The following is a 60,256-nucleotide window of genomic DNA, read 5'->3' as shown; positions in this document are numbered from 1 at the left end:
GATATTACACGTCTCTTAGTTCCTTAGGTCCTCATACACCCCTAAAGTTCTTTCTTTGGTTTTGGTTCTATGAATTGTACTCTCTACACTCTCAAGGTTACAGTTGAGGGTTTATTTGTTCTCACAAAACCCCTTTCCCTCTACTGCAGAACCTAGCTCATAATGAACACTTCACAGAACTCTTCTCGTCCAAACTCCCACTCCCTCTCGACATTGTACAGCAAGCAGGCAACAACGAGAACTGGGATTGTGGGAGAATGCCAAATGTTAATACAGTCAATAAATCAATAGGCTCCTGTAATTGAAATTGGTACCCAACTGGGGTTAGCTAACAGTCAGTGAGTGAGCCAGCCAGCCAGCTAGCCAGCCAGCCAGCCTTCACTCCTCTCAAAAGAGAAACACTGACCCCTTCAGGCCAGTAGCGGAACTGCACACTCTGTCACGGTTTCACAGCCCCCAGCCGTTTTAGTGTTGATTAATAAGGTTAATTTTACATGAGGATACTGGATGTTAATGCTCACTGTGCCACCTTGTCTAAGCAATTACCAGAGAGAGCAGAGCTGCTCTTGGGTTATCAAACACAACAGCATTCCTCCTGAAGCTCAGCTACAGCTGACGTGTTCATACAGCAGGCCAGCGGTAGGCAGCCCTGGTCCTGGAGGACCACAAGTACTTCCTGTTTTTGAAGAAGACCAGGTGTCTTATTGAATTTATGCAATCACTGAACTGATCGATTAGCTCAGTTGGTCAGATGTGATGCCTAGTTGGGACAAAACCCTGCAGTAGACTGTGACACTACAGGAACAGGGTTGTCGACCCTGCAGTAGACTGTGATACTACAGGAACAGGGTTGTCTACCCTGCAGTAGACTGTGACACTACAGGAACAGGGTTGTCTACCCTGCAGTAGACTCTGATACTACAGGAACAGGGTTGTCTACCCTGCAGTAGCTGTGACACTACAGGGACAGGGTTGTCTACCCTGCAGTAGACTGTGACACTACAGGAACAGGGTTGTCTACCCTGCAGTAGCTGTGACACTACAGGAACAGGGTTGTCTACCCTGCAGTAGACTGTGACACTACAGGAACAGGGTTGTCTACCCTGCAGTAGCTGTGACACTACAGGAACAGGGTTGTCTACCCTGCAGTAGACTGTGACACTACAGGAACAGGGTTGTCGACCATGCAGTAGACTGTGACACTACAGGAACAGGGTTGTCTACCCTGCAGTAGCTGTGACACTACAGGAACAGGGTTGTCTACCCTGCAGTAGACTGTGACACTACAGGAACAGGGTTGTCTACCCTGCAGTAGACTGTGACACTACAGGAACAGGGTTGTCTACCCTGCAGTAGCTGTGACACTACAGGAACAGGGTTGTCTACCCTGCAGTAGACTGTGACACTACAGGAACAGGGTTGTCTACCCTGCAGTAGACTGTGACACTACAGGAACAGGGTTGTCTACCCTGCAGTAGACTGTGATACTACAGGAACAGGGTTGTCTACCCTGCAGTAGACTGTGACACTACAGGAACAGGGTTGTCTACCCTGCAGTAGACTGTGATACTACAGGAACAGGGTTGTCTACCCTGCAGTAGACTGTGACACTACAGGAACAGGGTTGTCGACCCTGCAGTAGCTGTGACACTACAGGAACAGGGTTGTCTACCCTGCAGTAGACTGTGACACTACAGGAACAGGGTTGTCTACCCTGCAGTAGACTGTGATACTACAGGAACAGGGTTGTCTACCCTGCAGTAGACTGTGATACTACAGGAACAGGGTTGTCTACCCTGCAGTAGACTGTGACACTACAGGAACAGGGTTGTCTACCCTGCAGTAGACTGTGATACTACAGGAACAGGGTTGTCTACCCTGCAGTAGACTGTGACACTACAGGAACAGGGTTGTCTACCCTGCAGTAGACTGTGACACTACAGGAACAGGGTTGTCTACCCTGCAGTAGACTGTGACACTACAGGAACAGGGTTGTCTACCCTGCAGTAGACTGTGACACTACAGGAACAGGGTTGTCTACCCTGCAGTAGACTGTGACACTACAGGAACAGGGTTGTCTACCCTGCAGTAGCTGTGACACTACAGGAACAGGGTTGTCTACCCTGCAGTAGACTGTGACACTACAGGAACAGGGTTGTCTACCCTGCAGTAGACTGTGACACTACAGGAACAGGGTTGTCTACCCTGCAGTAGACTGTGACACTACAGGAACAGGGTTGTCTACCCTGCAGTAGACTGTGACACTACAGGAACAGGGTTGTCGACCCTGCAGTAGCTGTGACACTACAGGAACAGGGTTGTCTACTCTGCAGTAGACTGTGACACTACAGGAACAGGGTTGTCTACCCTGCAGTAGACTGTGACACTACAGGAACAGGGTTGTCTACCCTGCAGTAGACTGTGACACTACAGGAACAGGGTTGTCTACCCTGCAGTAGCTGTGACACTACAGGGACAGGGTTGTCTACCCTGCAGTAGACTGTGACACTACAGGAACAGGGTTGTCTACCCTGCAGTAGCTGTGACACTACAGGAACAGGGTTGTCTACCCTGCAGTAGCTGTGACACTACAGGAACAGGGTTGTCTACCCTGCAGTAGACTGTGACACTACAGGAACAGGGTTGTCTACCCTGCAGTAGCTGTGACACTACAGGAACAGGGTTGTCTACCCTGCAGTAGACTGTGACACTACAGGAACAGGGTTGTCGACCCTGCAGTAGACTACAGGAGAAAGCTTCCGGAGATGAGAAGTTTGTTTTTTGAGGTTGTTGATGGGATGGTGTACCAGACCTGAGTTAAGAGGAACAGTGGGGAAGCTGGGAGAGTAACAGACAGGCAGGGATGCCGCTCCTTGTTGTACTGAGAGAGAGAAGGCTAAAAGGCAGATTTGTAATGTATTTAGACATACTGTGTGTACAAATTGTGGATTATTCTCTTGCTAGTCAACATTTTCAAAACGTCAATAATACAAGTGACAGACGATCTTCTACAGGGTACACAGTGAGACCAGATACTAACGCTCTCTTTCTCTCTCCTCAGGGACCCCAACAAGCCTGTTCCTCAGGACACTAAGTTCATCCACACTAAGGCTAACCGCTTCGAGGAGGTAGCCTGGTCTAAGTACAACCCCCAGGATCAGCTGTACCTCCATATCGGCCTGAAGCCCCGCGTCAGGGACCACTACCGAGCCACCAAGGTGGCCTTCTGGAAACACCTGGTGCCCCACCTGTATAACCTCCACGACATGTTCCACTACACCTCTACCACCACCAAGGTACTGCTACATCTCTTTAACTCACACCTGTATAACCTCCACGACATGTTCCACTACACCTCTACCACCAATAAGGTACTGCTACATCTCTTTAACTCACACCTGTACAACCTCCACGACATGTTCCACTACACCTCTACCACCACTAAGGTACTGCTACATCTCTTTAACTCACACCTGTACAACCTCCACGACATGTTCCACTACACCTCTACCACCACCAAGGTACTGCTACATCTCTTTAACTCACACCTGTATAACCTCCACGACATGTTCCACTACACCTCTACCACCACTAAGGTACCGCTACATCTCTTTAACTCACACCTGTATAACCTCCATGACATGTTCCACTACACCTCTACCACCACTAAGGTACCGCTACATCTCTTTAACTCACACCTGTACAACCTCCATGACATGTTCCACTACACCTCTACCACCACTAAGGTACCGCTACATCTCTTTAACTCCCACCTGTATAACCTCCATGACATGTTCCACTACACCTCTACCACCACTAAGGTACCGCTACATCTCTTTAACTCACACCTGTATAACCTCCACGACATGTTCCACTACACCTCTACCACCACCAAGGTACTGCTACATCTCTTTAACTCACACCTGTACAACCTCCACGACATGTTCCACTACACCTCTACCACCACTAAGGTACTGCTACATCTCTTTAACTCACACCTGTATAACCTCCACGACATGTTCCACTACACCTCTACCACCACCAAGGTACTGCTACATCTCTTTAACTCACACCTGTACAACCTCCACGACATGTTCCACTACACCTCTACCACCACCAAGGTACTGCTACATCTCTTTAACTCACACCTGTATAACCTCCACGACATGTTCCACTACACCTCTACCACCACCAAGGTACTGCTACATCTCTTTAACTCACACCTGTATAACCTCCACGACATGTTCCACTACACCTCTACCACCACCAAGGTACCGCTACATCTCTTTAACTCACACCTGTATAACCTCCACGACATGTTCCACTACACCTCTACCACCACTAAGGTACCGCTACATCTCTTTAACTCACACCTGTATAACCTCCATGACATGTTCCACTACACCTCTACCACCACTAAGGTACCGCTACATCTCTTTAACTCACACCTGTATAACCTCCATGACATGTTCCACTACACCTCTACCACCACTAAGGTACCGCTACATCTCTTTAACTCACACCTGTATAACCTCCACGACATGTTCCACTACACCTCTACCACTACCAAGGTACTGCTACATCTCTTTAACTCACACCTGTATAACCTCCATGACATGTTCCACTACACCTCTACCACCACTAAGGTACCGCTACATCTCTTTAACTCACACCTGTACAACATCCATGACATGTTCCACTACACCTCTACCACCACTAAGGTACCGCTACATCTCTTTAACTCACACCTGTATAACCTCCACGACATGTTCCACTACACCTCTACCACTACCAAGGTACCGCTACATCTCTTTAACTCACACCTGTATAACCTCCATGACATGTTCCACTACACCTCTACCACCACTAAGGTACCGCTACATCTCTTTAACTCACACCTGTACAACCTCCATGACATGTTCCACTACACCTCTACCACCACTAAGGTACCGCTACATCTCTTTAACTCACACCTGTATAACCTCCATGACATGTTCCACTACACCTCTACCACCACTAAGGTACTGCTACATCTCTTTAACTCACACCTGTATAACCTCCACGACATGTTCCACTACACCTCTACCACCACCAAGGTACCGCTACATCTCTTTAACTCACACCTGTCTTTCATTTGATTGGTTTACTGGAAAGTGTGTTATAAATTATAAATACACTTTCAACTATAGTTTGATTTGACTCGATATGTGGTTGTGTTACCTACCTTAGTTGAATGCACTGACTGTAACAAGTCGCTCTGGATAAGATTACATGTAATATGTTTGATTTGATTTGAAGGTCCCCCCGTCCGAGACGACCCAGAACGCCCTGTCCACTAAGAAGACGTGGCCCTTCAACACCAAGCGGCCCCCCATGTCCCCGGCCTACAACAACGAGGATAATGAGGCGTGGAACGGAGACGAGGAGACCGGCCCGTTGGTCATAGAGAACCCCAGGGACTACTCTACGGAGCTCAGCGTCACCATCGCCGTGGGAGCCTCGCTGCTCTTCCTCAACGTTCTAGCCTTCGCAGCGCTTTACTACCGGAAGGATAAACGGAGGGAGGCCTTGGGAGGTCGCCGTGGTCAACCCAGCCCACAGACCCGCCATGGCCAGGCTACGTCCAACGACATCAGCCACCACCAGCGTCCCAACGAGGAGGAGATCATGTCCCTGCAGATCAACCAGACGCACCACGAGTGTGAGGCGATGGGGGTGGGGAACCCGGGGAATGACGGAGGGCTGCGTCTGGCCTCGCTTCCCGACTACACTCTGACCCTGCGGAGGTCACCGGACGACATCCCTCTGATGACCCCCAATACCATCACCATGATCCCAAACTCTCTGGTGGGGATGCCCAACCTGCACCCTTACAACACTTTCACAGCCGGGTTCAACTCCACCGGCCTGCCCCACTCCCACTCCACCACCCGGGTATAGCTTTACGGAGGAGAGGGATGGTGGAGGAGAGGAGAGGGTGATGGAGGAGAAGAGGATTCTGTTTTTATAAATATCACAGGGAAAGGGTTTGGGGGGAGGGGAGGAGAGGGAAGGCAGGAATAAGTGAGTGGGATTAAAAAGTCAAGAGATTTAACGAGACTTTTACTACCAAGAAGAGGACGGAGAGTGTCTGAGAGGAGAGGAGAGCTCACTGCTTTCTGTGTGGATGTCAAGTTGTGCAGAGCTGCCAAAATCAAATTGCTAGTCCTCCCTCCCTCGATGGGATGGGGCTGAGGAGGGAGGGGCCCGTTCTGCTGTGTTTTGTTTTCTAAGAGTCATTTTAAAAGCCTTTTTAAGCAGACTGACAGGGGAGATTATCAACACTTTGTTCTTGAATTCATAACTCACCAAGTTATTTTTCTTTCTCATCTTCGTCTCTCCAGAGGGAGACAGAAAAGACACGTTTCAAACAAAGGCTTCTACCAGGAAGTTGGCATAATGTTAGTCGCTTTTTTTTTTTTTTTTCAATGCCTTACGAAAAGCTTGTTGTGTTTCGATTTTTTTTCTCTCTCTTAATTTCTATTCCATGTGGATTGTGTGACATTTTGACGTGAATCAAAAGACACAAGTGACTGAATCGTGAACAAATATAGCCACACAAATGGTGGTATCTTTTTTTAATCTCCCATAGAGAGGATTTGTCTGGAATAGACTCTGCCATCCCAGATGACACCACAGAGATAACAACTATGTTACTGTGATTGTTTTGTTAAGAAAAAAAGTGCATATTTTCACCAATTTATCTGTTAAGTGATCTGATCTTATCTCTCTCCACGAAGTGTGCACTTTTACACAGACACACACTGCTCAGCGCACCTGTGTTTCGGTGTGCATATAAACATGGTTGTGTGTGTGTGTGTGTGTGTGTGTGTGTGTGTGTGTGTGTGTGTGTGTGTGTGTGTGTGTGTGTGTGTGTGTGTGTGTGTGTGTGTGTGTGTGTGTGTGCGTGCGTGCGTGCGTGTGTGCGAGCGTGTATGTTTGCACACCAGCGTATCCATGCTCGTGTGTGTGTGTGTGCGTGCAAGTGTGTGTGCTTACACAAGTGTTTTTGCGTTTGTAAGGCGTTTTATGTGGCGGGCGGGAGGGTGGGGCTGGAGGGTGGGAGTTCTTTCTGATCTTGTTCATTCGGTTCTCTGTCACCAGTGTTGTTAACGCTGCAGCTGCGTCTCTGGGTGTACGTCTTTACTGCGAAATAGCACTTTTGTTATTTAAAAAAATAGTTATATATGTCTAATTTTGCTTAAAGATTACAAAAATAAATCTATTATTTTACATGTAAGAGAAAAAATAGCTAAAGATTCAACTGAACTAACTGACATGATTCCATGAACTTTATAGGAAAGGGAGAGAATCTCTTGAAAAGCAGACAGTGACCTGTTTGCACTGAATAAACTACATCAGTGCACACTTGTTTCTTTGAATATACTGTATATATATATAAATATGGGCATACATACACATACGTATAGGGCTTTTACAGAGACATATCCCTCCCATGAAACTACTCTACTAGTAAACTACTGTTAAGCAGTTCAGAGAGGTAACTACACCAGGTAACTAGTACTACTGTTAATATCAAACTGAAAGCACCACCAACATGTATGAAGGTCATTTCTGTGTACGTGCTGTCTTCATCATCGATAACATCATGAAGCTGAACAACCGACTGCTCCAGGTGGCTTTGTACGAGCTCTGTATGTATATTTATGTATAAATATATTTAATATTTATTTATGTATACCAGATGCATACATGCTGATTGTGCCATGTGCCAAATTAAAACCAGAAAAATGGAGACGTTTCACTAAACCTTTTTTCTTGTGCTGAAATTCTTTCTTTCCTATTATTTTTTTTAAATCCCCAAAACAGAAATTGTTTATCTCAATTGTTCTCTCTCTCTCTCTCTCTCTCTCTATCTCTCTCTCTCTCTCTCTCTCTCTCTCTCTCTCTCTCTCTCTCTCTCTCTCTCTATCTCTCTCTCTCTCTCTCTCTCTCTCTCTCTCTCTCTCTCTCTCTCTCTCTCTCTCACACTCTCTCTCTCTCTCTCTCTCTTTCTCTCACTGTCTCTCACCCTCTCTCTCACTCAACCCATGACAAAATCAGGCTAAAAACCTCTTCCAACAAAGCCACAATTATGATTTCTTTGTGACTTCCTGCTGGTAGTCAGGTTTGAAGGGGACAATACTCTTGATGAGAAAGAGGACACATTATTATATGTGACTAAGCAGTGTGAATCCTGTGGTGCCAGACAATGCAGTGTCTAGTCAGTCCATCCCAAACAGCAACACCATCAGACAGGAGAGGGAGGAGGTTATGGGAGAGGAAAGAGGTGGCCGTCTTGTTCAGTACTGGTCAACCACCTCCAGCCCAGTGTGAAATCTTGGATCCATACCAAATAGCATCCTATTCCCTATATAGTGCACTCAGAACCATGTATGTAGGGTCTAGAAGGGATGCTGCTAATGTATTTAAAATGTTCAGTCATTCATACAAAACATGATTTAAATATTCCCCATGTTATGTTAATGAAGAAGTAACATGGCTGACATTGAATGTTGACCTGTCATGTAAATGCATTATAATCCAGAAACCTCAGCGTCCCAACTGTCTTAATACATGTCTCTGAGAACACTACGTGGGGTCCTCAAACTCTACTGCGGACCACAAGCCAGTTCCACTGTGTTTTTTCATTGTTCCCCGGCTAATCAGGCACTGATTTAGAAACGGGACACCAGGTGTGTGCAATTCATTTTCAAGTAGGACAGAAAACCAGCAGGCCCCGGACCTTGTAGGGTCAGAGTTGTAGGGAATAGGGTGTCCATTTGGGACACAGACATCGTTAAGTTATCCATATTGGGACGGCAGGGTAGCCTAGTGGTTAGAGCGTTGGGCCAGTAACCGAAAGGTTGCTAGATCTGAATCCCTGAGCTGACAAGGTAAAAATCTGTCGTTCTGCCCCTGAACAAGGCAGTTAACCCACTGTTCCTAGGCCGTCATTGTACATAAGATGTTGTTTTAACTGACTTGCCGAGTTAAAGAAAGGTTAAATAAAACATTTAAAATCTGGACAACCTCAGAATCACAAGCAGTTGGTAATTCCTTCTTACTCTGAGGCTGTCCTAATACGGCCACTGTACTCCTTCATAAACAACCTCAGAATCACAAGCAGTTGGTAATTCCTTCTTACTCTGAGGCTGTCCTAATACGGCCACTGTACTCCTTCATAAACAACCTCTCTCCTGAACGGATTGAGGAACTAGACCTGTGCTGTACACGTTATAACAGGTATTATGACATTCCTATAACGATGTTATGACAGGATACCAGTTATAACAGTTTTATGACAGGATACCAGTTATAACAGTGTTATGACAGGCTACCAGTTATAACAGTGTTATGACAGGATACCAGTTATAACAGTGTTATGACAGGCTACCAGTTATAACAGTGTTTTGACAGGCTACCAGTTATAACAGTGTTATGACAGGATACCAGTTATAACAGTGTTATGACAGGCTACCAGTTATAACACTGTTATGACAGGATACCAGTTATAAGTGTTATGACAGGCTACCAGTTACAACAGTGTTATGACAGGATACCAGTTATAACAGTGTTATGACAGGCTACCAGTTATAACAGTGTTTTGACAGGCTACCAGTTATAACAGTGTTATGACAGGCTACCAGTTATAACAGAGTTATGACAGGATACCAGTTATAACAGAGTTATGACAGGCTACCAGTTATAACAGTGTTATGATAGATACCAGTTATAACAATGTTATGACAGATACCGAGTTATAACAGTGTTATGACAGGATACCAGTTATAACAGTGTTATGACAGGATACCAGTTATAACAGTGTTATGACAGGATACCAGTTATAACGGTGTTATGACAGGACACCAGTTATAACGGTATTATGACAGGACACCAGTTATAACGGTATTATGACAGGACACCAGTTATAACGGTATTATGACAGGATACCAGTTATAACGGTATTATGACAGGACACCAGTTATAACGGTGTTATGACAGGACACCAGTTATAACGGTGTTATGACAGGACACCAGTTATAACAGTGTTATGACAGGCTACCAGTTATAACAGTGTTATGACAGGATACCAGTTATAACAGTGTTATGACAGGCTACCAGTTATAACAGTGTTTTGACAGGCTACCAGTTATAACAGTGTTATGACAGGCTACCAGTTATAACAGAGTTATGACAGGATACCAGTTATAACAGAGTTATGACAGTGTTGTGGAAAATACCAGTTATAACACTGTTATGACAGGATACCAGTTATAACGGTGTTATGACAGGACACCAGTTATAACGGTATTATGACAGGACACCAGTTATAACGGTGTTATGACAGGACACCAGTTATAACGGTATTATGACAGGACACCAGTTATAACGGTGTTATGACAGGATACCAGTTATAACAGTGTTATGACAGGATACCAGTTATAACAGTGTTATGACAGGATACCTGTTATAACTGTTATGACAGGAAACCTGTATAAAAGTGCTACAGTAGTCTCTGTTTATTTCCCGGTTCAGTAGCTATGTTTGAAGCTGATATCATTCATAGACTGAGATTCCCTGGCCCTGTACTGTACTGTGCTGTGTGTTTGCGACTGTTTCGACAGCTCTGGTGTCAAAACCAGCACCAGGAAATGAATGTACCAAATTACACAGTCCCACATGCAGTGAGGTAGAGAGATGAGTGCAGGTGTGAGGGGAGGAGAGAGGGGAGGTGTGCAGACAGACGCTGCTAGTGAACATCCAGCTCCTACTATTATTGTTGCTTCCTCTATGCACCCCTCTCTCTCTCTCTCTCTCTCTCTCTCTCTCTCTCTCAATTCAATTCAATTCAATTCAAGGGGCTTTATTGGCATGGGAAACATGTGTTAACATTGCCAAAGCAAGTGAGGTAGCAATACACAAAAGTGAAACAAACAATACAAATTAACAGTAAACATTACACATACAGAAGTTTCAAAACAATAAAGACATTACAAATGTCATATTATATATATACAGTGTTGTAGCAATGTACGAATGGTTAAAGCACACAGGTTAAAATAAATAGGCATAAATATGGGTTGTATTTACAATGCTGTTTGTTCTTCACTGGTTGCCCTTTTCTTGTGACAACAGGTCACAAATCTTGCTGCTGTGATGGCACACTGTGGAATTTCACCCAGTAGATATGGGAGTTTATCAAAATTGGATTTGTTTTCGAATTCTTTGTGGATCTGTGTAATCTGAGGGAAATATGTGTCTCTAATATGGTCATACATTGGGCAGGAGGTTAGAAAGTGCAGCTCAGTTTCCACCTCATTTTGTGGACAGTGAGCACATAGCCTGTCTTCTCTTGAGAGCCATGTCTGCCTACGGCGGCCTTTCTCAATAGCAAGGCTATGCTCACTGAGTCTGTACATAGTCAAAGCTTTCCTTAAGTTTGGGTCAGTCACAGTGGTCAGGTATTCTGCCACTGTGTACTCTCTGTTTAGGGCCAAATAGCATTCTAGTTTGCTCTGTTTTTTTGTTAATTCTTTCCAATGTGTCAAGTAATTATCGTTATTGTTTTCTCATGATTTGGTTGGGTCTAATTGTGCTGTTGTCCTGGGGCTCTGTGGGGTGTGTTTGTGTTTGTGAACAGAGCCCTAGGACCAGCTTGCTTAGGGGACTCTTCTCCAGGTTCATCTCTCTGTAGGTGATGGCTTTGTTATGGAAGGTTTGGGAATCGCTTCGTGGTTGTAGAATTTAACGGCTCTTTTCTGGATTTTGATAATTAGTGGGTATCGGCCTAATTCTGCTCTGCATGCATTATTTGGTGTTCTACGTTGTACACGGAGGATATTTTTGCAGAATTCTGCATGCAGAGTCTCAATTTGGTGTTTGCCCCGTTTTGTGAAATCTTGGTTGGTGAGCGGACCCCAGACCTCACAACCATAAAGGGCAATGGGCTCTATGACAGATTCAAGTATTTTTAGCCAGATCCTAATTGGTATGTTGAAATTTATGTTCCTTTTGATGGCATAGAATGCCCTTCTTGCCTTGTCTCTCAGATCGTTCACAGCTTTGTGGAAGTTACCTGTGGCGCTGATGTTTAGGCCGAGGTATGTATAGTTTTTTGTGTGCTCTAGGGCAACGGTGTCTAGATGGAATTTGTGGTCCTGGCGACTGGACCTTTTTTGGAACACCATTATTTTGGTCTTACTGAGATTTACTGTCAGGGCCCAGGTCTGACAGAATCTGTGCAGAAGATCTAGGTGCTGCTGTAGGCCCTCCTTGGTTGGTGACAGAAGCACCAGATCATCAGCAAACAGTAGACATTTGACTTCGGATTCTAGTAGGGTGAGACCGGGTGCTGCAGACTGTTCTAGTGCCCGCGCCAATTCGTTGATATATATGTTGAAGAGGGTGGGGCTTAAGCTGCATCCCTGTCTCACCCCACGACCCTGTGTGAAGAAATGTGTGTGTTTTTTGCCAATTTTAACCGCACACTTGTTGTTTGTGTACATGGATTTTATAATGTCGTATGTTTTACCCCCAACACCACTTTCCATCAATTTGTATAGCAGACCCTCAAGCCAAATTGAGTCGAAGGCTTTTTTTTTCTCTCTCTCTCTCTCTCTCTCTCTCTCTCTCTCTCTCTCTCTCTCTCTCTCTCTCTCTCTCTCTCTCTCTCTCTCGCTCTCTCTCTCTCTCTCTCACTCTCTCTCTCTCTCTCTCTCTCTCTCTTTCTCTCTCCCTCTCTCTCTCTCTCTCTCTCTCTCTCTCTCTCTCTCTCAATTCAATTCAATTCAAGGGGCTTTATTGGCATGGGAAACATGTGTTAACATTGCCAAAGCAAGTGAGGTAGATAATACACAAAAGTGAAATAAACAATACAAATTAACAGTAAACATTACACATACAGAAGTTTCAAAACAAGAAAGACATTACAAATGTCATATTATATATATACAGTGTTGTAACAATGTACAAATGGTTAAAGCACACAAGTTAAAATAAATAAGCATAAATATGGGTTGTATTTACAATGGTGTTTGTTCTTCACTGGTTGCCCTTTTCTTGTGGCAACAGGTCACAAATCTTGCTGCTGTGATGGCACACTGTGGAATTTCACCCAGTAGATATGGGAGTTTATCAAAATTGGATTTGTTTTCAAATTCTTTGTGGATCTGTGTAATCTGAGGGAAATATGTCTCTCTAATATGGTCATACATTGGGCAGGAGGTTAGGAAGTGCAGCTCAGTTTCCACCTCATTTTGTGGGCAGTGTGCACATAGCCTGTCTTCTCTTGAGAGCCATGTCTGCCTACGGCGGCCTTTCTCAATAGCAAGGCTATGCTCACTGAGTCTGTACATAGTCAAAGCTTTCCTTAAGTTTGGGTCAGTCACAGTGGTCAGGTATTCTGCCACTGTGTACTCTCTGTTTAGGGCCAAATAGCATTCTAGTTTGCTCTGTTTTTTTGTTAATTCTTTCCAATGTGTCAAGTAATTATCTTTTTGTTTTCTCATGATTTGGTTGGGTCTAATTGTGCTGTTGTCCTGGGGCTCTCTCTCTCTCTCTCTCTCTCTCTCTCTCTTCCTCTCTCCCTCTCTCTCTCTCTCTCTCTCTCTCACTTTCTCTCTCACTCTCTCTCTCTCTCTCTCTCTCTCTCTCTCTCTCTCTCTCTCTCTCTCTCTCTCTCTCTCTCTCTCTCTCTCTCTCTCTCTCTCTCTTCATCTATGCTTCTCTCTCTCTCTCTTTCTCTCTTCATCTATGCTTATCTTTCTCTCTGCAACTGTTTATCTCTCTCTCTCTCTTCCTCTATGATTCTCTCTCTCTGCACCTCTCTCTCTTCTCTCTCTCTGCACCTGTCTATCTCTCTCTCTCTCTCTGCACCTGTCTATCTCTCTCTCTCTCTATTTCTCTCTAGACACACAATCTGCATCTCTTGCTGCAGCCCACCTTCAATCTCTCTTTCCCTCCTGTACCTCCATGTGTCTCTCTCTCACATACACTTTCCATCTCTCTTTCCCTCCTGTACCCCCATGTGTCTCTCTCACATACACTTTCCATCTCTCTTTCCCTCCTGTACCTCCATGTGTCTCTCTCACATACACTTTCCATCTCTCTTTCCCTCCTGTACCTCCATGTGTCTCTCTCACATACACTTTCCATCTCTCTTTCCCTCCTGTACCTCCATGTGTCTCTCTCTCACATACACTTTCCATCTCTCTTTCCCTCCTGTACCTCCATGTGTCTCTCTCTCACATACACTTTCCATCTCCCTGTTAAATGCCATAATCAGAATTATAGTGGTTGATGTTCAGTCATTTTAGTTCTTGCTTGGCTTGTTGGATTGTTGGATTGTTGTGATGTTCTACTGAGGACCACAAGATAAAGATGACTTCCATTTGAGAAACCAGCAGAGGAAAACATGTCTGCACTCTGACACTACATTGTATACAGTATGTGTACTCATATCTGCACTCTGACACTACATTCTATACAGTATGTGTACTCATATCTGCACTCTGACACTACATTCTATACAGTATGTGTACTCATGTCTGCACTCTGACACTACATTCTATACAGTATGTGTACTCATGTCTGCACTCTGACACTACATTCTATACAGTATGTGTACTCATGTCTGCACTCTGACACTACATTCTATACAGTATGTGTACTCATGTCTGCACTCTGACACTACATTCTATACAGTATGTGTACTCATGTCTGCACTCTGACACTACATTCTATACAGTATGTGTACTCATGTCTGCACTCTGACACTACATTCTATACAGTATGTGTACTCATGTCTGCAATCTGACACTACATTCTATACAGTATGTGTACTCATGTCTGCACTCTGACACTACATTCTATACAGTATGTGTACTCATGTCTGCAATCTGACACTACATTCTATACAGTATGTGTACTCCACTCATTTTTCTCACCAGGAAATTTACTTTTCCAAGAATATTAAGTTAATAGTTATCATTTCGGACATTTTCAAAACAACGCCCGCTCCAACAGACAGGTTTTTATCATAACGACAGCGAAGGTTTGGTTTGATATTTTTCAGTTTTTTCCACACAGATGACGGCAAAAAAGCATTGCCATTTATCAGTGAGTCACCTACAACCAAGATTAGGTTTGCACATTTTGGGGAATATTCATAGGTGGAAACTTTCCGTGGGAATTCATGGGAATATACTGGATATATTTACCATATCATATGGAGACAGAAACATAAACCTTTTACCTTATCATAAGTAGACATAATTGCACATTTTGAAATCCTTCCAATAGAAAAAAAAAAACATTTAGTTACGAATTGAACTTGAATGAAATTAGTTGACTCTTCACATGGGATGATTTCACTGAACAACACAAGGGAATATTGAATGATCCCCACTGATCCATCGCATCTCCCAAAAACGTCTTCAACATTCATCTGTAAAATGATAGTCTAGAAACTAAAGCTTTGGTTGTCTTCCTCTCAGGCTTCCATGTCTTCTCCCTGGACCTCCTCAATGTCCACCTCTTGAACATCAGACTCTTGAGGCCTCATCTTCACTGTCACTTTCCAACTTTGTTGAGGATGGCTCGTTGTCAGGCTCAAAAGCCTCAAATTTGCCCAGATGGCCACCAGTTTTTCAACCCTTGTATTGGTCAGCCTGTTGCATGCTTTCATGTGTGTGTTCCCAAACAAAGACCAGTTGCGCTCTGAGGCGGCTGGTGTTGGTGAGATTTGGAGGATGATGGAGGCAACACGGGAAAGAGCCTCAGATCCACAAAGTCCCTTCCACCAGGTGGTGATGAGATATGTTGGCACGACTGCCATAAGCCCTTGCTTGGAAGTGCACTTCGCCAGACTGCCAAGAACCTTGCCCTGATCCAGGCTAAGGTGGCGAGACACGGTAGTGATGACACCATAGGCCTTGTTGATCTCTGCACCAGACAAGATGTTCTTGCCAGCATACATGGGGTCCAACATATACGCTGAGGCGTGTATGGACTTCAGGCATACGTCTTCACACTTTTTGATGTATTTCAGAACTGCAGTTTCCTCTGCTTGGAGCAACAGTGAAGTGGGCAGGGCAGTACGGATTTATTCTCTTACATCTGTAAGCAGAGTCTGAATATCAGACAGGATGGCATTGTCTCCCTCAATCCGTGAAATGGCTACTGTTATAGGATTCAGGAGTTTCAGGCTGCTTACCACTCTCTCCCAAAATATACCATCCAGGAGGATCCTCTTGATGGGGCTGTCCAAATCTGCAGACTGTGATATGGCCATTTCTTGGAGACACTCCTTCCCCTCCAGGAGATTGTCAAACATGATGACAACACCACCCAAAAGGGTGTTGCTGGACAGCTTCAATGTGGTGCTCTTATTCTTCTCACTTTGCTTGGTGAGGTAGATTGCTGCTATAACTTGATAACCCTTCACATACCTAACCATTTCCTTTGCTGTATTGTAGAGTGTATCCATTGTTTTCAGTGCCATGATGTCCTTGAGGAGCAGATTCAATGCATGAGCAGCACAGCCAGTAGGTGTGATGTGAGGCTAGGACTCCTCCACTTTAGACCAAGCAGCCTTTATGTTCGCAGCATTGTCTGTCACCAGTGCAAATACCTTCTGTGGTCCAAGGTCATGCCTTTCAGGACTGAAAGGCAGCTCCGGACTGAAAGGCAGCTCTGGACTAAAGGGCAGCTCCGGACTGAAGGGCAGCTCAGGACTGAGGGGTAGCTCAGGACTGAGGGGTAGCTCAGGACTGAAAGGCAACTCCGGACTGAAGGGCAGCTCCGGACTGAGGGGCAGCTCCGGACTGAGGGGCAGCTCCGGACTGAGGGGCAGCTCCGGACTGAGGGGCAGCTCAGGACTGAGGGGCAGCTCAGGACTGAAGAGCAGCTCCAGACTGGCAGGCGGCTCTGGCAGCTCCTGACTAGCTGGCGGCTCTGGAAGCTCCTGACTTGCGGGCGGCTCTGGCAGCTCCTGACTTGCGGGCGGCTCTGGCAGCTCCTGACTGGCGGGCGGCTCTGGCAGCTCCTGAGTCCAGTACAGAATATTATATTGCAGTCCAGTACAGTACATTCGATTCCAGTCCAGTACAGTGTATTATATTCCAGTACATTATAGAATATTATATTATATTCCAGTAGAGCACAGTATATTATATTCCAGTACATTACAGAATATTGTATTCCAGTCCAGTACAGTATATTATATTCCAGTCCAGTACAGTGTATTATATTCCAGTACATTCCAGAATATTATATTCCAGTCCAGTATATTATATTCTAGTAGAGTACAGTATATTTTATTCCAGTACATTACAGAATATTATATTCCAGTACAGTAAAGTATATTATATTCCAGTTCAGTACAGTATATTATATTCCAGTCCAGTACAGTATATTATATTCCAGTACAGTACAGTATATTATATTCCAGTTCAGTACAGTATATTATATTCCAGTCCAGTACAGTATATTATATTCCAGTTCAGTACAGTATATTATATTCCAGTTCAGTACAGTATATTATATTCCAGTTCAGTACAGTATATTATATTCCAGTCCAGTACAGTATATTATATTCCAGTCCAGTACAGTATATTATATTCCAGTAGAGTACAGTATATTATATTCCAGTCCAGTACAGTATATTATATTCCAGTCCAGTACAGTATATTATATTCCAGTTCAGTACAGTATATTATATTATATTTCAGTCCAGTACAGTATTCCAGTAGCAGCAGTATATTATATTTCAGTCCAGTCCAGTGTGTTATTATATTCCAGTAGCAGCAGTATATTGTATTCCAGTACAGTACAGTATATTATATTCCAGTAGCAGCAGTATATTATATTCCAGTACAGTACAGTATATTATATTCCAGTAGCAGCAGTATATTATATTCCAGTACAGTATAGTATATTATATTCCAGTACAGTATATTATATTCCAGTAGCAGCAGTATATTATATTCCAGTACAGTATATTATATTCCAGTACAGTATATTATATTCCAGTAGCAGCAGTATATTATATTCCAGTACAGTATATTATACTCCAGTAGCAGCAATAGCTCTATGCCCCCAGCTGCAGCTCAGACTCTAGCAGCCTAGCTGTCTTCTCAGTAATGATGTGGGGAGATAGATGGAGAAATCACTGGGGCCACAGAGACACACTCCTATACACTCCCAATCTTCATCCCAAATGGCACCCTATTCGCTATATAGTGTGCTACTTTTGACCATGACCCATAGGGTAGTGCACTATATAGGGAATAGGGTGCCATTTGGGAAGCACACCAGGCTGCCTTTATGAGTACAGATACAGGGCTAACACCACACACAAGCTGTAGTGTAAATCTCTATGGAGTATCACTCAATCATGTAGCCACAAGTCTACCTTGCAACTGAACCAGCTCAGTACAATACAGGGGCGTAGGCACAGGAAGCCAGGCCCACCCACTGGGGAGCCAGGCCCACCCAATCAGATTGAGCAAAATATATATATATACTGTATATATATTTGTTTTATGTTCTTTACTTGTCAGTGTACCAATTATTACATTATTAGTATTTTTACCTAAACACCATCAAATAGAATTCATAGCAAACAGTTCACTTGGTTGGTCAGATATGATGAAATATAACAGAACAGATGAACTAGATTGACATTCACTCTCATGGGATGGGTTGCCAAAAATAACCAACTGAAAGCCACACCCCCAATAAGCCACGAATGTGACCACACTGAGGCATATGTCACTGTGGTTCTATGGCTATATGCACCATGCCACTGCTTATTTCATTGGTTCATTTAGCAAACAAGACAGCTCACAGTCAACATACCTATATTTTAGCTTTAATTAGCTTTAAATATGCTACATTTTGTCTCAACCTCATGACAAATGTGTAGAATAGCATGAGATGAGCTATAAAAAGGTACATTTTCCTCTCTGCCCCATGGCAAAATGTCTAGAATAGCATGAGATTAACTATAAAACGGCACTTTCGTTTTAATAGCTAGCAGACCGCTTGGAAGTCATTTACTTCATGGGTGTGGAGGGGAAAGGCCAAAAGGTGTCACGACTCCAACCGAAGGTGACTCCCCTTCCCGTTCGGGTGGCGCTCGGCGGTCGTCGTCGCCGGCCTACTAGCTGCCACTGACTCTTTTTCCTCCCCCTCCTTATGTGTTTATTTGTTACACCTGTGTGGAGGTGATTATCATTAGTTGGGCTTTATTAGTCAGCCAGCCCGTACGTTTCTTTGTGCGGGATTGATTCAGTTGTACATTGGGATTCGGGAGTAGACGAACGTATTTGTTTGTTGCGTTCATTAGAGTATATTTGGACTGGGTTTTTGTCCCCCGTGTCTGGGACATTTGTTCTGTTACACCCAGTGTTTTCGTGGGGACGTTGTTTACCGTGTGTGCATTAAAAGCACTATATTGAACTCTCTGTTGTTCCTGCGCCTGACTTCACACCCCCGACACCCAGAGCATTACAAAAGGTCCTGGTTCTGTAAATAACATTGGTTTGTGGGAGAATGTCTGTACCCTATCAAGAAAAAAACAGTTCTACAACTAATCAATCCACTTTTACAACATTTCATTGTCAAATTTTTCATTTTAGAACTAATTAATTCAATTATAGTTCTAGAACCAATCAATTGCACTCTCCTTCCAGGATGTTCAATTCCAGAACCATTTAGTTCATGTTCAGCACATTGCGTTCTGTGAACCTGTAGCCTAGTGGCGGCAGGTAGCCTAGTGGTTAGAGTGTAGGACTAGTATTCAAAAGGTTGCAAGATCAAATCCCTGAGCTGACAAGATAAAAATCTGTTGTTCTGAACAAGGCAGTTAACCCACTGTTCTGAGGCCATCATTGAAAATAAGAGTTTGTTCTCAACTGTCTTGCCTAGTTAAATAAAAAAGAAACCTGTGCATCTGAATATCTCAGGGCTGCATTGGCTGTTTTTGACCGTCAGATGGCAGTCTACCATCAGCTTTTAGAGATCAGTCTACCGATGGGAGGAAAGGAGGAGTGATAGCGTAGTTTTTTCAGTGGCCAAGTAGAGTTAAAAACCTGATTTTCCTGTGTTTTATTTACATTTCCGCACAATGAGGTTGGAATAATACTGTGAAATTGTGTAAATAATTACAAGGCCTTTTTTAGTGTAAGAGCTGTTTGAAAAGACCACCTGATATGTCCTCTTGTTTTGGTGGGATGGAGTTTTGGCCTGCCTGGTGACATCCTCAGGCGGTAAATTAGTTAATAGACCAATAAGAAAGAGAGTTCCAAACCTCTGGTGACATCACCAGGTGGTAAATTAGTTAATAGACCAATAAGAAAGAGAGTTCCAAACCTCTATGCCAATAACAGCTAGTTTCAGACCACTCCCAGTCCTAGTAAAAAGCTATTTTTGTTTGTATTTGACCATTTTATTTTGAAAACACTCACAGTAAGGTAATTCATTGTTACCCATAAATGATATGATATTGAAATAAGAACGTCTGCAGTGGACCTGTCGATTGAAACGTATTCTCTATAACAGTGTGCACGCAGACACGGACATATCAACGATGTCTGACATGTCCTGATCCTGACAGAGTTAAACAAGCAGAACTTTAGTCAGTCTACTCATCCAGACGGATAGATGAACGAACACATTCCCCCTACTTCATCCATGGTTGATCTCTATGATTGGGGCATGGGGCATGGGGCTCCTTGTCAGTTGTCACATTTTGAATCTGTCATAAGTCCTTCCTTGAATCTAATCCTTTTATTCCAATAATGATGTCCTAGAAATGTCCCTATAGAATTTAGAGGGAAAGTAACGTAATGTAAGGTGCCAGAAAATTTCAGAGAACATTTTTGTGGAAAGGTAGAGTATGGTGTCAACAAATTGCAAGTTGGTAGACGGCCAAGCCATTCACATTCCATTGAAATGAATATCTGGGCGAAGAATTCCAATGGTTTCCTGTCACACACAATAGGGTGCGGACTGAGACACAGAGCTCAGCAGGAAATAAGAAGACTAAATCATATCAGAGCTACCTATGGAGTTTCAGTGGCTTTGCATAGCATTTTATATAGAAATAGAAGGCCAAAATACTTCCTGAGTGCTCTGTGGTGTTGACCATGGGGATTTTAAAGGGAATCTGTGTCTGTTTTCCTTTCAGAGTGGTGGATCACAGCTGCATTCTTTTCCTTCCTCACTTTGGACAGATATTTCTACATTTTAAAAGGGAATATGCAAGTTCTTCTAAAGTGGGTTGTGTCCCTAAACAATCAATCTTACAGTTCACTTCAATGGTGTAAAAGGAACGGTTTTAACCTTGAATGTGACATTGAGTTTGTCACCTGATTAAAACAACAGAAACAGCATGTGAGGTCTTCATCACGTGAAACTATAAAAAGACTACATCCCGATACTTCCCTATCCTTCTACACAAATACCATCTCATATTATGACATCCCACAAGTATTATATTTCTGGGGTCAAGTTCTCCTCTATCAACTCTATGTGACCCTTCAGCCCTCTGCTCTCCAGCAAGAACAGATCACCGAGGCGGAACCTGGAACTCCGGAGCGTTCTAGAACTCTGGAACTCACTCAGTCAGTTCTATTATGTAACTCTCTCCCAGGCAGGCCGTGTGATTCCAACTGGGGGAAACAGTCTCCCAGCGTCCCAAATGGCACCCTGTTCCCTATGTAGTGCACTATTTTTAACCAGAGCCCTATGAAAAAGTGATGTGCTATATAGGGAATAGGATGCCAGTGTCTGATCCCCTGTGAGAGCTTTGTTAGCTGAGACCATTATGGCAGATTTCAAGAGAACGCCACTGTTCAGCTCTCATTTAAACAGATGAGTCGTTTCATGTCATTTCAGCAATTCATGACACCATCATCTCAGATTGTTCTGAAATTGTTTCTGTAGTTAGAAAAAGGTTGCCATTCCTGAAGCATTGATTTGTTTAAATTAAAATGTATCTTAGAGAAATTAAGCTGTTGATTGCACCCAAATTGGCCATTTTAATTTATAGGATTCATATAATATTCAATAAATATAGTAACTAACATCCGATTTTTTTTACCAATGAGTAAGACATGAGGAATCAACTTTTTTTTGTCAAAATCTTTCCACGGACCCCCACACCAATCACACCCCCACACCAATCACACCCCAACAACCAATCACAGCCCAATACCAATCACAGCCCAATACCAATCACAGACCAACACCAATCACAGCCCAACACCAATCACAGCCCAACACCAATCACACCCCCACACCAATCACACCCCAACACCAATCACAGCCCAACACCAATCACACCCCAACACCAATCACACCCCCACACCAATCACACCCCAACACCAATCACAGCCCAACACCAATCACACCCCAACACCAATCACACCCCAACACCAATCACACCCCAACACCAATCACACCCCAACAACCAGTCAACAATATCAGTTCTCTATGTTTGACAAGTAGTATGGAGCGGTGGCTTGGAGTATTGCTTCTCCATAGTATGTAATGTATTCCCTCTGAATCTAGTGATGTTTGTTTACCCATGTTGAGAGAAATTAGTAATTGGAAGTTGCTTGCATTATTTACCATAAAGTAGTGTGAAAGTACCAGGTTTTGACCACTAGATGCCGCTATATTTTCAGGGTTGCTTCTCCAAAACTGATTTTGCCGCTAACATCAATTAAATTCAGTTCAACTGACTGTCTAATAGACTAAACAATGTGAACCATAGATAATATGACCCTTGACTTTCACAGACAGCCAATCATCACCCACAAACAGTCCTAGGAGACCAATTAGCATGGAGACAACACGGGGCAACCCTACTTGATGAATGTAATACATTACGTTCACATCATATTGAAGATAATTTGCTGGGAGTTGATAATGATAATTACACTGCCATCAGACAAACAGAGTGATGTCTCTAATGCAACGATACTATAACACAGATCACTGCAGGTGAGCACTGATGGTTTCTGACACAGATAGTGGTAGGGAGTGGAGATGTGATTGGGATAAAGTCATGTTGAGCCTGTACTCTCACATCCTCCCAAAACATAGCTACTTTTTACATAAAACCAATGAAGGTATGTATTGTAGAAAGTAACGATTTTAGTATGTAAATCTTGGTCGGGCAAAAAGAAATAAAAGTGTAATGCATGCCAGCAAAAACACTATACTACACAACACTAAACAATACATTAATTGCAATATAAAGGTGACAAACGGTCCCCACAAACTGTTAGGGCCTACAGCAGTCCCAACACCTTACCACTGCTACACCTGGCTTTCAGCGGAGCCTTGTCTGGCAGTGAAACAGTTCATTCAGCCTCATTTACTACCTTTTAAACAAACATAGCTGATATGTGACTTGCTTAAACAAATATGGTTTCTACTGACAATTGAGATGTACAAACTATGGCCTAAGCGGACGACAAGCGGATAAGAGACAATCTGTATTTTCGATTAAGACATTAATATGCGAGCGACGACAGATGTAGTCAATATAACTATTTGTTCAGCACTTTTGAAATGTACAGCGACAGAATTCAGAACATGGGCCGTTCTTACAGTGTATTACTATCGGTAGCACTGTCAAAGCTGTACAAAAACAGTTTGAAAACAAGCACACACCTGCCACGAACGATGTGTTTACAATACCGCGTTGGTATGTACCAGTACTGTAGGCTCAGTCATGTGCTCAAATAAATATGTTGTTTTATAAAATGTAATTCCATGTTTACCTTGTTTTCTTTGGTAACCGTGGTATAAGTGCAATAAACAGGTCCTCTTCACTCTGTACACTCTGTACAAATTATTAGGGTGAGGCACATGGGCTACTAACAGCTTACTACACAACATACACTTAGTATTACTTTATTAGCTACAGTATACATATCTCTCTGGCATCCTACATAATTTATTGCTTCTTTAATTAATTAGCACAACAGTTTTCAGCTGTGCTAACATAATTGCAAAAGTGTTTTCTAATGATCAACTAGCCTTTTAAAACGATAAACTTGGATTAGCTAACACAACGTGCCATTGGAACACAGGAGTGATGGTTGCTGATAATGGGCCTCTGTACGCCAATGTAGATATTCCATTAAAAAATCTGCCATTTCCAGCTACAATAGTCATTTACAACATTAACAATGTCTACACTGTATTTCTGACCAATTTGATGTTATTTTAATGAACAAAAAATATGCTTTTCTTTCAAAAACCAGGAAATTCCTAATTCCTAATTCCAAACTTTTGAACGGTAGTGTATATGTAGCATATGATTGTGCCGACCGTTTTTTTAATCCTATTTTACTAGCCTTGTCACGACTTCTACCGAAGTCGATGCCTCTCCTTGTTCGGGCGGTGTTCGCCGGTCTTCTAGCCATCGCCGATCCATTTTTAATTTTCCATTTGTTTTGTCTCGTTTTCCCACACACCTGGTTCTCATTTCCCTCATTATGTGTTGTGTATTTAACCCTCTGTTTCCCCCATGTCTTTGTGTGGTATTGTTTATCTGTTTTCATGTATGCGTACGTTAGGCTGGTTGCGCTGGGTTGTGTTCAACCCTTATTTGTATTTCGTGTTCGTTTGTGTCGTATGCTTTTGGTTCGCCAAATAAAAAGCTCCAGTTTGCTACCAAATATCTGCTCTCCTGCACCTGACTTCCTACAGCCCTTCACGCATACCTTGACAAGCCTGTTTTTTTAAAATCTGGCCCAGCTCGCTAATGAAAAGTTGATGTGCATTTCACCTCATATGCTCTTTGAGAAATATATTGTCACTCAGACGGGAATCTCCATTGAAAACCACTAGTGACAATTTATTAGAATGCTGAAGTAATCCCTGACACAATTTTGGAATAGTGAAGTGAGAAGGGCCAAGCCACGACCCTTTCAGTTTCAATCTGAACTTGACCAGTGACTGGATTGTTTCCCTCATCATTGTGTCTCTTCCTTTTTGGACAGCTCTCACCCCCACACCACGCTGTACAGGAAACTGCCTCGTCAGTCTTAAAACCCAAACTTCAGTTGGAAGTTCCAGACAATCCCCAATGTTGATGCCAGGCTAAATATGGTATTCTATTCTCCCTGTGTCATGTCCTAAATGACACCCTATTCCCTACATAGTGCACTACTTTTGACCCGAGCCCTATGTAGTAGTGCACAATATTGAGAATATGGTGCCATTTTGGCCGCAGCCCAGGTTTGTTCTCCCTGCACAGTTGTGGCCTCAATCAGTCAGCACATCTCTTTTATCTGGCTGGAGCAGACAGGCAGCTCGGGGACAGGGACACGCTCCTCTATTGGTGACTATTGTTTAGGTGTTTCTCTCTCTATTTCTCTCTCACCCCCCACTTTGCCTGCCTCTGCCCCCCCCCCCCCCCCCCACACACACACACACACACACACACACACTCACACACTATTCTCGCAAGTACCAAGACTTGTTGTGGTCAGATGGAGTTGAGAAGTGTTGCCAAAGGTTCAGAAGAGAAGTATTCCTCACGACAAAGGGTCTTAAATGAAAAATAAACACACAGAGAAGATAATGTTTAGAATGTCCTGCCGTCCCTTCCTTTAGGTGGAGACCTTCTTACTGTGGACATAACCCATGATGCAATGGAAAAACCAAAGGAAGGTGATCTAACAGTTCAGTATGTACCAGTACTGTTGGCTCAGTCATGTGCCAAATGCTCAGTCAAAGAAATATGTTGTTTTATCAAATGTAATTCCATGTTTACCTTGTTTTCTTTGGCAATTACTACTACCGCGTCATACAGCTAATGTAGCCTACTACCGCGTCATACAGCTAATGTAGCCTACTACCAAGTCATACAGCTAATGTAGCCTACTACCAAGTCATACAGCTAATGTAGCCTACTACCAAGTCATACAGCTAATGTAGCCTACTACCAAGTCATACAGCTAATGTAGCCTACTACCGTGTCATACAGCTAATGTAGCCTACTACCGTGTCATACAGCTAATGTAGCCTACTACCGCGTCATACAGCTAATGTAGCCTACTACCGCGTCATACAGCTAATGTAGCCTACTACTGCGTCATACAGCTAATGTAGCCTACTACCGCGTCATACAGCTAATGTAGCCTACTACCGCGTCATACAGCTAATGTAGCCTACTACCGCGTCATACAGCTAATGTAGTCTACTACTGCATCATACAGCTAATGTAGCCTACTACAGAGGCATACAGCTAATGTAGCCTACTACCAAGTCATACAGCTAATGTAGCCTACTACCGCGTCATACAGCTAATGTAGCCTACTACCAAGTCATACAGCTAATGTAGCCTACTACCAAGTCATACAGCTAATGTAGCCTACTACCAAGTCATACAGCTAATGTAGCCTACTACCAAGTCATACAGCTAATGTAGCCTACTACCAAGTCATACAGCTAATGTAGCCTACTACCAAGTCATACAGCTAATGTAGCCTACTACCGCGTCATACAGCTAATGTAGCCTAGAACAGAGTCATACAGCTAATGTAGCCTACTACCGCGTCATACAGCTAATGTAGCCTACTACCGCGTCATACAGCTAATGTAGCCTACTACAGAGGCATACAGCTAATGTAGCCTACTACCGCGTCATACAGCTAATGTAGTCTACTACTGCATCATACAGCTAATGTAGCCTACTACCGCGTCATACAGCTAATGTAGCCTACTACCGCGTCATACAGCTAATGTAGTCTACTACTGCATCATACAGCTAATGTAGCCTACTACAGAGCCATACAGCTAGGGTTGTTTGTTAGTTAATAAAAAATAACTGATTCAGCCCACAGCTTTAGTGACAGTCACATGTTAACGATAGCATGGTATTCTACGCATCACGTCTGTAACTACATCCACCAGTTAGTAATGCTGTAAGCACTAAAGCACATCTCGTTATGGTCTGTGGATATGTACACATCTCACTACATAAGGTAGAAACTCATTTGAGCCATTTGGGTGTCATTAGGGTGTCATTTGGGTGTCATTAGGGTGTCAATAGGGTGTCATTAGGGTGTCAATAGGGTGTCATTCGGGTGTCAACAGGGTGTCATTTGGGTGTCATTAGGGTGTCAATAGGGTGTCATTCGGGTGTCAACAGGGTGTCATTTGGGTGTCATTAGGGTGTCAATTGAGATGCCTATAATAATCCGGCCAATAGTAGTGCACTATCTAGGAAATAGGGTGTCAGTAGAGACAAATAGAATATAATTCAAGTCTTCAAATGACCAACTATTCAGCTTCTCAGTAGTCACCTCTTAGAGAGAGCAGCAATACGTTACAGTCTCATCCCTGACCCTCTGACCCTCGGAAAACAATGATAAACAAAGACTAAATCACTATTGTTATGCCATCAACTCTACTGACGCACTTCCCACCTTTAACTGTCTCCGAGCAGTGCCAGGGCTAGATTTGTGTGTTTCCTGATTTTGTTTGGAGTTTCACTTCTGCCAACCAATCAGAGGAGTCGTACAGGATGTGGAGACAACAGGAAGTGAAGAAAGGCCCAGGCAGACAGAGTAAGGTGAACGGAGGGTACAGGCAGTTGTAGGTGTGATACTAGCAGTAAAACTAAAAGAGAAGTAGAAGCCAGCAGTCAAGCGTATTCCTCCATTTTTTTGAGAAATATTTGATCTATTCAACATATTCACTCATATCTCCTCTGTGACATAGCTGATGCCCCCCCCCCAAACAATGCAAAGAGCTTTGAGAAGTTGGAAAAGTGCTATATAAATCCAATAATGTCATTAACCTGCTGTTTTCGACTCTTTACCGCACCTGCTGTCTCTAACTCGGAATGCTCGGCTATGAAAAGTCAACTGACATTTACTCCTGAGGTGCTGACCTGTTGCACCCTCTACAAACACTGTGATTATTATTATTATTTGACCCTGCTGGTCATTTATGAACGTTTGAACATCTTGGCCATGTTCTGTTATAATCTCCACCCGGCACAGCCAGAAGAGGACTGGCCACCCCTCAGAGCCTGGTTCCTCTCTAGGTTTCTTCCTAGGTTTCTGCCTTTGTAGGGAGTTTTTCCTAGCCACCGTGCTTCTACATCAGCATTGCTTGCTGTTTGGGGTTTTAGGCTGGGTTTCTGTACAGCACTTTGTGACATCGGCTGATGTAAAATGGCCTTTATAAATACATTTGATTCCTTGATTGATTGATTAATGATATAATGTGAAATTACATTTTGCTCACTTACTTTTCACTGTACATTTTCCACCCACTTGTTTTTAGACTATTCATTTGCTTTTAAATAACTTAAAAAGACAGCAAAAGTTTAAAAAAATATCTATCTTTATTCATCTGTGCATTCATCTGTACAAAAATCATCATCATCATCATCATCATCATCATCATCACCATCAGGTTAGGCAGTGGTCTGTTTGTAGTATAGGCATTATAATACTGTACATCACTTTACAATATAATATAAAACAATTACTATACATGGGGAGGTCTAACACATTGGGTTGTGATGAGGACAATGGGTTTCACTCTTATAAGGCCTTCCATCAGGAAACAGCAGGTTGGCATAAACCCTACTTTTCCCACTATAGATCTTGCGATTAGCAAGTGTTGTACTTGGATGCCATTTCACACACATCATGTTCTCCTATTGAAGAGATTCACGTTGACTATAAAACAGCTTGATTTAGCTGTGAATACGCCACCAGTCTGAGGGAAGGGATGTAGTCTACCACCTCAGGTCCAGTGGTGTTCTAGATAATGGAACATGATGCCCTTTTAATTCCTCATGTTTATCCTTTTTTGCCCCAAAGGGGCCAAGAGAGAGCTGGCTTTCTCCGAACAGAACAGAACTGTTTTAGATCAGTGTGGTTGTGTGTTCAGAGGTAGCCAGCCGTGCAGCCTCTGGTCTGTTCTCTCTTCGCTCTCCCCGTGGTCTCAGCAGCTCTCTCTCAGTCTCCGTCTCTCCCCATCTCTCTCCGTCTCTCCGCTCACATCTCTGTCAGAAAGACACAGACAAACGCACAGTCATTAGCATGCAGCAGGCTGGTACAGATGCATCGAGAACAGCACTTATCTGTGTCTGATAACAGTGTGTGTGTGTGTGTGTGTGTGTGTGTGTGTGTGTGTGTGTGTGTGTGTGTGTGTGTGTGTGTGTGTGTGTGTGTGTGTGTGTGTGTGTGTGTGTGTGTGTGTGTGTGTATCTACGTCTCTGTGTGTTCTCAAACAGCACTGCCTCTCTGCTGATAGTGGTAAGATAGTCATGTACTATAGACTACTATCACTGGAGGGTGTGTAGATAGCCCACCTCAACCCTGCAGACATGGAGCTGTGATTCAGCTGGATACTGCAGGGATGAGACCCAGTCTGAGTTCCAAATGGCACCCTATTCCCTCATAGGGCTTTATTCCCTCATAGGGCTTTATTCCCTCATAGGGCTCTAGTCAAAAGCAGTGCCCTATACGGCTTGTAGGTTACTGGCTACTAGCCGCCCTACGTGTTGGCATCTCAATGGAAAGGGAACTTGATAATATTAAAGGCCTAACCAGCAGTAAATAAATGAATAGTATTAAAGGCCTATAGAAAATAAACTGCATGATACACTGACCTCAGCTGGCATTGAAACACTAGACTAAAGAGATATAAAGAGACTGAAACACTAGACTAAAGGGATATAAAGAGATTGAAACACTAGACTAAAGGGATATAAAGAGATTGAAACACTAGACTAAAGAGATATAAAGAGATTGAAACACTAGACTAAAGGGATATAAAGAGATTGAAACACTAGACTAAAGAGATATAAAGAGATTGAAACACTAGACTAAAGAGATATAAAGAGATTGAAACACTAGACTAAAGAGATATAAAGAGATTGAAACACTAGACTAAAGAGATATAAAGAGATTGAAACACTAGACTAAAGAGATATAAAGAGATTGAAACACTAGACTAAAGAGATATAAAGAGATTGAAACACTAGACTAAAGGGATATAAAGAGATTGAAACACTAGACTAAAGAGATATAAAGAGATTGAAACACTAGACTAAAGGGATATAAAGAGATTGAAACACTAGACTAAAGAGATATAAAGAGATTGAAACACTAGACTAAAGGGATATAAAGAGATTGAAACACTAGACTAAAGAGATATAAAGAGATTGAAACACTAGACTAAAGGGATATAAAGAGATTGAAACACTAGACTAAAGGGATATAAAGAGATTGAAACACTAGACAAAAGAGATATAAAGAGATTGAAATACTAGACTAAAGGGATATAAAGAGATTGAAACACTAGACTAAAGAGATATAAAGAGATTGAAATACTAGACTAAAGGGATATAAAGAGACTGAAACACTAGACTAAAGAGATATAAAGAGATTGAAACACTAGACTAAAGAGATATAAAGAGATTGAAACACTAGACTAAAGGGATATAAAGAGATTGAAACACTAGACAAAAGAGATATAAAGAGATTGAAATACTAGACTAAAGGGATTGAAACACTAGACTAAAGGGATATAAAGAGACTGAAACACTAGACTAAAGAGATATAAAGAGATTGAAATACTAGACTAAAGGGATTGAAACACTAGACTAAAGGGATATAAAGAGACTGAAACACTAGACTAAAGAGATATAAAGAGATTGAAATACTAGACTATAGGGATTGAAACACTAGACTAAAGGGTTATAAAGAGATTGAAACACTAGACTAAAGGGATATAAAGAGATTGAAACACTAGACTAAAGAGATATAAAGAGATTGTCCGGCTGTGGGGAATTTTTGTTTTGTTTTGAGATGCATACCAGCAAGTTCCCGGTCCAAACTGTCGATGAATCTCTGTAGGTCTCCTGTGTCTCCCATTCTGGCTGAAGAGAAAAAGGAGAGCATGTGAGAATGGAGAAATAGAGAGTGGTTGAATGGAACATTTCTGTGGAGAGATGCAGCAGTAGCAGCTTTAAGATCACTGGCATTTCCTCCTTTGGACCAGAGCAGGAAATGGGATCCAACTCCCAGAATTATAGAAGAAGAACCTGCATCCCAAATGACACCCTATTCTCTAGAGCCCTTAGGGCCCTGGTTAAATGTAGTGGACTATAAAGGAAATAGGGTACCATTTGGAACATAATGAAGGAGTCAGGACACAACCCCTGGTTTAACCAAGATGGAAAATAAGATTCACAGACTCTTATTCAGCTGTTTTTATAAAAATCTCCTCTTAAACAGCCCATAATATAAAACTCCACTGAGCTAGTGAGGCGTCTGCAGGACACCTCAGACTGACTGACGTGGATATTCTAGTGTTATGTTTAGCTTATGTATGGCTTATGTATGCTTTATGTAATGCTATGTATGTTTAATGCATCTCTTAAGTAATGTTATGTAAGTCAAATGTATGTCTCTTACGTAGTGTTATGTATGTCGAATGTATGTCTTTAGTAGTGTTATGCATGTCGAATGTGTCTTAAGTAGTGTTATGTTTGTCTAATGTATGTCTTAAGTAGTGTTATGTATGCCTAATGTATGTCTTAAGTAGTGTTATGTATGTATAATGTATGTCTTTAGTAGTGTTATGCATGTCGAATGTGTCTTAAGTAGTGTTATGTTTGTCTAATGTATGTCTTAAGTAGTGTTATGTATGTATAATGTATGTCTTAAGTAGTGTTATGTACGTATAAGGTATGTCTTAAGTAGTATTATGTATGTCTAATGTATGTCTTAAGTAGTGCCATGTGTGCCAGTATAATGGAGACAGACAGACTGGTGCCCCCTCAACCAGCACTCTGTGGTCTTTCAATTAACATTATTCCTCATCTACATTAGACAATGTGGCCCCCTTTCACCCAGCCACACACAGCTGCTTCTACCCTAAACCCCCGCTCTACCACCCAATGACGAGGCTCAATAGCCCTGCAGGAGACAAGCTGTAGAAGCACAGCGGCCCAGCTTTGTTGTGTAAACTCCAATCAATAGTGATCTATTGTAATGCTCTGATTATCTGTGTGAAAGTGGTAGTGATCTGTGTATGGACTGATAGTGATCTCCTACTACAACTCCATCTGGACAGATAGCTCCGAGCTAGTTTACATGGTGATGGGTTGAGATGTAATGGTATTGGTCTCCTTACCTTTGGGCGTTACTGTTATGCCTGCAGTGTGGATCTCTTCTTCACTGGTGTTCAAACTGTTACCCAGAAATGCCTCACTGCCTGGAGGGAGAAGGAGAGGGAGAGGGAGAGGGAGAGGGAGAGGGAGAGGGAGAGGGTTAGGGAGAGGGTTAGGGAGAGGGTTAGGGAGAGGGAGAGGGAGAGGGAGAGGGAGATAGAGAGAGAGAGAGAGAGAGAGAGATAGAGAGAGAGAGAGAGAGAGAGAGAGAGAGAGAGAGAGAGAGAGAGAGAGAGAGAGAGAGAGAGAGAGAGAGAGAGAGAGAGAGAGAGAGAGAGAGAGAGGTTAGACCACAAGAACACATCCACACGTGGCACAACTAATATATATTATAAACTGGGTGGTTCAAGCCCTGAATGCTGATTGGCTGAAAGCTGTATACCACAGGTATGAGAAAACATTTATTTTTACTTCTCTAATTACGTTGGTAAGCAGTTTATAATAGCAATAAGGCACCTCGGGGGTTTGTAGTATATGGCCAATATACCAGAGCTGGATCCAAGCAGTTGTGCATAAGAAGAGCCCTGAGCCTGGTATATTGGCCATATTCCACAACCCCTCAGGCCTTATTGCGTAAATATATGCCATTTGGTAGACACTTGATCCAAAGCATACCTGCATACATTTTACATATGGGTGACGCCGGGAATCAAACCCACAACCCTGGCATTGCCCTGCATGCTCTACCAGCTGAGGTACAGCAGACTATTCTGGTAGCTAATGTTGAATATAACTTTCAGATTGAATGATGTGTTAAATATGATAATGCAACCCTTCCTCCACAGACAGTCATACAAATCCATTAGATGTCATGGAGAAAATGTGCATTAGTTGAAACAGTGGTATTTTGTGTGACTCTCTAATTTCATGTAAAGTTAATGCATGTTCATGAACCGATGCTTTCGCCAGTAAAAAAGGTCAAGTGTGGGTTGATGAAAGGGGCTCAACCGCCGGCTACCCACAGGGTATTCTCCATCTGAATCATCGTTTACGCACAAACCCCACGCATGTATGGGACATACGACCATTAAAAGTTTAGACCTAAAGGCTACTCACTGCAGTCACTAGTGTCCTCCACGCCGCTGTCGCTGACCACAGAGCCGTCGTCCCCTAGCCCGGTGCGCCGTTTGGCTTCAGACAAGAGCAGCTCGTATTCGTACGGGACGCTTTGGGAAGGCTCTCTCAACTCCTCAACCACGTCAGCGAACTCCTGGAGCAGATCAGTCAGCTCCTGCTCCAAGTCTGATAGGGGATTTAGAAAATGGTTTTAGTTAGAGTGGGAATAATTCAACTCATGATGGAATATAATTATTTTACACATTTATTTTAATTAGCCTATTAATAATAAGGTTTTCCAAAATGTGCCATTAAAAACTAAATAATGTATACCAAACAAAATCAATCCAAATTAAAAGTCTACAACAGCAGGAATAAAATACAAGAAAAAACGCTGCAAAAATCAATAGCCTAATGATAAAAATCAAGTCAACGCTCAAGACTCACCTGAAAAGTTCTCTGTAGACATTCTGAAAAGCTGGAATTGTACGTTGATGACTTATAGAAGACAGAAACTGTTCAAGAAGTGAAGTTTCAAGTTGATAGGTGGGGTCTTCTGTTTATAAAGCCTCCATAGACTCTACTCACAACCGGAAAAGACGCGCTCTGCAGCACCCAATCAGGTCACTGCTCGCGGCTTCTGTGGTTACCGTAGTGAGTGGGCGTCTCGAAAGTAACAGTTAAGAGCGAGGAAAAAATTAATGAACGGAACAGTCTCAGAAACCCCAAGATAGATGCTTATGCAACTCCATGAACGTCACCAGGACCTGGCGTTCGGGTCTTACGCCACACATTTTTTGCGCTGATGCTGCAATGGTGTAAAAAATAAATGGTAGTCAACTGAATGCACCACTTATGTCATGGGACTGTGGTTATGTGAAACTTCCAAAGCCATCCAACCATTATAACCACTTCTCAGAATGGTGCTGTGTCTCCCAAGGTCACTTAATGATTCATTAGTAATCTACATAACAAACAGAATATAATAGCATGATAATGTCAGGCTACTCTTATACCAAAAACACCATGTCATTTCTTGTGACAATTTAGGATGATTGTGCTGAAATATATATATATTTTTTTTTTCTAATGCTGTGGTTGTGTTTAACTCAATCTGCTCTAAAATCTGATTCGTTAGGCCGGTTAGCCACCCTTACATCATTCAAGAAGATCAAAATGCCTATTCCCATGAAACTGATTGGGATCAAATGATTGGCATGCATGCAGTATGGACTTTTCACCTGTACAACGTGAAGAATGATCATTCACGATTGACAGTGATGATGACCTCGTTTATAATAAGGTAGGCCTAATTTGGTGTTTTAGGATTTAAAAAAAGATAAAACGTTGTTTAGCTGCTTACAGTATGTGTAGGCATAGACAATCACGCAATTTGGATGAGGCATTGTATGTATATTCTAAAATTATTATATACAATAGGCTTCATGTCGGTACCAACTTTCATTCAGAAATGATAATAGACTACCTAAATAAATATCACTACATCACTGGTTATAATAACTGTAAAGCGACTGGCCACGTGTGGTCAACTGATCATTCCAGCACCGTTTTGATTGGGACTGCCTTGAGACAAGCACGGCAACTCATATTGATAAATCAAGCTATGTCAGATTTTTTGGTTTTCACTGAATCTCCGTTTGGATATTTGGTTATAATTAGGCTGGGAAATGTTATCTAAGTTGAGGTGAGTGCTCATGATCATTAGTCTAGCTATATAAAGCAACGCAGCTCTTCTCTACACACGTCTATAGTCTACTTGATGCTATATAAAGCAACGCAGCTCTTCTCTACACACGTCTATAGTCTACTTGATGCTATATAAAGCAACGCAGCTCTTCTCTACACACGTCTATAGTCTACTTGATGCTATATAAAGCAATGCAGCTCTTCCCTACACACGTCTATAGTCTACTTGATGCTATATAAAGCAACGCAGCTCTTCTCTACACACGTCTATAGTCTACTTGATGCTATATAAAGCAACGCAGCTCTTCTCTACACACGTCTATAGTCTACTTGATGCTATATAAAGCAACGCAGCTCTTCTCTACACACGTCTATAGTCTACTTGATGCTATATAAAGCAACGCAGCTCTTCTCTACACACGTCTATAGTCTACTTGATGCTATATAAAGCAACGCAGCTCTTCTCTACACACGTCTATAGTCTACTTGATGCTATATAAAGCAACGCAGCTCTTCTCTACACACGTCTATAGTCTACTTGATGCTATATAAAGCAACGCAGCTCTTCTCTACACACGTCTATAGTCTACTTGATGCTATATAAAGCAACGCAGCTCTTCCCTACACACGTCTATAGTCTACTTGATGCTATATAAAGCAATGCAGCTCTTCCCTACACACGTCTATAGTCTACTTGATGCTATATAAAGCAACGCAGCTCTTCTCTACACACGTCTATAGTCTACTTGATGCTATATAAAGCAACGCAGCTCTTCTCTACACACGTCTATAGTCTACTTGATGCTATATAAAGCAACGCAGCTCTTCTCTACACACGTCTATAGTCTACTTGATGCTATATAAAGCAACGCAGCTCTTCTCTACACACGTCTATAGTCTACTTGATGCTATATAAAGCAACGCAGCTCTTCCCTACACACGTCTATAGTCTACTTGATGCTATATAAAGCAACGCAGCTCTTCCCTACACACGTCTATAGTCTACTTGATGCTATATAAAGCAACGCAGCTCTTCCCTACACACGTCTATAGTCTACTTGATGCTATATAAAGCAATGCAGCTCTTCTCTACACACGTCTATAGTCTACTTGATGCTATATAAAGCAACGCAGCTCTTCCCTACACACGTCTATAGTCTACTTGATGCTATATAAAGCAATGCAGCTCTTCTCTACACACGTCTATAGTCTACTTGATGAGCTTCCCTGATGTTTTCCTGAACTTCCCAATACTTTTCTGATGCATTTCAGTCACTTAGCCTACTGATGCATTTCAGTCACTTAGCCTACTGATGCGAATACACATTTGTACACGTTTCCCATAGGCTATTCAAGTCATTATTGTATAAAAAGGCCACGTGGTATACGTCGTTTCAATAACAATATAGTTGAAACCACTGCTGGTTTCATCGACAGCCTACTGAATTTATTCTCGTAATTTTAGGCTAGGCTACTTGCTGATGTATTATTTGAACTATTATAGTAACAGTAGGCCTAGCTACACGATAACCTCATACGGGGTTACTGACCACAATCCATTGAATGAATAAGAAGAAGTGTTGATTCATTTATTTGGCCTTGGAACATGGAAGAAAACATAGCACTGCAGGAAGGGGTGCTGGAAGTGCTGCAGATCAATTGAAATACGTTTGTCAAATTATATAATTACTCCTGTCTCTAAATGAAATCATGTCAAATACTACACTAGTATAATTTAGCCTGAGAGGATCAATAGTTTATTTTAAAATTTTAAAAAATGCTTTAGATTGTGTTTTGTCACATTATGAGCGCATAGGCCTAGTCTACAGTCTGGAATCCCGCAAGTAGGCCGTGGCAGATATAAAACAGCTGATTGTTGAGTTGTGGCTGTCAATGAACAGCAGGCAGCAGCTAGAAGGTATTTGGCAATATTTCAAAATACAATTGCGGGAAAAAATCTGTTTGAATAGGTGAGTGCCACTGGAAAATTGGCGGATTATAATTTCCTTCTCATATTGTAGGTGTAAAATCTGTGTATCCACTCTTGTCATTGGCCAATGCTATTGGTTGCATTTAAGACACGTGTCGTTCGTTTTATTGATCTCAGTGTGTAAATGTCAGAATAGCTTGACATCTTATAAAAAAATATTATTGTAATGTCTCCAGTCATGTAAAATGATGTAGAATTGCAGAAATTATTTTAGAAAAGCCACATTTTTTCTCGGAAACACAAACCCCTCAGCCCCTGGTCTTCAGGACTGAGCCCTGAAAGTTATCCAACTCTGTTGATGGCCCTGTGCAACTCATGGCCATATTTTTCTGAGGGGTTTTCAATGGGTCACAGAAATCGTCTCTAAATGAAATTAAAGAACAGAATGATGAGATTTTGCTAAAATATTTTATCTATGATTTCAACCTTTTTGTAATAAATTGTAGGGCTACTGTTGCCTATTATCTATTGTAAACAGCCAATCTGTCTATCATATTAGCTTCCTCCCAGTCTTCCTTCCTACTCTTAGCAGTGGTGGAGGCAGAGGTAACCCGGACAGGTGTCATGTGTGGAGGCTACAGGCCATGTGACGGATGATACTATGAACTGGGCTGGACTCCTTCAGGTCAATCAACCATTAGTCAGTCACTTTATCACTTAATAAACCATAGGGCAATTTATCTGTCATGTCATATCTTGTATCTATGTAACTATCTATGCTAATTACTGTAAAAACCCATTACATTAGTTCACCAATATTAGTGGCAGTATTACAGTATTACACTCCTTGGATGTTTTAAGAATAATGCTTGATGAACGCTATTGTTCACTATTAACATGGAACATCATCATGTAAATATGTAAATTGTCATATAAATGATGCGTGTGTATGTTTTGTTAAATGCTTTTTAAAATATAATTCCACAAGCATGTTTTGTCATTAGTCATGGTGCAGTAGGTTTGAACAGTAAGGGAAAAGAGGGTGAGATGCCTCAGATTATATTACAGTACCGTTGCTTCCCCAATGACACCCTATTCCCTAAATAGTGCACCCTTTTACCCTATGGCCCTGGTCAAAAGAAGTGCACTAAATAGGGAATTAGGTGCCATTTGGGACACGACACAGTCCCTTCTTTTACAGTAACCACTGAGTTAGTAATGCCACTGTTAATAATAGATCATGAAAGGAAGATGTTTCCATCATAGCCTACTTCAGGGGGAACTTCCAAGGATGATCATTTCCTCATATGAATGTTTTTCCAACCTCACAACAATGTTCTCCAGTGTTTTAAGTTCCCTATTTGGGTTCTCCTTTAGAACGTGGTACATATCAGTGGTTTACTTCACACCAATGTCTTCTAGTGTTCCAAGTCACGTTTTCACTTCTATGTTCACCTTTAGAACGTGCTTATCATGGTCCATCTCAGGCAGATCCTGTGCTACGGTTCCGTTCAGATCTCGGTTTCAGAGGAGCAGGAGGCTGGGGTCCGGGTCGGGTCCATCGGGTCCATGTCCCCCCCCTACCAGCTCCTGACCCAGATCTACCTCAGGGTGGACCAGGGGACAGGGGATGTCTACACCACTGACCACAGGTGGTAATTTATTGAAACTCATTCTAGATGATCTGGTGGCCTACAGGCCTTTTGACTGTTTCTTTACATGACTGGATGGATTGTTGCACTTTGATGTTTATTGTTGCTGTATGCTTGTAATGTATAGCTGCTGCTGATAAAGAAACTATCTATCTATCGCAGGATGGACCGAGAGGCTCTGTGTCCTGACCAACCCCAGGCTGGGGAGTGTATCGTCCCACACGACGCCATCGTGGGCCCTGAGGCAGAGCTGGTGAAGTTCACGGTGGTCGTAGAGGACATCAATGACCACGCTCCTCACTTTGACAACACTGAGATCCATCTGAGTGTCTCTGAGGATGTGGCTGTAGGGACCAGTTTCTTATTGGACGACCAGGCAGAAGACAGAGACATGGGGCGTAACGGACAGCTGCAGTACCACCTAGAGGGAGCCGGTGGGTTTTTCAGTGTGACAGTAGAAGAAGAAGCAGCCATTTTGTTTTTGGTTGGGCGACAAGGACTAGACCGTGAGAAGCAGGATCTTCATGAGATGACTGTAGTGGCAACAGACTGTGGTTCTACCCCACTAAGCGCCACAGCAACGTTATTCATAAAAGTGACTGACGTGAACGATAACTGCCCAGAGTTTAGCCTGGACAGCACCCAGAAGGTGGTTATTATAGCGGAATCACCCAGAGACACAGCAGTAATCATGGTCAGAGCCACAGACCCAGCCATGCGCCCCAACGCTGCCTTTACCTACTCCCTCAGCCCCAAGGTCTCGGGCCAGGGAACTCTTCAGTCTGGACAGTCACACTGGCCTGATCAGCCTGAGAGGGGACCTCAGAGACCGCCACAGGGACAGTGTTAGTGACAGGGGAGAGGAGGTGGTGTTGAAAGTGTTAGCCAGCGGCCCCCACTGCCCCCCTGCAGACACTCAGGTAACCGTATCCCTGCACCCCGCGCCATACCAGGAGAATGGCATAAAGATCAGGTTCATAGCAGAGCATCAAAACCAGACGATAGTGTTACAGGAAAACCAGCCCCCCACTGTCTTGGCTTTGCTAGAGCTACCGGGGGATACTAGTAGTGTTAGAGGCTCATTGTCTCTCTCCATTGAAGGAGAGGTGCCGTTTTCTTTGAGACTGCAGAAGGGCAAATATCTCCTGTCAACATCAAAGCCCTTAGACTATGAGATGAAGAGTGAATATCATGTTTCTGTAGTGATGCGTGTTGGTGTCGGGGAGCCTGCAGCTCAGGGCTTCCCCAGGAGAGAGATCCAGGTGAGGCTGGTGGATGTGAATGATAATGCTCCACAGTTTCTCCAGAGTAACTATCTGATAGACATAGAGGAGAATAACCCTCCTGGGACGTCTCTGCTGAGAGTCAGGGCGCAGGACGCAGACAGCAGTCTGAATGGGCAGGTCACCTACAAACTGACAATCACACATGGCGGCGGCCATTTTTAGAATCGACCAAAACACAGGTCAGCTGACGGTTTCTGTACTCCTGGACAGGGAACAACAGGACGTTCACAGATCGACAGTTGTAGCCAGAGATAACAGCTCTCCTCCATTAGAGTCTTCCGTGATGGTGACAATCACCGTCCTGGACCAGAATGATAATGCTCCTGTCTTCCTCACCCCTCACTTCATCTTCTTCATCCCTGAGAATATACCTCCCCTGGCCCAGGTGGGGAAGGTGGGGGTGTTGGACGTGGACTCAGGGCTTAACGGGGAGGTGGAGGTGAGGGTGGTGAACAGCAGTGTCGGCCCCTTCGTCATAGACAACGCCCAGGGGACGCTGTGCTGCATGGCCGATGTCGACCGCGAGAAACAGGACCGCTACGAGTTAGATCTGCTCGCCACCGACAACGGACGCCCGTCACCTCTGACCTCCGTCGCCAGGGTAACAGTGTTCATCGATGATGTCAACGACAACCAGCCCCAGGTCATCCTTCCCAGCAGCAACCTGTCGTGTCTCACCATCTCCACGGGGACCACCACGGGCACCATGGTAACCAAGATCTTCGCCTTCGACGAGGACTCAGGGTTAAACTCTGAGATCACATACACCATCGCAGCGCGGGAACCACCAGCACCTCTCCATCATCCCATCACCACGGTGACAGCAGCAGCAGTCCCTTCCAGCTGGACGCTCGGCCTGGTAATGTGACCTTAGCCCAGAGGCTCATGGGTAAGGACCTGGGGATGCACCACCTGTTCATCGTGGTGAGTGACGGTGGGAAACCAGCGCCCCTCCACACCACCGTCTGGGTCAATCTGCTGGTCAACGACACCTTGCAACCATGTCACTTGGAAACTGTACCCAGATCCCTGCCCTACAGACTGGCACAGACGCCCTCTGAAAAGCCAGCTGAGACGCCCGTCTGCGACAGACATGCCCAGTTGATCCTGCTGGTAGGTCTGGGCATCATGGTGGCCTCGCTCTGTCTGTTTCTGGTGACGGTTGTTTTATACATGAAACAGAGGAAGAGATCTAGAGGGGAACAACAGCAGAGGAGGGGGGTAAATGAGAATCAGATTCCTCTACACATTCAGGAGAGATATTCTTCAGGAGAAGCATTATAATGAGAGAGAGGCTTATTCTGACTGCTCTATAGATATTCTTCAGGAGAAGCGTTATAATGAGAGAGAGGCTTATTCTGACTGGACTCTATAGATATTCTTCAGGAGAAGCGTTATAATGAGAGAGAGGCTTATTCTGACTGGACTATAGATATTCTTCAGGAGAAGCGTTATAATGAGAGAGATGCTTATTCTGACTGGACTCTATAGATATTCTTCAGGAGAAGCATTATAATGAGAGAGATGCTTATTCTGACTGGACTCTATAGATATTCTTCAGGAGAAGCGTTATAATGAGAGAGATGCTTATTCTGACTGGACTCTATAGATATTCTTCAGGAGAAGCGTTATAATGAGAGAGATGCTTATTCTGACTGGACTCTATAGATATTCTTCAGGAGAAGCGTTATAATGAGAGAGATGCTTATTCTGACTGGACTCTATAGATATTCTTCAGGAGAAGCGTTATAATGAGAGAGATGCTTATTCTGACTGGACTCTATAGATATTCTTCAGGAGAAGCGTTATAATGAGAGAGATGCTTATTCTGACTGGACTCTATAGATATTCTTCAGGAGAAGCGTTATAATGAGAGAGATGCTTATTCTGACTGGACTCTATAATATATGTAGTTGACGTTTCTTGTATACCATGTAAAAAGTATGAAATCAATTCTACAATTAAATACATTTTCACTGTTTCACACAAAGGAGTCTCTATCTCTTTCAATACTCTAAGTTGAAACGCTCTGGTTAAAAGTCTGATACAATCCAACATACATTTTATCTGTAGGGCTCTAGTCCCTATTCCCTACATAATGACTTACTTTTGGTAGGGCTCTGGTCCCTATTCCCTACATAATGACTTACTTTTGGTAGGGCTCTGGTCCCTATTCCCTACATAATGACTTACTTTTGGTAGGGCTCTGGTCCCTATTCCCTACATAATGACTTACTTTTGGTAGGGCTCTAGTCCCTATTCCCTACATAATGGCCTACTTTTGGTAGGGCTCTGGTCCCTATTCCCTACATAATGACTTACTTTTGGTAGGGCTCTAGTCCCTATTCCCTACATAATGACTTACTTTTGGTAGGGCTCTGGTCCCTATTCCCTATATAATGACCTACTTTTGGTAGGGCTCTGGTCCCTATTCCCTACATAATGACCTACTTTTGGTAGGGCTCTGATCCCTATTCCCTGCATAGTGGCCTACTTTTGGTAGGGCTCTGGTCAAAAGTAGTGCACCATATGGTACCATCTGTGACAGCCTTTATCTCATCAAAATGTAAGTGAGAATGAAATCAGAGACATTCAAGGTAATTATTAACTTGTGTGAACTGAGTCAGACATCAATGTTGAATAAGGGATACAAATTCAAAACTCGTCTTGTACGAAAGAGTGAAGAGAAGAAAACAAAGGGAAAGTGGTTTGAATCACAAGATCTTTATGTTCTGTTTCCATTATCTTTAGCCTAATCCCTGGTCAGATCTTCATGTTCTGTTTCCATTATCTTTAGCCTAATCCCTGGTCAGATCTTCATGTTCTGTTTCCATTATCTTTAGCCTAATCTCTGGCCAGATCTTTATGTTCTGTTTCCATTATCTTTAGCCTAATCCCTGGCCAGATCTTTATGTTCTGTTTCCATTATCTTTAGCCTAATCCCTGGTCAGATCTTCATGTTCTGTTTCCATTATCTTTAGCCTAATCCCTGGCCAGATCTTTATGTTCTGTTTCCATTATCTTTAGCCTAATCCCTGGTCAGATCTTCATACTGTGTGCCAGTGTCAGCCGAATGCAAAATACCTAACGAGACCCAACATACTGTACTTTGATCCAGTATTTTCAAAACTGGGAGACAGCTGCATGTCAAAATAGAAAACTAAAACCTCCATTTATTTTTGTGTTTGTACCAGCAGTTTATTTCTGTAAGGGATAAAACAACAAAAACAAAACATGAAAATGACTTGTGTCCCTAAGTAGACAGTAGGTGAACTAAATAGTCACTCACCTAAAATAGCTATAAAACCATGAAATGTCTGTGTGGGGTATCAAGCTACTGTACACTAGTCACTTAATGACGACAGTGAGGAGAGAAACACAGAGCAGCTCTAGTCCCTTAATGATGACAGTGAGGAGAGAAACACAGAGGAGCTCTAGGCCCTTAATGACGACAGTGAGGAGAGAAACACAGAGCAGCTCTAGGCCCTTAATGATGACAGTGAGGAGAGAAACACAGAGCAGCTCTAGGCCCTTAATGACGACAGTGAGGAGAGAAACACAGAGCAGCTCTAGGCCCTTAATGACGACAGTGAGGAGAGAAACACAGAGCAGCTCTAGTCTCTTAATGACGACAGTGAGGAGAGAAACACAGAGCAGCTCTAGCCCCTGAAGACTGATATCTGCTTCATACAGACCTGGGTTCAAACAGTATTTGAAATCTTTCACAAATTCTTATCTATGCTTGATTGAGCTTGCCTGCCCCGCAATAGAACCAAAAGAATAGCCACTGAAATATGCAAACCCCGTCCATCTGGCAATCCAGGGAGCCTCAAGCAAACGCTCAAAGATTTTGAATTATTTTGAATAGTATTTGAACCCAGATCTGGTCTAAGCTGAGGTACTGACCCAGGTTAAGGTGATTGGATCTTTCTCCGGTTTCCTACTCTGACTGATGGCTGCTCTCGGGTATTTAGACACACTACAGGGATTAAATGTTCCTCGAGGGGAGGTGATGAAAGTTCCTCCAAGGAGCTGCTTAGCGGAGGGCAGGAGGCCGAGGGGCATGTAGGTAGGGAGGGTAAGGGGGAGGGGGAAGCGAGGGGGACAGGTGGAAGGTGGTGGGGGGAGGGAGGGTGACGGTGGAAGAGGTTTTAGGGGGGGAGACGCTGGGTCAAGGGAGGACAGAGGAGGTGGGGGGACGGAGTGAGGGGTTGTAAGTTACATATGGACAGACAGGTGAGAGAATGGGATGGTGGACCGGGGGGGGCGGGGGGGGGGGGGGGGGGTACTGCTAGATCACATTTCACCCAGCCAGGACAGAATACACTGCACTGTACTTCTAAATGAGCAGACTAGTTCTTCTGCTGTTGTCAGGAGCCTTGATCAGAAGGGTGCAATGTTACAGAGCCCACTGTTAGAAGGGTAGTGTGTCGACCAGATGTGATTGTCTGTTATAGAATAGAGTCGTGTCAGCTCTCTTCCCTGTCAAAGGCCCTGTTCAAGACAACATTACAGAAGAGACCCCTGACATGTTGCCTATTGTGCAGACCAGATGTGATTACAGAATAGGGAGTCGTGTCAGCTCTCCTCCCTGTCAAAGGCCCAGTTCAGGACAACGTTACAGAAGAGACCCCTGACATGTTGCCAGGTGCAGACCAGATGTGATTACAGAATAGGGAGTCGTGTCAGCTCTCCTCCCTGTCAAAGGCCCTGTTCAGGACAACGTTACAGAAGAGACCCCTGACATGTTGCCAGGTGCAGACTAGATGTGACTACAGAATAGGGAGTCGTGTCAGCTCTCCTCGTCTTTGAGATGTTCTGACTGTTTCACCTTACTGAAGTGAAGACGTTCCGGGGCGAGGACTGTGATATAATAACTGACACGGGTCTTATCTGCAGGTACACTGGCAGGTCCTTATTCCTTAGTATCTGTTGACTGTTGTTTATAGGGAGGGAAAACATCAAACAAGACTTAATCTGAGCATGTCACAAAGTTAAGAAGAAACAACATGAAAAAGATTTCATGCTGTGACATGTCCAATTAGCACAACAAGATGAAATAGAACACAGAGATGACAAATCAATGTTTACTTTACACCCAGCGTTGAAAACACAACAACAACTGTCAGCCAGACACTTCCTGTTCAGTCAGTTCTCTAAGCCTCTTCACAAGTTAAGACAGGTGACATAAAAGGACATTTAAAAAAAAAAGTGTTTGGTTGAGAGAATTTCCTTATCACATAATCTTTCCAACGATGTTGAAATCTGACAACGTTGTCGTTGATACGTTGGAGTTTGGCACCTTGGGTAATTCCACCTGTAATCATGCTCGGTTTGAAGTGTATGTGTGTGTATGGGTGGAAGAGTGTGTGTGTGTGTGTGTGTGTGTGTGTGTGTGTGTGTGTGTGTGTGTGTGTGTGTGTGTGTGTGTGTGTGTGTGTGTGTGTGTGTGTGTGTGTGTGTGTGTGTGTGTGTGTGTGTGTGTGGTGAGCTCTGGGGACATTGAGAATAGTTAAATGTACAGTAAGCAGAAGACATTTTCTGCAACATGAGTGTCCTGCTACTCTCTCTCCTGCATTCTACACCCCCAGTAAAATATCAGTCATTCTATCCAGCACTTCTTGATCACTCAGTGCAACCTCAAAAGAGAGACATCTAGGTAGAGTCACTATAAATCACCTACTAGTTTCCTCTATGTGTTTATATGCTCATTCCTCATTAGTGTGTGACTTGGTTTACACAGCAGTCAACTGGACGTTGAAAAAGCCTCACAGAAGTATCAGAGAGAATCCACAGTTCAATGGAATGTGAGTGAATTTCCAAAAGCACCAAAGAGGAGTGGTTATATTATTTTCTAGAACCCTGTGAGTCATCTTCGTGTATTCCACGGTGGAAGAGAATCTCTTCTATCTATAGTCTACTGCAACGATTCTCAACTGGTGGGTCGGAGTGTCTGAGTAATTTTTTTAATAAATAAATACTCCAGTCTGAATTTAAACGACTTAAACCAGGTAGAAAGTGGGCAGAAATTATAATGAATTTAAATTTTAGTATAATTTAATCTCAGAATATATTTTTTCAATATAGAGCTATTAGCACTGCTATTGTGGTTGATATTGTGATCTCAAACCTGAGTTGATTAACATTGTTCATCAACAATATGGGCAAAATATCGTTATTGACAATGAAAGAGGTGGGAATGTTGTTCCCTTGTCATATAATTACTATATCTACTATCAATATAGCATTACAAATAATTTTCCAGATTGTATCTTGGTGATTATTTTTCTTGACCTGAATATTCGGTCGCGACTGAAATAACCTGGTTCAATTTGGGTCCCGAGGCAAAACCAGTTGAGGACCACTGGTCTACCGGAAGCTTTGGTCTGAGGATTTCTCAGGTAGTCACCAGGCATAGAAATGACCACAGCCTTAAGAATAGGGAATTTTATTTAGCAGATGAAGTTAGAATGAATCTAGTTTCATGTGGCAATCCTTCCAAATCTTGTCTCGTTGACTCAGAACGTGAGAATCCTGGGTTTCTGAGGCTAATACATCTAATACTGATTAGAGCCTATGTAGAGCAGTGTAACCTACTGTACATATGGAACAAGCTTATGATGTGTAATGCTGCCGCCTAGTGGCTACGATGTGTAAAGGAAATGATGTACTGTTAATTCTGTCAAGTGGCCACAACCACAGATGCAAGAAATAAAGTATACTGTCACTGCCTTGCAGTCCAAGAAAGAGACGTGAAAGGAAGAACACACTTGATCAACAACAGGAGTTTCATCCAATCAAATGTTATTTGTCACTTGTGCCAAATACAACAGGTGTAGGTAGACCTTATAGTAAAATGCTTACAAGCCCTAAACCAACAATGCAGTCAATGTATGACCTCCCTACAACGCCTGGGCATGCTCCTGATGAGGTGGCGTATGGTCTCCTGAGGGATCTCCTCCCAGACCTGGACTAAAGCATCCGTCAACTCCTGGACAGTCTGTGGTGCAACGTGGCGTTGGTGGATGGAGCGAGACATGATGTCCCAGATGTGCTCAATTGGATTCAGGTCTGGGGAACGGGCGGGCCAGTCCATAGCATCAATGCCTTCCTCTTGCAGGAACTGCTGACACACTCCAGCCATATGAGGTCTAGCATTGTCTTGCATTAGGAGGAACCCAGGGCCAACCGCACCAGCATATGGTCTCACAAGGGGTCTGAGGATCTCATCTCGGTACCTAATGGCAGTCAGGCTACCTCTGGCGAGCACATGGAGGGCTGTGCGGCCCCCCAAAGAAATGCCACCCCACACCATGACTGACCCACCGCCAAACCGGTCATGCTGGAGGATGTTGCAGGCAGCAGAACGTTCTCCACGGCGTCTCCAGACTCTGTCACGTCTGTCACATGTGCTCATGTGCTCATGTGCTCAGTGTGAACCTGCTTTCATCTGTGAAGAGCACAGGGCGCCAGTGGCGAATTTGCCAATCTTGGTGTTCTCTGGCAAATGCCAAACGTCCTGCACGGTGTTGGGCTGTAAGCACAACCCCCACCTGTGGACGTCGGGCCCTCATACCACCCTCATGGAGTCTGTTTCTGACCGTTTGAGCAGACACATGCACATTTGTGGCCTGCTGGAGGTCATTTTGCAGGGCTCTGGCAGTGCTCCACCTGCTCCTCCTTGCACAAAGGCGGAGGTAGCGGTCCTGCTGCTGGGTTGTTGCCCTCCTACGGCCTCCTCCACGTCTCCTGATGTACTGGCCTGTCTCCTGGTAGCGCCTCCATGCTCTGGACACTACACTGACAGACACAGCAAACCTTCTTGCCACAGCTCGCATTGATGTGCCATCCTGGATGAGCTGCACTACCTGAGCCACTTGTGTGGGTTTTAGACTCCGTCTCATGCTACCACTAGAGTGAAAGCACCGCCAGCATTCAAAAGTGACCAAAACATCAGCCAGGAAGCATAGGAACTGAGAAGTGGTCTGTGGTCACCACCTGCAGAACCACTCCTTTATTGGGGGTGTCTTGCTAATTGCCTATATTTTCCACCTTTGGTCTATTCCATTTGCACAACAGCATGTGAAATTTATTGTCAATCAGTGTTGCTTCCTAAGTGGACAGTTTGATTTCACAGAAGTGTGATTGACTTGGAGTTACATTGTGTTGTTTAAGTGTTCCCTTTATTTTTTTGAGCAGTGTATATACGAAAAAAAACAAGGAAAAACGATGTTTACAAGGGACAAGACAAAAACACACGTCCGACTGCTACACCATCTTGGAAAGTGATATGTTACAACGCCAACCTTTACAACAAACATCCATGACCCACCACCCATCATGTCATCTGATCAGTCCAGCAATCAGTGGGCTAGAAGATACCTAAAATGACATTTTACAAGATGTCAATAGCCTATTTATTTATACGCTCAATTCCTGTAGGCTGTTAGCTAGGCTGTTAGCCTCGTACGAACCATCCTGATCTCGCCAGCTTTCATTCTGTTTCAAATCAAATGTTATTAGTCACATGTGCCGAATACAACAGGTGTAGGTAGACCTTACCGTGAAATGCTTACTTACAAACCCTTAACCAACAATGCAGTTAAGAAAAAATGTGTGAACCGCCACATCAATGAGAATGGGGACGTGCTCGGTCCTCATTTTCCTGTAGTCCACAATCATCTCTTTTGTCTTGATCACGTTGAGGGAGAGGTTGTTATCCTGGCACCACACTGCCAGGTCTCTGACCTCCTCCCTATAGGCTGTCTCGTCATTGTTGGTGATCATTTAGGCAGGTTACCTTAGTGTTCTTGGGCACAGGGAGTATGGTGGTCTGCTTGAAACATGTTGGTATTACAGACTCGGTCAGGGACAGGTTGAAAATGTCAGTGAAGACACTTGCCAGTTGGTCAGCGCATGCTCGGAGTACACGTCCTGGTAATCCGTCTGGACCTGCGGCCTTGTGAATGTTGTTTGCTTAGGGCCTTATACAGCTTGTTGAGTGCCGTCTTAGTGCCAGCATCAGTCTGTGGTAGTATGTAGACAGCTACGAGAAATATAGATGAAAAGTCTCTTGGTAAATAGTGTGGTCTACAGCTTATCATGAGATACTCTACCTCAGGCGAGCAAAACCTCAAGACTTCCTTAATATTTGATTTCGTGCACCAGCTGTTATTGACAAATAGACACAGACCGCCACCCCTTGTCTTACCGGAGGCAGCTGTTCTGTCTTGCCGATGGACCAAAAACCCAGCCAGCTGTATGTTACCCATGTTGTTGTTCAGCCACAACTCAGTGAAACATAAGATATTACAGGTTTTATTGTCCCGTTGGTAAGATAGTATTGATCAGAGCTCATCCATTTAGTTTTCCAATGATTGCACGTTGGCTAATAGGACTGATGGTAGAGGGGGATTACTCACTCGCCGTCGGATCCTTACAAGGCACGCCGACCTACGTCCCCGATATCTCCGTCTTTTCTTCCTGAGAATGACGGTGATTTGGGCCTTGTTGGGTGTCTGAAGTAAATCCTTTGCGTCCGACTCGTTAAAGAAAAAATCTTCTTCCAGTACGAGGTGAGTAATCGCTGTCCTGATATCCAGAAGCTCTTTTCGGTCATAAGAGACGGTGGCAGAAACATTATGTACAAAATAAGTTACAAATAAATTAAAAAAACACACAATAGCACAGTTGGTTAGGAGCCGTAAACAATATGTAAGCTAGCGAGATCAGGATTGTTCATACAAGGCTAGTAGGCTGTTGTTTTGTTTATTATCCCATGAAACAGTAGGCCTACATCACTACTGCTAGGCCTATTAGATAGGCTACACTTGAAAACAAAAGAAAGAAAAGAATGTGGAACCTTATCTGGCAAGACATCTTGGATATGCTTCCACAATGATATGCAAATGCACGTGGTGCTGCTTACTAACAATGAACTGAAGTACATTTCTCCAACGGCGAGAGAAGTTGACCTTCATTATCCTCAGTCTTGGACCGTTCTAGTGCGGACCCCTAGTCCATTGAAAAGCGACATTGTTTCTTTAAGATTCGACTTTCGGCCATCAGCGGGTCTGTCTGTTCATTGTTGGAGAGAGAGAGAGAGAGAGAGAGAGAGAGAGAGAGAGAAAGAGACAGCGAGTTGAGATTGATATACGGGGGCTGAGGACAAGTCGTGCATAATATCATCGAGCAGCTGGGGTGGAAAAGCAGCACAGAGCCCCGGTATTGAGCACACATCCTACCAGAGACAACATGGGTAAGTCGTCTACATTTGTTATGGTACCTCTAAATGGTTATTAATAGCCAACCAACCACAACCAAACTGTACATTTTCTTTTCTATTCTTTGAATGATGTTGGCATTATAAAATATTATATTATGGCTGGTATGAAAAGTGCTGATAAGTGATTTATTTAATGCTTTTGAGAGGTACAGACTAGCCTACTTTTCAGAAGTGCATTGTCTTTCACTTACAATGTCTTCATTTTTACCAACCCAATATGTTCTAAGTGCTATTTGTTTTAGGAAAGTAGCAAGTGAATTCATTATAGGCCACTTTGCAACAATTTGAACGCTAATGGGCTTCAGTTCCTGTTTCACTTGCTTCTCGGGGCATAAAGGTCTGTGATGTCCATGAGAAGTTGTTTGAGGTCCCTAATAGGTCCGTATTTTTGTTAGTATAGTTCCTCTCTGCAGTTCTCGAGAGGGGACTTTTGAGGCTAGAATGGTGCAAATAGAGAAGTGGAACTGTTTTAAACTAGGTAGAAAACCCCTGCACCTGTTGCTGGGTGACTATGCTATTTTCCTTCCTATGTGTACTGAGAAGTACTGCTATTTTCCTTCCTATGTGTACTGAGAAGTACTGCTATTTTTCTTCCTATGTGTACTGATAAGTACTGCTATTTTTCTTCCTATGTGTACTGATAAGTACTGCTATTTTTCTTCCTATGTGTATGATAAGTACTGCTATTTTTCTTCCTATGTGTATGATAAGTACTGCTATTTTTCTTCCTATGTGTATGATAAGTACTGCTATTTTTCTTCCTATGTGTATGATAAGTACTGCTATTTTTGAAAATTGCTTGAACATAGGCGTTGAGACTTGAAAAGTAAAGTGCTGAATATCAAGGCATGTTACTGAAGAGGCTTTTCGGCAGTGTGTTTATAAAAGGCGCTTCATGGTCAATCCTACGTCTGCATTGGCCGTGCAGCGTTTAAGGTGATACGGCCTCTGCAGAAGGCAGGGCATTTATACTTCTTGCGCTTCGCAGAGCAGCGCTGTTGTCAAGGAAGTGAGTTTGTGTTTATACAGGACCTCCCGCTATCACCTACCGTCAACTAATCCTGTCAATGCGGAACTATATGGAGCCATCCGCATTGTTACAACATTTGAGAGGAGCAAGGTGATGCGTTCCAAAGCTCAATTTGGCTTCTGCGAGCTTCTGATGTCTCCGTAATTGCATCACACCATCCATAAAGAGTCTCCAACCACATTTTCCAATCAACCATAAATTGGCTCTTAGTCTGTGTTCTTTCATTGGCAAACTTTTTAATTGGTTTAAAACTCATTTCCACACTGGAGTGATTATGCAACCTGGAAGACAGCCTGATCACACTTTCCACGCACACATACACACACACACAAAACCCTGGAGTCACCGAGTGCATGTGTATGGTGCCCCTTCCTGCCATCTGTGCCAACTGTAATAATGGTACCAGCTCCAGCCAGTCTTCCGAGGGAGAGCGTGATCTCCCCCCTGCCTTTCCCCACTTCCACCACGGACTATTGGATATCCCCCTGGCTGTCACAAGCCTCCTTCTGCTCCTATAAACCCCAGTGTGGGTGCTGGAGGTGGCTCTGGCTATTGTTTGCTTGACATTGGTGGCCCTTGTCTTCCCACACTGCACCGGGACAAAGAACATTGTCTCTGCAGTCACACAAGCAGCCTCTCTCTTTCTCTGTCCTCCCTCTTTTCTCCCACTCTCCATGGTGTGAGCGCTGATTGGAGCCAGGGTTAGTGCTGGGTTTGGGACAGACAGAGCCTCACATCCTAAGGGCCCATTCACACAGCACATGACTCTGGGGAAGAATGCCCGTAGCTAGCTGACAGACTGAACACTACTGTGCATGGGAAACAGACCAGTCCAAGGCCACAAAGAGTAACTCAGGGATGAGCTATTTTACGACCACAGCTGGATAGTGTAATAATTGTAGCCAGATCTTACAGTATACAGTTGTTTATCCATCCATTTAGTCACAGTGACGTTATGTTCATTACCACTCCCTTGGTGGTTGCCCTATGCTTCTCTAGAGGTAACCCATACGTAACCCTACATTAACCCCTATGTCGTTATGTCCTGTCCTATAGGTTGTTACGACTGCTGTATGAAGTGCCTGGGAGGAGTACCATATTGCTCCCTGGTGGCCACTCTGATGTGTTTCTCAGGGATAGCTCTGTTCTGTGGCTGTGGTCACCAGGCCCTCACTGAGACGGAGAGACTCATCGAGACATACTTCGCCCGTAACCTACAGGACTACATTACCCTGGCCTACCTGTGAGTGGCTCAAAGGCTATTGCTTTATCCCAAACCTACCACAGGGAATACCTGCAACTGATTAGAATAGGGGTGGCCAAGACCTAGGCTTTGTTAAAGCTGGGGTGGAACAAAAAGCTAAATTGTTTTGGCGATCCAGGACCAGGATTGGCCACCACTGGTTTAGATGTCCCCTAAGTCTACTGTATAAGTACATTGAACTAAACGGCAGACCTACTGTTAATGGTAGACCTCATGTTAGCTGTACACATCATAGACCTACTGTAGTGATGTGTCCTAATACTTTTTTCCTTCCTTCTCCCCTGCCCCTCCTCTTCCTTCTCCCCTGCCCCTCCTCTTCCTTCACCCCCCTGCCCCTCTTCCTTCACCCCCCTGCCCCTCCTCTTCCTTCACCCCCCTGCCTCTCCTCTTCCTTCACCCCCCTGCCTCTCCTCTTCTTCTCTTCCTACATAGTATCCAGTATTTCCAGTATGTTATCTATGGCTTGGCTTCATTCTTCTTCCTCTACTGCATCGTACTGCTGGCGGAGGGATTCTACACCACCAGCGCCGCCAAGCAGACCTTCGGAGAGTTCAGGAGCACCCTGTGTGGACGCTGTCTTAGTAGCACGGTGAGAGAGTGGGGGAAATGGTGGAGGTGTGATGGTAACAGGCTGGGGTGGAGGGGTGATGGTAACAGGGTGGGGTGGAGGGGTGATGGTAACAGGCTGGGGTGGAGGGGTGATGGTAACAGGGTGGGGTGGAGGGGTGATGGTAACAGGCTGGGGTGGAGGGGTGATGGTAACATGCTGGGGTGGAGGGGTGATGGTAACTGGGTGGTTTGGAGGGGTGATGGTAACTGGGTGGAAGGGTGATGGTAACATGCTGGGGTGGAGGGGTGATGGTAACAGGCTGGGGTGGAGGGGTGATGGTAACAGGCTGGGGTGGAGGGGTGATGGTAACATGCTGGGGTGGAGGGGTGATGGTAACTGGGTGGTTTGGAGGGGTGATGGTAACTGGGTGGAAGGGTGATGGTAACAGGCTGGGGTGGAGGGGTGATGGTAACAGGCTGGGGTGGAGGGGTGATGGTAACAGGGTGTGGATGATGTGGAGGTAAGAAGATGAGGATGGAGGGAAGGCTGGGTGAGGAGGTATAGTGGGGCTGAGGCTAGTGGGATAGAGGTAAGAAAGTGAGGGTGGAGATGAGAGCTCAACAAAACTCTGAAAGTTGCACTTCCCTGATTCATTTTTGGCCTGTTAAGATTCATAATGCCTAAACATGAATCTCTCTCTTCATCTGCAGTTTATATTGATAACGTACCTTCTGGCGGTGGTGTGGCTGTTGGTGTTTGCCTTCTCTGCCTTGCCTGTCTATTTCTTCTACAACATGGACGCTACCTGCCACACCATCACCGTCCTGACTGAGACCCCAGCTAGCATCAACCAGCTCTGTATCGACGCCAGGCAGTACGGTAAGGAAAGAGAACATCACCTCACTATATCATCTGCTATGTTCATTCATATGGTAACATATCGGTAAGTATTCAGACCCCTTTGACTAATTCCACATTTTGTTACGTTACAGCCTTATTCTAAAATGGATTACATTTTTTGTAAATGTATATAAATAAATAAAAAACATCACATTTACGTAAGTATTCAGACCATCTGCTATGAGACTTGAAATTGAGCTCAGGTGCATCCTGTTTCCATTGTTCATCCTTGAGCTGTTTCTACAACTTGATTGGAGTCCACCTGTGGTAAATTCAAATGATTGGACATGATTTGGAAACGTAAAACACGTGCCTATATAAGGTCCCACAGTTGACAGTGAATGTAAAAGCAAAAACCAAGCCATGAGGTCGAAGGAATTGTCCATAGAGCTCCGAGACAGATCTGGGGAAGGATACCAAAAAATGTCTGCAGCATTGAAGGTTCCCAAGAACACAGTGGCCTCTATCATTCTTAAATGGAAGAAGTTTGAATCCACCAAGACTCTTCGTAGAGCTGGCCGCCCGACCAAAATGAGCAATCGGGGGAGAAGGGCCTTGGTCAGGGAGGTGACCAAGAACCTGACAGAGCTCCAGAGTTCCTCTGGTGGAGATGGGAGAACCTTCCAAAAGGACAACCATCTCTGCAGCACTCCACCAATCAGGCCTTTATGGTAGAGTGGCCAGATGGAAGCCACTCTTCAGTAAAAGGCAAATGGCAGCCCACTTGGAGTTTGCCAAATGGCACCTAAAGACTCAGACCATGAGAAACAAGATTCTCTGGTCTGATGAAACCAAGATTGAACTCTTTGGCCTGAATGCTAAGTGTCACATCTGGAGGAAACCTGGCACCATTCCTACGGTGAACCCTAACCCTACGGTGAAGCATGGTGGTGGTAGGATCGAGGGAAAGATGAACGGCGCAAAGTACAGAGAGATCCTTGATGAAAACCTGCTCCAGAGCGCTCAGGACCTCAGACTGGGGCGAAGGTTCACCTTCCAACAGGACAACGACCCCAATTATACTGCCAAGACAAGGCAGGAATGGCTTTGGGACAAGACTCAATGTCCTTGAGTGGCCCAGCCAAAGCCTGGACTTGAACCTGATCGAACATCTCTGGAGAGACCTTAAAATAGCTGTGCAGCAATACTCCCTTTCCAACCTGACAGGGCTTGAGAGGATCTGCAGAGAATAATGGGAGAAACTCCCCAAATACTGGTGTGCCAAGCTTGTCGCGTCATACCCAAGAAGACTCAAGCCTGTAATCTCGCTGCCAAAGGTGCTTCAACAAAGTACTGAGTAAAGGGTCTGAATACTTATGTAAATGTGATATTTAAGTTGGAATAAATAAGCAAAATATATATATTTTAATCTATTTTAGAATAAGGCTGTAACGTAACAAAATGTGGGAAAAGTCCAGGGTTCTGAATACTTTCTGAATGCACTGTATGATCGCTGTGGGCCTAGTAAAGATTGGTCATACCACGTTTCACATGTATTACCTTTAATGTGGCAGAAACACAACCAGTCATGATGTTTTCATCTGCTTGTCAAACAATCACTTAACAAAGGCGCTCCTGTAGGCTACTTGTGCACATTAGTTCACCCAGAAAATAATTCCAGCATCCAAACCCCAACAGTGCTCTGTGCACCCGCAATGTGATGAATGGAAGCAGACAGCAGTTATACAACACCTAGGTGTATTGTAATGACGTTCTGGGATTGTCATTAGGCCTCCACTTGTAGCCTGAATTGATGCATCCACTGTTGTCTGCGAACGCCCGGGTCTCGGCCACTCATCTCCGCCTTGGCAAAAAGTGTTCTCGTCGAACCACAACGCAATTCGCTAATTTTTCATGACCTATATTTTTCTTGTTAATATATGTTAATTGTGATAGGCTCACGTTTTACCAGTACGTTGTACCCCCACAATTTTTGGGGCTGGGACACTGTACCTTACCGGACCGTACCTTACCAGACCGTAATGTACCAGACCTTACCGTACCAGACCTTACCGTACCAGACCGTACCATAGCATACCGTACCTTAACAAACCAGAACATACATACCAGAACATACCGTACCTTACCTTACCGTACCTTACCTCACCATACCGTACCAGAACATACTGTACCTTACCTCACCATACCGTACCAGACCATACTGTACCATACCGTATCCGAACATACCTTACCTTACCGTACCAGACCATACCTTACCTCACCATACCGTACCAGAACATACTGTACCTTACCTCACCATACCGTACCAGACCATACTGTACCTTACCTCACCATACCGTACCAGACCATACTGTACCATACCGTATCCGAACATACCTTACCTTACCTTACCGTACCAGACCATACCTTACCTCACCATACCGTACCAGAACATACTGTACCTTACCTCACCATACCGTATCAGAACATACTGTACCATACCGTACCGTACCTTACCTCACCATACCGTACCAGACCATACTGTACCTTACCTCACCATACCGTACCAGACCATACTGTACCTTACCTCACCATACCGTACCAGACCATACTGTACCATACCGTATCCGAACATACCTTACCTTACCTTACCGTACCAGACCATACCTTACCTCACCATACCGTACCAGACCATACCTTACCTTACCTCACCATACCGTACCAGAACATACTGTACCTTACCTCACCATACCGTACCAGACCATACTGTACCTTACCTCACCATACCGTACCAGAACATACTGTACCTTACCTCACCATACCGTACCAGAACATACTGTACCATACCGTACCAGAACATACTGTACCTTACCTCACCATACCGTACCAGAACATACTGTACCTTACCTCACCATACCGTACCAGACCATACTGTACCATACCTCACCATACCGTACCAGAACATACTGTACCTTACCTCACCATACCGTACCAGACCATACTGTACCATACCTCACCATACCGTACCAGACCATACTGTACCTTACCTCACCATACCGTACCAGAACATACTGTACCTTACCTCACCATACCGTACCAGAACATACTGTACCTTACCTCACCATACCGTACCAGACCATACTGTACCTTACCTCACCATACCGTACCAGAACATACTGTACCTTACCTCACCATACCGTACCAGACCATACTGTACCTTACCTCACCATACCGTACCAGAACATACTGTACCTTACCTCACCATACCGTACCAGACCATACTGTACCTTACCTCACCATACCGTACCAGACCATACTGTACCTTACCTCACCATACCGTATCAGAACATACCTTACCTTACCATGCTAGACCGTACCAGAACATACCGTACCAGACCTTGCCGTACCAAAACAGACCATACCAGACCGTACCATACCAGACCAGACCCTGACATTACCAACTGTGAAAGCAGACATTTTAGAGCAGAGAATCGGATATGTGTATATATTTTTCATCTCTTTCAGGGCTCCTACCATGGAATGCTTTGCCAGGCAAAGCTTGTGGAATGACACTGTCCACTGTCTGCAAAACCAGAGAGGTCAGTAATACAGTCTCTCATGATAGAACGGCAGACATGTTCAAAACAAATCGTCTCTAGAGTCTAGAATGTTAACGGTTCTGACATATTTCCAGAATGACACATGATCACTCTGACTCATCTCTGACTCTGATTTGTCCTTTTACAGTTCCGTGTGACCTATGACCTGTTCATCGCTGCGTTTGCCGGGGCTGGCATTACACTCTTGGCTCTGGTGAGTGACCCTGCCTTAATCTCTCAACTGGGACCAGATTGGCTACAGCTTTACAATAGAGTTGTGTCTTATGTGACGTAGTCAGTGTAGGTGTTCAGGAATGGCGGAACGTCAGGCCTCCGTGGCTGATAAGTCTCACTGTAGCTCTCTGTTCTTTCACTTTGAGTTCTCAGCTAATTCTGATGATAGAAATACCCTAATGATGTCATAACGTCTGGTACTTTTCCTGCTGGGAAGATCCCATAGTTACATTACCATGTCAGTACACTGTTAATGTAGATCAGAATTATACTGAGATTGTCATGGACCTTGATGGACATAGGTGCATGAAATGGGGCTCGAAATTCTGTCTTATCTGTCTCTTTTTGGTCTATGCTCTTTCTTACCCTCTCTCTCTAGCTCACCTACATGGTGTCCACCACCTATAACTTTGCGGTGCTGCGGTACCTGGGGAGAAAGGGCATAGGCACGCGGTGTTAAGACTCTCCACTTCCTCCCTCCTGTCTCTCCATCCGACACAGAGACACCCAGAGAGGACACTATGACTCCCTAACACCCCTCTGCCTATCCTCAACACCACCGGTGGAGTTGATTCTTTGAACTTGAGTGATTGATTCCTTGAACGATTCCTATTCTTTCCATGTTTCCCTTCACGACCCACCATCCTTTCCATGGACTGTGTGTTCGTAGCACCATGGGTGGTTTGATGGAAACCCAGACGTATACTACCTTAGTCTACTGCTTTGTCACACTGCTCTTCTCATGTTATATTTACTTTGCTCTGAAGCTGTCTTCTTCACGTTAGAAGTTTTCTGTATTTTTGTTATTCTCCATGTGTATTTTATCATGGGTTTGTAAAGATTGATGTAATGTTCCTCATATACTGCGGTTAGTGTGCCTGACGTATACACCATGTTTTCCTCACTTTTTAAAACGTAAATCACATGTAAAACCTACCTAGTAACATAACAAAGATCATTTTATTTGACAAAAGTATTCAATTATAAATGTCCCACTGACTCTCATGGTTAGGGACTACTTGGTTAGGGACTACTTGGTTATGGACTACTTGCCTACTTTAGGCTTTGGGATTATAATCGGTTACCATGGGTACCATCCCTCACATCTGGTTGCCATGGTACCAGACATGTGTGCGTTTGCAGTTCTTCTCTCTGACCTCAGGGCCTTTTCTCACGGGAGGCAGAAAGGCCTCAACAATGGAGGCCACACCCCTTAGGACTTCTTAGAAAACTAACCAATCAGAGGGGGTTCCTAGGGTCCACCTGCCCCGGCTGCCGGGTAGGGAGTGGAATCGAGGTTTGTGTGAGAAGGCCCCTTTGTTACTATAGGGACCTTGGTCTATGGCAAGGGTCAGATTGCATGTCATAGGGAGAGGGTCTCATGACAAAGACAGGAGAAAGGCTGAAGGCTTCTCTCAAAGGCCTGAATACAACCCTTCTGTGACGGACCCACTGCTGCACGACACCCCATCTGTTGGAGGTGATGGACCCTGTGAAGGGACTTGGAAAGAAAAGGGTTAACATTTGTTTGAATGAAGGGATTTCTCTGAGAAAAGGGACAACATTTTTAGTGAGTTTGTGCCATAGATTTCTGGTTGGTACAGATCAATAGGAGAAGTCTTTAATTTCTCTGATTTTAATGTTGAGATAGTAATGTTGTTACAGGTGCTTATTTTTATTTTTTTTAGCAACCTTCATGTTATTTAGAAGTTTAAAACATCTCTGAAGATGCTTTACACTGTATGGCACTGCATTGAGGTGATATTATCATTGCGCCCCCTTCTGGCAGTATATGTGGTAACGTTCGCAAGGGATGAGGGTCTGTTATAGAGGCAAAACAATGCAGTTTTTATATAGTTTTGTCTCTGTAGCTGTCTAGAAAATATTAGTAGTTATTGTATAACACCCTAGTACTTACTGTAGGTAAATGTACTAATCTTAACGACAATTCACACTTTGTTTAATCTCTTGCTAACAAAATATCTTGTAACATACTGTGAGTATAGGTTATCCAATTGGGTGGAAGCTTTATCCAACAGCTCAGGTTGGTTTTGTGAACTGACGGCTGGCTGTTTGTCTGTTTTTTGTTTCTTTGTGTTTTATGATATGTTGGTTTGGCAATAAAAGATGGTCTGTCCTTTTTTTAAAGAAATTGTTCTCTCTGTTTCCGTCACGACCGGATATTGAACCCATGACGTCCGTGCTACTCCAGAAGGAATGGCTACTACTGTCGGAACCCAGAACCAAACCTTGTGTGTCCTGGCCAGCTGGTCAACGTGGCATTTAGTTATTCACATTTATGTGAAGTCTGCCACGGGAAACTAGGCCGCTCATCTCACAAGCATAGCTCACTGAACCAACTGTTACCTCTCAATATCAGTCAATGTTTTGTGTGAGAACCTATGCCATGCTGTTGTTGATTGGCTTGGTGTTATAGTAAGCCATGTGCTCCTGGGACTGGTGGTGTGTTCTGTTTCTCTCCTCTCTTCTCTATACAGATACTCTACTGCCTCCACCTGGCAGTCAGACTACAGATACTCTGCTGCCTCCACCT

General features: G+C 43.7%; 3 protein-coding genes and 1 pseudogene across 4 annotated transcripts; 3 read left to right on the top strand and 1 right to left on the bottom strand.

Annotated features, from left to right (window-relative positions):
* The first annotated feature begins 2,863 nt into the window (after window positions 1-2,863).
* On the top strand, window positions 2,864-5,940 carry LOC120062135 (neuroligin-3-like). Its single transcript, XM_039011942.1, has 3 exons — window positions 2,864-2,878; window positions 3,033-3,296; window positions 5,299-5,940. The coding sequence occupies exons 1-3, from the start codon at window positions 2,864-2,866 to the stop codon at window positions 5,938-5,940; spliced, it is 921 nt and encodes a 306-aa protein (XP_038867870.1).
* Window positions 5,941-28,423: 22,483 nt separating this feature from the next.
* On the bottom strand, window positions 28,424-33,859 carry si:dkey-27i16.2 (regulator of cell cycle RGCC-like). The gene is made up of 5 exons (XM_039012366.1): window positions 33,773-33,859; window positions 33,326-33,511; window positions 32,233-32,313; window positions 30,911-30,973; window positions 28,424-29,092 (listed from the first exon to the last, which is right to left on the bottom strand). Exons 1-5 carry the CDS (start codon window positions 33,792-33,794, stop codon window positions 29,085-29,087), a joined length of 360 nt encoding a protein of 119 aa, XP_038868294.1. The 5' UTR covers window positions 33,795-33,859; the 3' UTR covers window positions 28,424-29,084.
* Window positions 33,860-38,435: 4,576 nt separating this feature from the next.
* LOC120062134 lies at window positions 38,436-41,184 on the top strand (annotated as a pseudogene).
* Window positions 41,185-50,052: 8,868 nt separating this feature from the next.
* Window positions 50,053-58,671, top strand: plp1a (proteolipid protein 1a). Of its 2 annotated transcripts, XM_039011849.1 has the most exons (7): window positions 50,053-50,158; window positions 52,272-52,458; window positions 52,912-53,068; window positions 53,740-53,908; window positions 57,395-57,468; window positions 57,617-57,682; window positions 58,082-58,671. In XM_039011849.1, the coding sequence occupies exons 1-7, from the start codon at window positions 50,155-50,157 to the stop codon at window positions 58,160-58,162; spliced, it is 738 nt and encodes a 245-aa protein (XP_038867777.1). In that variant the 5' UTR covers window positions 50,053-50,154; the 3' UTR covers window positions 58,163-58,671. The 2 variants fall into 2 exon arrangements, with proteins under 2 accessions (XP_038867777.1, XP_038867776.1); XM_039011848.1 differs by lacking the exon at window positions 50,053-50,158 and having other exon boundaries at window positions 52,256-52,458.
* Window positions 58,672-60,256: the final 1,585 nt, after the last annotated feature.

This window comes from Salvelinus namaycush, chromosome 17, assembly GCF_016432855.1.
Source record: "Salvelinus namaycush isolate Seneca chromosome 17, SaNama_1.0, whole genome shotgun sequence".
NCBI classification, from domain to species: Eukaryota; Metazoa; Chordata; class Actinopteri; order Salmoniformes; family Salmonidae; genus Salvelinus; species Salvelinus namaycush.
This window is presented reverse-complemented; position numbering and strand designations above follow the sequence as displayed.

What these genes read in the sequence shown, in the direction of transcription:
- LOC120062135 (XM_039011942.1), top strand. An exon ending in ACACCTCTACCACCACCAAG is followed by an intron (nt 3,297 to 5,298) that starts GTACTGCTACAT and finishes TTTGATTTGAAG; the next exon opens with GTCCCCCCGTCCGAGACGAC.
- si:dkey-27i16.2 (XM_039012366.1), bottom strand. Translation starts at nt 33,794, where the DNA reads ATGTCTACAGAGAACTTTTCAG. An exon ending in GGAGGACACTAGTGACTGCA is followed by an intron (nt 32,314 to 33,325) that starts GTGAGTAGCCTT and finishes TTCTCCCTCCAG; the next exon opens with GCAGTGAGGCATTTCTGGGT. An exon ending in CATAACAGTAACGCCCAAAG is followed by an intron (nt 30,974 to 32,232) that starts GTAAGGAGACCA and finishes TTTTCTCTTCAG; the next exon opens with CCAGAATGGGAGACACAGGA.
- plp1a (XM_039011848.1), top strand. Translation starts at nt 52,256, where the DNA reads ATGTCCTGTCCTATAGGTTGTTACGACTGCTGTATGAAGTGCCTGGGA. An exon ending in GACGCTGTCTTAGTAGCACG is followed by an intron (nt 53,069 to 53,739) that starts GTGAGAGAGTGG and finishes CTTCATCTGCAG; the next exon opens with TTTATATTGATAACGTACCT. An exon ending in CTGTCTGCAAAACCAGAGAG is followed by an intron (nt 57,469 to 57,616) that starts GTCAGTAATACA and finishes GTCCTTTTACAG; the next exon opens with TTCCGTGTGACCTATGACCT.